The sequence below is a fragment of the Orcinus orca genome, chromosome 8 (genome assembly GCF_937001465.1).
Source record: "Orcinus orca chromosome 8, mOrcOrc1.1, whole genome shotgun sequence".
NCBI lineage: Eukaryota > Metazoa > Chordata > Mammalia > Artiodactyla > Delphinidae > Orcinus > Orcinus orca.
In genome coordinates this window covers 53,715,483-53,778,518 of record NC_064566.1, presented here as the reverse complement: position 1 = coordinate 53,778,518, position 63,036 = coordinate 53,715,483, and the positions used below count along the sequence as shown (strand labels likewise).

The window sequence follows — 63,036 nt, the reverse complement described above, 5'->3', positions numbered from 1 at the left end:
CCAACCCAAGTCTATGTGATGGCAGAGCAGTCAGTGCTTTCCTCTGCACCATGACGGCAAGTGTCAACAACCACCACGTTATCTATGGGGCATCCCTTTTTACATGGCCCTGGCATCTTTCTTCAGTCTTGGGGTAACAGGGCCAAGACTGTGTGGACACCAGAGATTGGCAGTAAGTAGCAAAATGGAAAAAGCTGTATGATGACATATTCTTATTGCTTACAAAGCTGAGCAATAAGAATATGTAATTGTATCAGTGATCAAAGCTGCCCCCCAAAATTGTGCTCACAGTCAACAGCAGGAAGGGGCAAAAAGAAATGGAAACAGATAATGTGTGAATGGGTTATCTCTTTCTCCTATTTTTGAGGTTTCTGTTCTTATCACTGTATTATGTGCACAATAAAAAAACAATTTACGGGGCTTCCCTGGTGGCGCAGTGGTTAGGAGTTTGACTGCTAATGCGGGAGACGCGGGTTCGAGCCCTGGTCCGGGAGGGTCCCACATGCTGCGGAGCAGCTGGGCCCATGCACCACGGCTACTGAGCCTGTGCTCTAGAGCCTGAGAGCCACAACTGCTGAAGCCCACATGCCTAGAGCCCATGCTCCACAAGAAGAGAAGCCACCGCAATGAGAAGCCCGTGCACTGCAATGAAGAGTAGCCCCCGCTCACTACAACTAGAGAAAGCCTGTGTGCAGCGACAGGGACCCAATGCAGCCAGAAATAAATAAATAAATAAATATTAAAAAACAAAAAACACCAATTTACAATGAAAAATGGAAACATGGAGAAAATATGAATCCCTGGGGTGGCCCATGGCCATGCCTGGAGCCCAGCTGCAGCTCCTGGCCTTCCAAAACCATTCTGACAGCAACACACATAAAGAAGAAGTTGGCTTCTTCTGAACAAAGGAGGAAAGGAGAGAAATGTAGTGTGTGACCCATGCCAAGAGGCCTCAGGTCCTTGCCATCATGCTTCAGATGTTGGTGTCATGGCTGCATCTATGTGACCTTCTCACCTGGGCCAGGGATGTATGGTTGTGACCAGAGCTTCCCAGTCCAGGCCACTTTGTATCTGATGGTCGTTGCTGTTCCCCATTCATTTTTGTTGTTGGCTCTCCCACCTGGGGCTTGAGTTTGGCCTTGCTGGAGGAAGAGCCAGTATAGGATTCTCTCTGATTGAGGGACAGAGGCCAAGGTAACTTCAGCCAGCAAAGAGAACAGTGAAACAGCAACATCCATGCTTGGGTTTCAGAGCTGGGGCCCAGCAAGTCTTCTTTTGTTCATGCTCACACTCCCTATCTCACTCAGTTTTACTCTGTCCTCTAGATCACCATTCCTATCATGATTCCATGCACTTGCCCACGCTGTTCCTTCAGTCTAGAGCACCCTTTCTGGTGCTTCCTGACAGAGCTAAACCCTGCTTATCCTTTAATACCACATCCTTGATGAAACTTTTCCCGATCTCCTTTTGGGGAATGAATCATTCCCTCCTCTGACTCACACAGAACTTGATTTGTATCTTTCCTATGGCAATTGTATTTTTCTGCAGTATGTTATAGTTATTTGTGTCCATGTCTGTTTCTCCCACTGAATGGCGAGCTTCTCAATGTGGCCAAGGAGCATGTCTTATCCAACTCTGATTCCCCACACAGCGTGGCCAACGCCTGCTATATGGTAGGTGCTCAATCAAAGTGTAGAATGACATTAAATTACAAGGGCTGAGTTCTTTGTCTTCCTGTGTCATGGATTCTCTGGGAAAGCTGTTGAGATTGTGGGCAGATGATCAATTGGTTTTATATCCCTTTCTTTCCTGTGCATTTTGAAAGGGGCTGGAAGAGGAAGAGAGTTAAAGCTATCTGCGGATCCATATTGCAGAGATTTCAGCCAGGGGTCCTTGGAGAGGGTAGTAATATGAATAATAACTAACGTGTGCAGGGACTCTTATACTTTTACACCCATTAACTCTGCTGGGTCTCACAAGGACTGTAGGATGTAGGCTGGGTAGGCAATATTTGGCTTGTCCCAGTGTTATAGCTGAGGAACCCAAGGCTCAGAAAAATGAAGTGATTTGCTCAAGATTACATCAACTCAAAGGAGAGCTGGGACTCAGACCCAGACCTGTTGACTTCAAATCACACGCTCTTGGGATTGCAGAGGCGACAAAAACACAGACTCTCTTCCTCTTGATAAATGTTTGCAGAATGAAGGAAGGAAACCAACAGTTTAACCCTTGAGGAGGTGTACCTGCATCAGACTCCACTTGTTATCCTCACACGTTTGTTTGCTCATCTAGGGGTTTAGCTCCTCAAAGGTAGGATCCATGCCTTCTCCTTTATTTCTCTCCCCACAGCTCAGGCCTTTGGCAGGCGCCTCACTTTTGCTGGCTCTTGGCTTCCATGTCTATAAAATGAGGAGGCTGAGCTAGAAGTTTAAGTCGGGTCACATTCCCACCAGCGCCCAGCACAGAGCCTGGCCCACAGTTTCCATCACCCTCCCCATGGACGACTCTCAGCTCCAACACTAGAGGCCTCCAGGACTCTAGCTGACATGATGGAGTGTGTACCCTGCACGTTGCAGCCTCTTCCCAGGCTGGCTTTGGAAACCGAGCTTCCTCCAGACAGCAGGACTGCTCCGCTCACACAGATCAAGTTGGGAGCCTCATTAGTCATGTCAGATGACACAGTTAACACTTGGGGCTGGCACGACCAGTTCATCAAAAGCTCCTATATGCCTGGCTCCATCGCTGCAGCTGAGGAACTACTGTATGTGGAGCAGGCAGCACGTCAGAGGAGCAGTGCCAGAGAGCTTCCAAATTGGTTTTGATTAATTGCATGGACATGTCTTTAATTGGTGCCAGGCTAGCGGCCAGAGAACTTATGGGAAAGCAGGATGTTATGCTTTCATTCCCTGAAGTCCCATAAAGCAATGAAAGATGAGGAACAGAATCACTGCTCGTTGAAAATTTATTGACCGTGCAGACCCAGAAAACAAAAATTAACTATCTGAATCGAAACCTAACCTCATTTTCCCAACTCATTGGAAGCCATGCATGTTCCCCTTTGTGCCCCTGGCTTCCTGCTGAGATGTACAACTGAGTGAAAGGTGTGATTTCTAAGGAATGAGTGCTGTAGCATGGAGATGGTACCCTCAGCTTTCCCAGATGGGCGCAGAGGTATCTGGGAAGGTCCCTCCCCTCAGAAACATCTCTTCCTCCAGCGCATCACCGTCCTATGAACTGATATCAGTCGTTGATCCGCTTTGGGTGAAGTATTCATTTACACATTCATTCTTTCTTTTCCATCCTTAGAGATTTGTGTTGAGTGTGTCCTAAATACATAGCACTGTTCTGGTGTCATGGAGAATACAGAATGGAATGGTGTCAAGTACAGATCCTTCCCTAAGGGAAAAGGTTGTCTAGGAGAAAGGAGAGGATGGGTACACAAATGAACTGATGCATGATGGGTGCACCACAGAAAATGAAGCATTGAGATTTGCCATCAGGAGGACTTGGGTTCAAATCTCAGCCCTGATTCTTATTTCTGAGTCACCATGGAAGTCACTCTGATCCTCTGAGTTTTAACTACAGGATAGGATAATAACACTGCACCTGGCTGCCATGAGGCTTATAAGAGGTAGCAGAGTTGAAAGAACACAGTGCAGGACCTGGCACCGACCAGTAAACGGTTGCTAATTCTGAATAAGCGGTACCAGGGAGGTTCTGAGAAAGTGCTATATGACAGTTCATGTATTCAAGGAACAAATGTTTACCAATTACAGACTCTGTGCCAGGCTCTGTGATGGGCATTAGGGATTTAGACAGGAAGTTCTGCCATTGACAAGACTGAGATCCACTAGGGAGTAGCAATGCTATAGTATGGTAAGAATGGCAAGTCATTACATGTGTGCTGACAGAAGTCTGCTCTGAGCCAGTGGGGAGGAAAGGAGACAGTGGTCACTTTTACTCAGGGAAAATAAATAGGATAGATTTGCCTGAAGAGGCGATGCTTGAGCTAAGTCCTAAAAAATGAGAAGATTTTTGTTTGTAGATAAAGCACAAAAGGGTATTCCATGCGCAATACCACAGTGTTCTTTTTGTTTCTAGAACAAGCAGTGGTTATCCCCTGAGATTTTGGAGTTAGCTGCTTTCTTTGTATGGAAAGTTCTTCCCCTAAATTTCCCCAAAGGGGACTTCTTGACATTTATAACCTGGTATTTTCTTTTTTTTTTTTTTTTTTTGCGGTACGCGGGCCTCTCACTGTTGTGGCCTCTCCCGTTGCAGCGCACAGGCTCCGGACGTGCAGGCTCAGCGGCCATGGCTTCACGGGCCTAGCTGCTCCGCGGCATGTGGGATCTTCCTGGACTGGGGCACGAACCCGTGTCCCCTGCATCGGCAGGCGGACTCTCAACCACAGCGCCACTAGGGAAGCCCAACCTGGTATTTTCTTACTCATTCCTTTGTTTATTTTATGTCTCCCTGACTAGAATGACAGGTCCAAGAGAACACAAGATCTTGGCTGTCTTTCTCTCCACTCTATCACAATGTCTAGAACACTGCCTAGCATAGTGTAGGTGTTCAATACATGTTTGTTGCCTGAATAAATAAATAAACAACAGGAGGCACAGGAGGGCCTACTGCAATCAAAGAACCATAAGCACACAGCCTGGTGCACAGCGGGCATTGAATTTTTTTCTCATAAAATTGAACAACAAGGAATACCTAAGGCATAGGCTGGAGGAATTGAGGTGGGAGATAACAGAAGAGGTGGCCTCTGAGCTGCTCCCTGAAGGCCAAGAAGGATGACAATGTGATGGGGATGTTGGGAGGGGATCAGGAGGACTAAGTAAGATAACTTTTCAATCTCTTCTAACCCTGAGCTTCTAAGACTTTCTCCCAAACAAATCAGCTCTTACCAACCTTCCGGGTCTCCTCACTCACACTCCTCCTTTCTACTCCACTCTGTCTGGAGACTGTAAGGACATCTGACACACCATTTCCTGCCAGTGTAAATCACGGACTGATATGTGATGCTTGTTCTCAGTTTTTACCATCCCCCAGGTGGAGATGGCCCTATAACTCAGGGTGGAGGCCCCAAGCAAAGGCAGCCTTTCCACAGGATGGCAAATAAGGGGGAACTTGTTTACCCACCAGCACCTTCCTGGCCCTGCTCCCAGGTAATTTTATGTCCTCTGGTCCTGGATCTGCTCCTTAGTTGGATGCACCTCAGTTCACTTGCTGGAGCACTGATGTGTGACTGTTTAACTGCCGCTGCTTCCTGTCCCAGGGATCCTGGGCCTCAGGGAGCATGAGAAAGAGACAAGAAAGAGAGCTTTATATGAGGTAAGCTTTGACAGTCATAATAAAGGCCAAAAACTAACTTACACTTATATAGTGCTTAACAATTTACAAAGCCCTAGAGAACTCCTGTTCATCCTTCAAGACCCTGCACAAATGTTACCTCTTTTCACCCAACTTCAACTCCAGGTAGAGTTAATCCTTCCCTCCATTATAGCCCTTATTACCTTGTAATGAATTTATTTGCGTATGTGTCTCATTTCCTTCATCAAACCATCAGCACCTTGGGGACAGATCTCTTCTCTCTAGTAAAACACATTTCTTTTTTTCTTAAAAAGTAATTTTCATCATACATATTTTTCTAATTATGAAAGTAATATTTATAGATATAATGATAAAAAATTGTATATATAAAAGTATAATGAAGAAAATTTTAAATCACTTATCAATTTCATCACCCCGATAAAACCACTGGCACCATTTTGAGTATATCTTGAGTCTTTTTTTAGCATACAGAAAGTAAAAATGGACTATGTAATGCATCTGTTTTATAGTCTGGCTTTAGCATCTATTCCATTGTGAACATAAACACGTCATTGACAGTTCTTCAAAAACATCATTTTAAATGGCTGCATTATTTTCATTTAATGAGTATACCACAGTTTACCTGACAATTTCCTCATTGTGGGACATTTGGACCAGTTACTTCTTTTTACTGTCTTACAAATAAAATAAATAACTGTATACATAAATCTTTGTCTGCATCTTTGACTATTTCCCTAAGAAAGATTCCTAGAAATGGAATGTCTAAGTCAGCAAAATGCCAGGGGTGAATTATCCATAAAGGCTAATAATGGAGAGAAGCCAGAGGTACCAAGTCAACTTTAAGATGCCTAGATATCTTGCATGGGATTTTGCAAACAGACTGGACACAAAACCCATTTCCCCATTTAAAGTTTTATGGCTTTGGCAATTTGGACAACCATTCTGAGTTTCCATTTTCTTATCTAAAAAATGAAGACAATAAATGTCTTTCTCACAGAATGATTCCTTCTGATCTGGGAACTTCCAGAAACATGATCAACTATCCTAATATAGATGGGTTTCCCATCCCACCCCCTGCTACAGACACGTAGAGATGCTGGATGAACTATAACAGACGTTATATTTTTATTGCCAAATTTGAAAAAAATAAAGAGAAATCCCCAGATATCAAAAATGAAAAAGAAATGAAAAGCTCAAAGCCAGAACAGGTCATAGGTGACGTGCCTTAGCTGCCACAAGGATTTCACACTTAGCTATAGTTCCTGAGATCTGCAGGCCAGGGTTCCACCGAACACTAAGGAGTAGGAGATGGGGCTCCAGTCCTGGGCAGGTGAGAAAGCTGGAACTGAGCCCCTTGCATACAGCTCTGACATTGGAAGCTTTGTCCCCTTCCATGAAAAGGAGACTGGAAAAACTCTACCCCAAGGTTAGAGAAGTTCAAGGAACCTTGATGTCTGAAGAGGCCTTGGGAAGGGAAATGGCACTCAAGAGAAACAGAAATCCCAATCAGTGTCAAATGCGTATGGAGGTTTAAATTTACTCTACCTGTATGTGCAGACAGCTAGTGAGGTAAATTAACAGAAAAATTGGTCCAGACCTTAAAATTCTTAGGTTAGGGCTGAAGTAAGACCTATTAAAATTCTTAGGTTTAGGCTGAAGTGAATTCAAAATAGCTCTGCAGGGATGTTTACCAATCCAGGGCTTGCAGAATCCACTAGAAAAAACGATCCCTGATGAAGCTGCTCCTGAAAAGTATCAAACCACATGAGGAAAGAAATGAGCAAAATGGAGAGTCAACCAACACAACAAACTAGAGAGAAGAAGGGTTAAAACAGAACCATTTAAAAGAGACTGTGGGTGGGAGGGAGTGTCAAGAGGGAGGGGATATGTGGATATATGTATACATATAGCTGATTCACTTTGTTATACAGCAGAAACTAACACAACATCATAAAGCAATTATACTCCAATAAAGATATAAAAAAATTAAATTAAACCTCTTTTCTATTCAACTATAAATAAATAAATAAATAAATAAAGACTGTGGGGACTTCCCTGGTGGTGCAGTGGTTAAGAATCCACCTGCCAATGCAGGGGACACGGGTTCGAGCCCTGGTCCAGGAAGATCCCACATGCCACGGAGCAACTAAGCCCGTGCGCCACAACTACTGAGCCTGTGCTCTGGAGCCCGCGAGCCACAACTACTGTGTGCCACAACTACTGAAGCCCACGTGCCTAGAGGCTGTGCTCCGCAACAAGGGAAGCCACCACAATCACACCGCAACGAAGAGTAGCCCCTGCTCATCGCAATGAGAGAAAGTCCGTGCACAGCAGTGAAGACCCAACTCAGCCAAAACTTGTTTCTTTAATTAATTATTTTTAAAAAAGGAAGAAGAAAATTCAATCTAGAAAAATAAGTTAGATGTAAGGAGGGGGATGCAAGTGAGGTGCTAGAGTCAGCTCTTATCAGCCCAAAGAGCGACTGTTAAATTTTAAGGAATTTTGAGAACTGGTTGTAAAACACAGTCATTGCTAAAAATTAAATTATACAAACTTGCAGTTAAACGAATTACGTTCAAAATAAAGGTAAAAAATCCTCACAGTGCATCACTTCTTAATTATTTTACTACAATTTTTCTATTATCTATGCACTTGAGGTTATTATCTCCCACATCTATATGGTAGAAATACTATAGAATGGTGTGCTGCTGTGCATCTTTTTCCTTCTCTATATTTCAGTGATGTCACATTGGTAACTTGAGTATTTGCACCTCAGAGCTCAACAAATGCTACAAGTCAGGGCTCCCTTACTCCTACTACATGAGAACTGGTTGTTAAACATCTAAACACCACTGAATATAAGAAATAATGGTTTACACTGCTAGGTATATATCCAAGAGAACTGAAAACCTATGTCCACAAAAATACTTGTACACAAATGTACGTAGCAGCCTTACGTATAATACCAAAAAGTGGAGCTAACTCAAAAGTCCACCAACTAATGAATAGATAAATAAAATATGGTTTATCCATAAAAGGGAATATTATTCAGGCATAAGAAGGAATGAAGGACTGATACATGTTCCAACATGGATGAACATTGAAAACATTGTGCTAAGTGAAAGAAGCCAGACACAAAAAGCCATGCATTACATGATTCCATTTATATGAGACACCCAGAATAGATAAATCCATGGAGACAGAAAGTAGATTAATGGCTGCCAGCGGTTAGGGATAGGAGGAATGGGGAGATTTCTTTTGGGGATAATGAAAATGTTCTAAAATTAGAGCGTGGTGATGGTTGCACAATTTTGTGAATATGCTAAAAACTATTGAATTGTATCTTTAAAATGATGAATTTTATTGTACACAAACTATATTTCAATAAAAAGAAAGGACTAAAGAAAGGTAGGCAGAGAAGTTGGTATGCATGTTTGTAAATATAAATAAATTCTGGTTGTTAAAACATCTAATGGAGGGGGGGTGAGTGGTTAAAAGTCAGTTGGAACTAAAATACTAAAAACCAAATTAAGTGGAAGATAGAGGGGGTGGAGAACAGAATTAAAGAACTCTAAAGTTCCTGAAATTTTCACAGTGTGCTAAAGATAGTGATTAACTTAACAATGTTAGGTTGAGTACGCACATTGATAACGTAAGAACACCCACTGAAGGAATATAATTAGAATGTATAACTTCCAAACCACTAGTGAGGCAAAAAAGGGAGCAAAGAAAACAACCAAAGTAAAAGAGGGCAGGGTAAGAGAATAAAGCAAGTAAAACACATGGCAAAGGACAAAACAAAGGGGGAAAATATCCACAATAGGTCATAAGTAGAAGAAATGTAAACACGCTTAAGAAAAGACAAAGATTCTCAGATTGGATTCTTAAAAATCCAGCTGTATGTTGGTTACAAGAATGCATTCGGGCTTCCCTGGTGGTGCAGTGGTTGAGAGTCCGCCTTCCGATGCAGGGGACGCGGGTTCGTGCCCCGGTCTGGGAGGATCCCACATGCCGCGGAGCGGCTGGGCCCGTGAGCCATGGCCGCTGAGCCTGCGCGTCCGGAGCCCGTGCTTCGCAGCGGGAGAGGCCACAGCAGTGAGAGGCCCGCGTACGCAAAAAAAACCCAAAAAAGCAAAAAAAAAACCAGAGTAGCCCCCACTTGTTGCAACTAGAGAAAGCCCGCATGTAGCAACGAAGACCCAAGGCAGTTAAAAATAAATAAATAAATTTATTAGGAAAAAAACAGAAAAACAGGTGTTTAAACAAAAACTTGTACACACATGTTCATAGTAGCACCATTTATAAGAGTCAAAAGGTGGAAACAACCTAAATATCCATCAGACATTTAAACATCAACAGATAAACAAGAAGTGGTATATCAATACAACAGCCTGTTACTCAGCCCTAAAATGTAATGAAGTTCTGATGCATGCTACAACATGGATGAATCTTGAAAACATTGTGCCAAGTGAAAGAAGCCAGCCACAGTGGCCACATATTGCATGACTCCATTTATTTGAAATGTCCAGGACAGGCCAATCCACAGAGACAGGAAGTTGATTAGTGGTTGCCAGGGGCTAGGGGAAAGGGGGTGAATGGGGAGTGACTGTTCAATGGACACAACGTTTCCTTTTGGAGTGTTCTGGAACTAGATAGCGGTGATGATTGCACAACACTGTGAATGTGCTAAATGCCACTGAAATGTACACTTTAAAATGGCTAAAATGGTGAGTTTAATCCGAAATTTAAAGAAGCAATTTCCATAAGTCTATTCTTTCATTCATCTATCAGACATTTATTGAACAGCTCCAGGGAGGCTTTATTCCGGATGCAGGCAATACAGAGAAATCAGATGTGATCTTGGCTTTCAAGTTCATGGGTTGGTAGGGGAGGAAAAACATTCTGCAGACAATTAAGTTCAATTAAGTGTTAGGGTTTCCTTCACTGAAGAATGGGCATTGTACACTGTGGGGACTGCTTTGCCAAGAAGTGAGGGGTAGAGAATAGCAACGGTAAGGCTGAGGCTTGAGTGCTGAGTAGGAGTTTTCTAGGTGGATGGCAGCAAGGATGGATTTGAGACAGCGGGTGTGACCTGAGCAGGCTCAAAACGCTGGCATCAAAAAGCCTCCGGTTTTCAGCAAACTCCAAACTAAATAGCACGTGTGCAGCAGCGCAGAGGATGGACTTCAGGACAGTGACGTGAGAGGTGGGTGACCACCCTGTCTGGTTGCAGTAGGTGACGCTAAGACATGTTAGGGGAATGACCTGGACTTGACTGCATGTGAGAGTCAAAGGAAGTATGATGCCAAGATTGGGCTACTTTGTTGGTAGTGGAAACTGCCAGTCCCTAAAGTGGGTCTGCAGGACATTCTGTTCTCAGGGGACGTGAAACTAGAATTTACACTCCCCCCCATCTTATGTATTCTACTATTTTTTATTGATTTTTTTTCTTTTTGTATTTATATTTGAAACCTACTTCCCTTTTCTTTGGGCTTCCTCTGTTTTCCTGTTTGAAATATATGTTACTCTGGAAATGTCATGGCATAGTATAGTGGCATTTACAAGTGAAATGTAAAGAATTTTCAGAACATCTAGAAACGCAAGTCTAGGGTTTAGGAATATAAGCCCTAACGATGTGATAGCGTTCATGCCTTCAGACACTGTGTCATAAATATAAACACACCCGAAAATTTGAGACAGCATAGAAGAGATAGTTGAGAACTTTATTAGAATTTATGTGCCCAGATTTTTAAAAATGTATATGAGAAATATTAAAAACACAAAACATAACACGCTAGGGAAGAACATCCGGAAAAAATGAATGACAGAATGCCAACATTTACTTGTGAATACACAGTCTGGGAGAAGGACCAGGGGGCCTGGACACCCCAGGAAAACTTGGAAAAACCTTTGCACCACCTTCTCTGTCATAAATATGTTCCCCACAAACTGCATGTAAATCAGTTGTTGGTAAATCATATTTATCAAATGCAAGGGTGACAATTATTTTAAAGTTATCTTAAGAATGTACACTTTAGTAAAGGATATTATTACCAATGGAGTAATGGAAAAAAACCTCACTGGACCAAGAGAAATTCAAGGTCCTTCATTATTATCCTGGCTCTGCCACCAACTAGATGTGTGATTAGAGAAAATTCACTCAATCTCCCTGGGCCAATTTCCTCATCTAATCTGGGTTGTACCTCTGAATTTTCACTTATTAGATTCTTAAAGCAAGATACAGGGGTACTGGCTCACAGCCTAATGTCTAGTTTCTTCTGAAAGGTGATACTGCAGGACAGAACTGAGGGCCCTTTTACATAAGAGGAGCCGGGGATGGCAAGGCCAGCAGGCCAGTTACCAATGCTTTACCAATGCTTTGTGTGTTTTGCCTCTTTATACTCCACTTTCTCATTCCTACAATCACCCTAACTGTGATGATAACAACTTTTGTTCCAAATTCTTTACAAAAGCTTGTTCCTTAGAGCTGTGCTCTGGGAGAGACTGACAGTCTAAGGTAGGAGCCCATTCCCAGTGGTCTCTCCACCTCTGGCCCTTTCCCTACCCCCACAAGGCCGGTACTGCCTAAGGGCAAGGGCTATACCCTCTATGCCTAGTACAGGCCCAGGCCTAAAGAAGGAATTCAGTAAATGACTATTCACTGGATGTTTTTGAAGGAGCAAGCTGAGGCAGAGAGATGGGTCTGGTGAAATAACTGAATCCTAGGGGTGAACTTTTGGCTACTTCTTTAAACATTTCTGAACTTCCCAAATTTTCTACAATGGGCAAAAATATATAGAAACCACAAGTATTAAACCCTCTTTTTCCAGGCTTTTAGTCAATGCCCTGGTTTCCCATAAATAATGTAAATTTTGTCCGGTTCTCCGATGTTTGGAACAGAACAAAGGTCACACATCTTTTAAGAGAAACAGCTAGTACAGTTTCCTAGTTCATTTTGCTTAAACAGCAAAGAAACAATGCATTTGTCTTTGTGGACAAATGCCGTCTAGCTCCAAGCAAGGACCCCTGCCAACTGGCTTCAGAAAAGGCCATTTATCAACAGTGTTTAGGCACCACCTTGATTAATCTGCCATACAGGAAGTACAAAGCACATCTGTAAGCATTCTTTTGTCTTCTTAAGCAAAATAGGTTTAGGCCGTATTAACTTGAAAGAGGTAGAAGGCAATGGGTCAGGCCTTCCGCTGATTACTACCATGCTGTAGACTAATTCAGGAACTGTTCGGAAGACTGAAGAAGCAAAGGAAATTACTCTCTGTTGAGTACTTACTACATGCCAGATATTGTGCTGGGCACCCCATATACATTATTTTAATGTAAGCCTCACATCTAACAATAACTATCTAACATACTATATTTTCACTCATTTATCTTATTTCTTGTCTGTCTCCCCCACTTAAATGTAAGCTCATAAGAAGAAACATTTTTTTTGTCTTGTTCACTGCTGTATCCTCAGTGTCTACAACAGGGTCAGATACATATAAACAATCAATAAATATTTGTTGAATGAACAAAGTGAACATCTCCATGAGACAGGTTTTATTATTCTCCTTTTATGGATGAGTAACCTGAAGTGCTCCAGTGGTGCAAATGAACTGCCCAAAGTCCCATGGCTTGTTAAGGAGCAGGACAAACCCCAGTCTCACTCCTTTGTTCTTTCTATAGACCAAGAGACTTAGACCTTGAAAAACTTTTCCAGCTTGACAAATCTGTAGCCTAGATGCCTATAAAACATGTATTTACTTTGGGTACTCATTTGAAAATCTGAAATTTCACCGAGGAGATATATTTGGCATTTTAATGGTAAACATTTTGCTAAAATAACAATGAAAGACACATTTTCCCAACAGAACAATTTCATCTATGGATAGACAGGAATTATCTACATCATTTCATACCTGAAAATCCTGTGAATAATTACTCTTCAGATATAAATAAAGGCACAGTAATTCTGGACACCAACAAAAACATTTGCAAACTTTCGAGTTTCCTAAGTTACATCATTAAGATGACTATTGATATTCATGTGGTATTCTCAGTGTGAAATATCAAATACTCCCATGTACATCCGTGTTGAGTGTCCCAGCATGGGAAGAGGTAGACTCGGCACATCAAAAGCCATTCCTATCCTAAAGAAATGATATGGGAAGCTCAAGGATTCTTCAGAGAATCAGTTGTAATAAAATCCATCTCAAGAATATTCATTTTGTATGAGAGAATGGAAGAATGAGGTTAATTTTACCCAGGAGAATACTTCAAATCCTTTCCATTTGTCAGAATATATTTGATCCATATGTGCTCCTTTACCTCCCTAGGACCACATAACAGGAACATGCCGTTTGTGGTGTCTTCTCATATCACTCGGGATTTTTGTAGGGATTCTGGTCCCCTTCTCCTTCGGGGAAGGCCCCTTTCCCTTCTGTCCCACTCCTGCTACCAATACAATAGTATCATACAGTCTCCATGTGGACCCAGCCAGTTAATTGTTCCTGGACCAAACTAATGGTTTGGCCCCATTCTCTCCATTGCCAACTTTTGGTGCTATTGTTTTATTCTGATAATAAAAGTATTAATATTTTAGAAAAATATTTTTGGATTTATGTATATAATTTTGTATGTCACTCTTTTCACTTATAAGTATTTTGCCATGCTGTTTTAACACTTCACAAACATTAATTATAATGACTGCATAATAGTCTACTATATCATCATAGTGTAATTTACTTAACCAATTTTCTACTGTTGGACTTCTGGATTGTTAAAGCATAAACTCTGCCCACATTTCAGACCATTTCTTTTTCTTTTTTTTTTTTTTTTGCGGTACGCGGGCCTCTCACTGTTGTGGCCTCTCCCGTTGCGGAGCACAGGCTCCGGACGCGCAGGCTCAGCGGCCATGGCTCACGGGCCCAGCCGCTCCGCGGCATGTGGGATCTTCCCGGACCGGGGCACAAACCCGTGTCCCCTGCATCGGCAGGCGGACTCTCAACCACTGCGCCACCAGGGAAGCCCCAGACTATTTCTTTAGGACAGATTCCCAGAAGTAAAATTAGAGGATCAGAAGTTATAAACATTTTTAAAGCTCCTGATAGATACTGCCAAATTGCTTTTCAGAAAGCTGTTGCCAATTTACACTTCCAACATTGCCAGCGTGTTTTTCTACCAATACAGATTGGTCTAAAGAATAATAAAATTCAAGTGGAACATATAGTCCTTAAATTATTAATGCAGCTGGAGAGGCATCATGACCACAGCAGAGAGGCCTGTGGCAAACGTCATACCTTTTTCCAGGTATGCAATTAACAATGAGTTAGTGTGAGCACATGGAACAGAAGTTTTGCAAGAGTGAACAGCAATATAATTAGATTTCAGACTCAAATCTAAGGCTTGTGTCTGCTTTGTCTGTTGCTGTACCCTAGCACATAGGACAGTGCCTGGCACATAGAGGCACTCGATAAAAATTTGCTGAATTAACACAGAATCTCCTTTCAGATGCAGTTTTTCAGCAGCTGTAGGATTTAGCCACTCCTGGATTCAAAGGAAACATGACTGGCTGGATTAAACATCCTTGCAAAGGTCTGTTCAATCCTGAGATTCTATTTCAACTTTGGAAAATCAGTTTAAGTGAAGGTGACACAATATGGCACTCTTTAGGAGAAAAACAAGTAAACATATCTAAAAGAACATAGCTTGGTACCAGTTGCCAATATATATATATATAATTTTTTTACAAGCATGCAAAAAAATATAATTCAATGAGTTTTGTCACCTCCATAGTAGTCCCTTTCATAGATGATAACAAACTTATTCAAATGCTGCTCATGGTCAAGGCAATTTTGGAATTACCTTCAGTTCATTCTGTTATCACTGGTTGTAACTTGGCACCATTTTCAGTATTGCCAATTTTTTTTGGAAATATTACAAGGGCAAAATATAGGTAGTAGTTTGTGTACTATAATTTTTAGCCGAGAACAGCACAAAACTTATTTTGTGAATCAGAATATGGTCAAGGTAATACAGTCAATCATTCAGCTCTAGTTCACGCTCCTGGCACCATAAAGACTACCTTCAATATTCCACAATTTCTATAGTAGTAAATTGTCAGACATTGCCAGATCAGTTTGGCATTAACAATGTTACTGATGGATCAATCATCTGTCATTTTTATATACACATTTTATATACATTAGACCAGGGGTCAGCAAACTATGGCCCATGGACCAAATCTGGCCCACCATCTGGTTTTCTATGAACTTACTGCAAGCTAAGAATTTTTTTAATATTCTCAGTGGTTTGAAAAAAATATTTTGTGACATGTGAAAACTATATGAAATTTAAATCCCCGTATCCATAAATGAAGTCTCATTAGGACACAGCCATGCTCATCTGTTTCCATATTAGCTATGTCTGGTTTTGCATTAAAATGTTGAGAAATTACAATAGCCACTGTATGGCCCACACAGCCTAAGACATTTCCTTTACAGAAGAAGTTTGCTGACCTCTTCACTAAATGCAAGTGGGACCTAAGAAGTACTGAAGTTTCCCACTACAGATTTTTTGTTTCTGGATATTAATACTGGGAGAAGGGTGATGCAACTGGGACAGTATTTGCAAGGATCTGATAAGACAGAGACTAGAGAAGATAAATATGAGTGTTGCCTCAAATAGGATGTCAAAGCCTGGCAGAATCTGAGGGGTCTGATCCAACTAAGGAGTTAGAGAACACAGGGTTACATATACAATCCCAGCAGCAAAGAAGACTCTTATTGAGCCACATGGGACCCTGGTGACCAATCCCAAGGAGCCTAGTGAGACTTGCTGGCAATGAGGTCTGTAAACGGCAGGCTGGCTGATCAGCAGATGTGATACAGCGACAGTTCCCAATAGTACCCCACTCCTGTACTAGATATCCTCAAGTCATTTAGCATCCAGATTTATCCGGGCACCTCCAAAGTCTGAACTCTAAGAAGTGGATCTGAAAGGAAGGCTCTGGAAAGCAGGCCCCATGTACACATTCTTCCCAAACAATAACATTTCAGTGAGAACTCAGAGCCAGGGGCAGAATTCAGAAGACTGCAGAACTACCCACATTTTTCGAAATCAAAGATTGGTGAATACTTTATTCTTTCTGTTTTTGATCATTACCAGTGGGACAGGTGGAAGGTGGGATGATGGGTGGAGAACGGACTGGATAAACTCAATGACGAAATGATCTGCCCTGGAAAGTGTTTATTCCTCCCAGACTTCCAGCTGTAGTGTATAACATTCCATGTGGATTTTGAACCAGAATGGGGAAGGGGAAGTTCAGCCTGAAACCCAGAGAGATTCCTTGACTGTGTGTTTAGCTTGAGAATTATGGTCAAGGTTTGCAGATGGCCAGCTCTCTTCCTGACAACCTACAGAGAGCCAGGCTTCATCTCTTATGGTTAGATGGAGCTTCTCCTGCCAGGGAAAATACAGTTGCTGGGAGACTGCGATTTGCATATTATATCTCTGAAAAACTTTCGTAACTCCTGAGTACTAGAGGTAACCAAATTGCCTCAAGAAACTGGTAATACTGGTTGCCTCTGGGGAGTGGAACCCCTCGTGGCTAAGGGTGAGAGGGAGCTTTTTTGTTCCTTCCCAGTGTGCCCCTTATATATGAAGGCAATCTGGGGCCAGGGATGGAGCAATTTCTTTACTCAAGACTATAGGGCTGGGAATTCCCTGGCGGTCCAGTGGTTAGGGCTCTGTGCTCTCACTGCTGAAGGCCTGGGTTCAGTCCCTAGTTGGGGAACTAAGATCCCACAAGCTGCGTGGCACTGCCAAAAAAACCCCCCACAAAACAAACAAAACAAAAGACTATAGGGCTGAAGTGGGGAGCTGGAAGAGGGATCTAAAAATCAGAAGAGAGAAAAGTTGCAGTTGAGTGGAAAACCATGACCAAAAGGGGAATTCAAGGTAAGCATACCAAAGTGGCCAAAAGCAGCTATTGGAGGGTGTGGTCCAGAACCAGAAAACAAAGCCCAGGGAAACAGAAGAGCAAGAGCAAACTGGAGAATAAACTGAGTGATATCTGAGAAAAGTCAAGGACAAGGGCCTAGGGCATGATGGGTGGAACCCTGAGATTATAGGATCAAAAAGCTCAAGAGGCCTAGGCAGCAAGGTGCAGGCCGGGCAAAATTCATGTCAGAAATAAAACAGATTCGGCAGGTGGACAGATAAGGGGTACTGTTACATGAGAACTGTCTGAGGACAGTCTTTTGAGATTATGCTCTAAACTGGTGTGTAGAGATTCTGAGCAGCCATGTGTGAATGGTTTGCTCTGCATGAATATTTTTACTTCCCTCCAAACTCGAGGCTTCCTAGGGTGTATTATCATCTTATTGAATATTTTCTGAGAAGCCTTGCAAACGGGCAATGGGTTCAGGTAGTGCAGTTCAACCTGACTACCGTCCAGGAGATGATCTAAGGTTATAAGGTAAGTCCTTTTCATTACAGCTACTTGTAACAATTTGAATTCACCCTCCTGATTACCTGCTTCTGGTTGCTTTGCGTCCAAACCCTGTCTGGGACAACATGGCTTCCAGTATCCTACTCTCCAACATGGTCGTGGTCCAGCACCTTTGGCAGGGTCACTCCAGCCCTGTTTACAGGACAGGGATAAATCCAGAAATAAGTTCTCTCAGGACCTCTGTGTTATCACAGATTGGAAATAATGCCTGTAGGTACTGTTGTGGGAACCTGGCCTAGGCATAGGGGCATACAATTCTGCAACAATTACCCCCTGGGCTGAGCAAGGATTAATATTGGTTCAGTCACCAAGTGGCCAGCTGTGGCGGCTTTCTTCCAGAAGTGCAGTGTCCCTGTTGCAAAGGCCTTATGGGGAGCCCAGGGCCTTATCCGATGTAGGAAGATGTAATGGTCCTGAGATGGAATGTCTAGAAATTGCTAAGCAGGCAGACGTCTGTGAGCTGTTGCTTGGTTTGAGAGCTTTCCTGAACAATATCTTTTATTTGTGAGATAAGGTCTAAGTTTCAGAGTGCCTCAAAGCTGACAGGTATTAGTGGGAAACTTGTAATTTTTTGAAGGTGATAGTGAAAAGAACTAAAAACAGCTGTGTTGAATAAATGTTGGGCCTCTACTATCAACCAATACTGTTTACTAACTTACCAGTTAAATAATAGGAATGTAAGAATCCTTGGGTTAAAACATAGACATTGGCCAATCCTGTGAAATGCTGTTACTAACCATTCCCCCCACCCAACACACACACACACACACACACACACACACACACACACACACACACACACACTCCTCCACCAGGCATTCTGAGATGTTTCCAGTCTATGTGGTATTACTTGGAACCCAATTGGGAAACGTTCCATTCCATAAATCCTGGCAGAGAGCCAGAAAGAGATAAAGGAGTCTCAACTAGGAAAGACTGCTTTTTTGAAGGTTTGATGAGAAACTTAGATAATCAAATAAGTAGGCTATTATATAAACCTATCCACAGACTCAGGGGAAGCAATTTATAAACTACTAGCATAGAGTTGGGGGCGGAGAGAGGAAGCAAGTCATCCCAAATTATTTATCTTCTGTATAACACCATTATCTTCCTCTTTGGACTTTGCTATTTCAGCCAATAGTGCCCTCATTGTCCTACTGACGGAGGTTCGGAGCCTCATGCTGTTCTACCCGCCTGGGAAGCATGCCCTCATTTCCTAGCCTCCTTGTCCCATCCTTCCTTACGGATCCAGTCCAGGAACTACCTCATCCATGGAGTCCACCCAGCCCTTGGTGACCTTATTTCATAATATCACACTGTCAATGCTCAGCAGTGTTCTAAACACTGAAGGTGCTTAAAAAAAAAAAAAAACCCAACAAGGTTGATATTAGTTACTAGAAACAGGCTGCGGTGTGGGAATCAGCACGTAGGCAGCAGACTCCCTTAATTCAAGGTCTAGAGTGTCACCTTGTCTTCCTCCTCACATATCACAGCCTGGACCTTAGTGCCCTGGTTTCTATTTTCCAGGACCAGATCCTCCTCCTCCATCAGAGGGGATACACCCAAATGAGGGGGGGGCGGGGTTCCAAAGCACAAGACTAGAATGAAACAAACCCAGCACTTCTGTGAGGGGTAGGTCTGTGAGAAGGTCAGGATGGGTGGCCAACCCCTGAGTTCTGAGGGGCTCCCACTGAGTCATTTGGGAGGGATCGGCCCTTAGCATTGCTCACTATGTCAGTATGCCACTGCCTCCTGTACCATACCTCAGGCCCTGACTGTGAAGCAGGCTGGAACTGTAGGCCTTCTTTTGGGGTCCTCCCAGCAGAGTATGCCTCCCTGGGCACAGAGAGAGAGACTCCAAGAGGTCCTGCTCCCACTTTTCATTCGTATGATCCCCTGAGGCAGAATACTGAGAACAAAGGAAGAGGACAGTCACAACAAGCTAACGTCTGGACAGTGAAGAAAAAACTTGGTAAGGAAAAAAAAAAGAAAAGTCAAGCACAAGCAAGTACCAGAAGCCAACAGCCAGAAGTTCTTCAAAGTTGTGGAGAACAGCAAGGAAGATGACCCAAGAGTCCAGCAAAGAGTAAGTTGCAGGGCCATGACATGTAGAGAGGAGTCATAAAGAAGCTGAAAATAGATGAGCGGCAAATGAAGGTGCCTAACCTTGAGGCAGCTTTCTAGTTTGGGTTCAGCTACCCCAGATTCCTTTCACCACGGTGTGAACCAATCCTGAGCCGCCCTGCTGGGAAGGCTTGTTGAAGATGAAGTCTGCAGCAGCTGGCTGGCAGGAGGGATTTTGGGATGGGATACAGGCAGAGGCATTTCCCCACCAGCTTCGCACTGGAGATGACTCCATGGTTCAGAATTTGTTACTTTTTCCCTCACACATGAGCTATTTTTCCTAGTTTCCTTTGAATGATCAGACCGAAAGTCAAGTTTTCGAGGTTTAGGCTCATCCTTCAAAATACCCGATATAACTTTTGCAGATACCTTCCTCATATTCAAGTTTTCTTTCAGAATGAGCCTAACGGTTTCTTTATCTAAATTTAACTCTTCAGCCATCATCCTCACAGTTAACTGCCTATTCGAACAAACCAAGTCCTTGACCTTCTGGATATTTTCATCCGTCCGGTGGGTGACTGGACGACCACTTCGGGCATCATCTCGAATGTCTTCCCGCCCTTCTTTAAACCTTTTATGCCAGTCGAAAACTCTGGCCCTTGACATGACTTCATCCCCATAAGCTTCTTTTAAAAGATGGTGAGTTTCACTTGCAGACTTGTTCAATTTCACGCAGAATTTGATACTAATCCTTTGTTCTAGATATCGGTCACTCATTTTGGCACTCAAATAACACAGGAACGTTAAAATGCCACGAGTGTGAGGGGAAGACAGAGGGACCAATCTCTATAGGGCTGCAGGTGGAATCATGTCGCTATTCTTGCTCCTCTGAAGACTCATCAGGGAAGAGTAATTGCTTTTCTGAGTTTCAGACCCTCGGCTTCCAATCTAGAAGCTAACGGGGCCAAAGAGTAGCTGCAAAGCTGGGGAAAATGAAAGCTCCTAGAACCCACGTCTGCGTCCAACTCCGCGGCACGGAGATCTGCTGGGGGTGTGAAAACCAGTTACTGAGGCCGTCCCGTTCCGCGGCCCTTAAGAGTCTATGGCGATTTCCGCAATAAAAGCCTATGTGGTGTTAATTTAAGCAAGCAAGAAGCGATGCACCGGTGATGTAACGTGCAAGCTCGCCCCAGACCTGCAGAAACCCGCGCACGCGAAACCTACCGGAGCTGCCCCGGGATCCGAGGCTCTAGAGGCCGGGAGACACGCCCGCACGCGCCATTCCCTCCACTCTCGGGGTAGGCCGTGCGCAGGCGCACTGCGGCAAACTGGGCCAGGCCCCGCCTCCGCCTCCGCCTCGCCACGCCCGAGCAGGCGCGCTTCCTTGCGCGTGCCCGCCTACGGAGAAGTCGGCGGAAAGGAGGGGACGGGGAGGAAGGCTGAGGGAAGAGAGGGCACCCACGGGCGCCAGGGTGCATTGTGGGAAGGAGGCGGCAGCGTCCCGGGCGGGCGGGAGGTGCACCAGCGGCGGCGGCGGCGGTAAATCCTCCCGGCCGCTCACAGCACTGTCGAGCCGCATCCCCAGCCCGGCCTCGGACCGCGGCGCCCCTCCTGCCCCTCGCGGCTTCTCTCCCGCCCGCCCCTCCCCCCGGCGCGCCGGCCCTAACGAGCCGGCCGGCCGGCCTGGCTCCCCTCCCCGGCCCCGACGGGCGGGCGGGCTGCCCTGAGGAGGCGGGGAGGGGAGGGCTGGGCCGGCCGGCGGGCAGACAACGATGCCGAACTTCTGCGCGGCCCCCAACTGCACGCGGAAGAGCACGCAGTCGGACCTGGCCTTTTTCAGGTTCCCGCGGGATCCAGCCAGGTGAGCGGTGGGCGCGGAGCTGGCAGCCCGGGCCCTCCTCCGCGATGCGCGCTGCCAACCGCCGACCCCGGGCAGGCTCCGGGGCTAAGAGGGGCTGGGGGGGCACAGTTGTCGACCCCAGTCCGGCTCCGAGGTGGGGAGCGGGCCTCTAGCCGTGGGCGGGGTGGCGCTCTAGGGCCTTGGAGCACGTGCGCCCGCGGGGGCTCGGCGCGTAGGGCTCCACCCGAAATTAGAGGCAACTGGGGCGGCGAGGGCGGGGTAAGGTGGGTTCTCGCCCTGATGAGCTCGTGTGACCTCGGACAAGTCTCTGTCCTCCCTGGGCTTTAGTTTCCCCAGCTGTCAAAAGAGGGACTTGGATTCTATGGTTGTGGTCACCGGGGCCCTTCTACCCCCGGGACAGTGTTTCTTTTTGGAGTCCGGCCACCTTTGATCTCAAGTCAGGTCACAACTACTTCCTCCTTCGGACTTGTTCATGGTTCATATTCTGGCTCTGACCGTTACTCATTATCTCACTTGGTTAATGTGGGGATAACGGGGGGTGGGGCGGGGGCGGGGTACGCAAGAGGGCATGGGAGTTGGTATTGAAACCTCTTCTCTGAGGTAACCCACACGCTCTGACTTGTATTTAGAGAGTGGTAGAGTAGGGACTGTGTTTGAAAGGCTGAGGATTTTTTCCTTGGCATCCCTTGTTGATTCATTCATTTCAGATCAACACCTACTGTGTGCTAGGGCACTAACATTAGAGGTACTGGAAATTCACAGTGAACGAGGTAGCGGTGCTGCCTGCAGAAAGCTTACAGTCCATTAAGGAGGCAGATATGTAAGCAAGCGATTATAATATAGCATGCTGTTTATTAGTTCTACAAATATCTATCGAAGGCCTACTAGGTACTAGGCATTATTCTGAGCACTGGGAGGGTACAGATAAATAAATCGAAGTCCCTGCTGTCATGGAGTTTACGTTCTAGTGGGGTGAAATAAGTAAATATACCTTGTGTCAGACGGTGATAAATACTATGGAGAAAAAGCAAGTGTTTGATGGGAGATAGGGTAGGGGAATAGGAGTAGCAGGGGAGGCACGATTGCTATTTTAAATCGGATTATCAGAGAAGGCTTCACTAAGAGGGTGTATTTGAGCAAAGACCAGAAGTAGGTTAGGGGGTCAGCCATGGAGGTATCTAGGGGAAGAGCATTTCAGTCTCTGGAAACAGTAAATGCATAGGCAGGGCATGCTTGTTAGAGGTCAACCAGAAGTCTGGTTGGACTGCTGAAGCTGGTTTAAGGAAGGAGGGAGAGGAAAAGATGAGACCAGAAAAATGTGTGTGTGTATGTGGTAGGGGCAAATTGTGTAGGCCATTGTAGGCGGTGGAAAGCACTATGGCATTTATACTGAGTGAAATAGGAAGTCGTGGAAGGGTTTAGAGGGGAGAGACGTATACTTTAAACAGGATCACTGGGTACTTGTTAAATACATTGTAGGGAGGCAGAGGTGGGAGCAGAAAGGCCAGTTAAAGGCAATTGCGATAATCCAGGTTAATAGAGGAGGAGGTGGTAAGTAGTTGCATTTGAGATATATTTTGGAAGGTGAAACCAACAGGATTTGTTAATGGTGTAGATGTAGGTTGTAAGAGAAAAACTGAAGTCAAGAATGACTCTAAGATTTTTAATCTGAGCCTTTATTGAGCTATGGAAGACAGGGAGGAGAAGGTTTGGTGGAGGAATATTAAAAGTTTGGTTTAGGACGTGAAGTTTGAGAGGCCTGATAGACATTCAAGAATAGATGTCTTCATACTATATACATCAGTGAACTCAAAATGGTCCATATTTAGATCAATGATCTAAATATTTAAGAGCTAAAACCATAAAAAGATATACAAGTCAGGAATTTAGAGACTTCCAGACTGGAGATTGTAAATATGGGTGTTCTCAATTTATAGAGGGTATTTAAAACCGTGGAACCAGGTAAATAAAGCAGAGTAGGTATGAGGATTGAGCCCTGGGGTGTTCCTAGTGTTTAAAATTCCGGGAGATGAGGAGGAACTAGCTCAAGAGAGTGAGGAAAAGCTGTTGGGTTCTGTGGGAGCAGAGAAGAGGAGCATCTTAATCTGCCTGAGCCTCACTCCATTCAGCATTATCTTCCTTTGAGACAAATTGGGAGTATATTTCACTTGCGTAATGAGGACACCACTAGTCAATTCTGGACCACAGGTTGTTCATGTTCATAGGTAGTGGATACTCTTTTCATTATACTTCTTAGTCAGGGAGTATGTCCTTTAGGGGCTTACAGTCTCAGATTTGGAAGGAGTTTTTAGATCTAGTGCAGTATCCTTTGAAGTGTCAGAATTCCCTCAAGAATAGTGGCTTTTAAACCTTTTTTGGGTCTCTGTCCCCTTTGGGAATCTAATGTAAGGACCGTTGAGAGAAGACATCGACACAATTTCATGTCAAATTTTTTATGGACCCTTTAGGGATCCTGCGCATTTCTGACAGGTGAGCCTTTGCTAAAACACTCCCAGTACCAGTTTCTCTGCTTTGTGAGGGGATACTTGAGGATTCTGGACAGCATTGGCTATTGTTTCTTCCTTTTATTGAGTGGAAATGTGCCTCCCTATAATTTATGTTTGGGAGGTCCTAGTTTTGTTCTTAGGGTGACAATGAACAAAGCCGTTCCCTGTTTTATTTTATTTTTAAATTTTATTATTTTATTTAATTTATTTTTGGCCTTGCCGTGCGGCATGCGGGATCTTAGTTCCCCAACTAGGGATCAAACCCGTGCCCCCTAGAGTGGAAGTGTGGAGTTTTAACCACTGGACCGCCAAGGAGGTCCCTGGTGCCCTTTTTATGTAAGAGCCCCTTGAGTATTTCAAGACCAAATTATGAACTTTTCTTAATTTTTTTAAGAAAACATCTTTATTGGGCTTCCCTGGTGGCACAGTGGTTAAGAATACGCCTGCCAATGCAGGCGACACGGGTTGGAGCCCTGGTCAGGGAAGATCCCACATGCCGCGGAGCAACTAATCCCGTGCGCCACAACTACTGAGCCTGTGCTATAGATCCCGTGAGCCACAACTACTGAAGCCCACGCCTAGAGCCTGTGCTCCGCAACAAGAGAAGCCACCACAATGAGAAGCCCGTGCACCGCAACGAAGAGTAGCCCCCACTCTGCGACTAGAGAAAGCCCGTGCCCAGCAATGAAGACCCAATGCAGCCTAAAATAAATAAATAAAATAAGTAAATTTATTTAAAAAAAATCTTTATTGAGATATTCACATACCGTACAATTCACCCACTTAAAGTGTGCAATTCAGTGGCTTTTGGTATGTTACATTATTAATTTTTAAATTTTTTGATAAAAATATACTGTTGTCCGTTGGTATCTGCAGGGGACTAATTCCAGGACCCCCACCACCACCGCGGATACCAAAATCCATGGATGCTCAAGTCCCTTATATAAAATGGCAGTAGTGGGCTTCCCTGGTGGCGCAGTGGTTGAGAGTCCGACTGCCGATGCAGGGGACACGGGTTCGTGCCCCGGTCCGGGAAGATCCCACGTGCCGCGGAGCGGCTGGGCCCGCGTACCACAAAAAAAAAAAAAAAAAAATGGCAGTAGTATAACATAAAATTTGCCATTTTAACCATTTTTTTAAAACTATTTTTGAGTGTATAATTCAGTGGCATTAGTTACATTCACTGTGTTCTGCAATCATCACCACTTTATTTCCACAGCTTTTTCATTACCCTGAGCAAAAACTCTAACCATTAAGCAATAACTCCTCATATCCCAGTCAACTTTTCAGTCTCCATGAATTTGTCTGTTTTAGGTACTTTCTACTCATACTGTGAGTGGAATCATACAATAATAGTCCTTTTGTGTCTGGCTTATTTTACTTAACAGTGTATTAAAGGTCTTAACTTTTTTCTGAACCAAAGGTCAATACTATAGGATTTCAAATTCTACTGAATTTGACAGTTTTTTCCCACTGTGCCCAGAGTTAATTATAATAAAGGAGTACATAGTTTCCAGAGTTGTTTATTGAATTAATAACAGTATTCTTAGGGTTAGTGATTATAACTAGTTTTTTTTTTCTGTAAATGGGTTGTAGGGAGGATTGATAAAAGGTGATATTGCCACCCTACCTATTATTCAAAAGTTAACTCACATTGTTAACTAACAATAAAGATAAGTATATTTAATGCTATTAAATAGTACATTTCCCATTCATATTTATAAATGCCTTGCACACTTTTAGAAACATCTATTTAGAGGTAACTTAAAATTCAAGAGTGTAGGGCTTCCCTGGTGGCGCAGTGGTTGGGAGTCCGCCTGCCGATGCAGGGGACACGGGTTCGTGCCCCGGTCCGAGAGGATCCCACATGCCGCGGAGCGGCTGGGCCCATGAGCCATGGCCGCCGAGCCTGCGCATCCGGAGCCTGTGCTCCACAACGGGAGAGGTCACAACAGCGAGAGGCCCGCGTACCGCAAAAAAAAAAAAAAAAATTCAAGAGTGTAATCAATAAACGGCACTATGTGGAATTTCATACTCTAATATCTCATTGGTTTAGAAAAAGTGGCATTAATGTACTTTTTAAAAAATATAAAATAATAGAATCAACTCACCTTAGGGCAGTGGCAGGGAGATAGATTACCTAAAGTTAAAGTTTAAAAAGAAAAACGCCTGAATCATGATTGCCCCAGGATGGCTTGACTAATGCCCAAGCTTGGCAGGAACCTGGGGGCAGGTTACAGTGGAACTCATCCCCAGACCAGGTAAAGGTAGAGCTAATGAATTGCTCTTATTATTAGAGAGAGTTGGGCAGTTAAAGGGCTCTCCTTCCTCCTCAGGCAGTTAGTACTGACTCATCCCTGAGCTAGTGAGGTCTTCCAAGTTTCTTTGGTAATTTAATCAAAGTTAATTGAGAGTTGATGTGCTCTAAGATGTAAAATGTAAAACGGTGGTTTCCCAGGCACTTGTGAGGGTCTCCAAGACCCTTTCAAGGAGTCTACAAGGTAAAAACTACTTCATAATAACACTGATATTATTTGCTTTTTTCATGCTCATTCTCTCAGGAGTGCACAGTGGAGTTTTTTAGGGGCTACGTAACATTGTGAAATCACTGCTCAGATAAATTACATTTTGTGTTCTATAAAATTTTCTAACTGTGATTATTCAGATGCAGGTGTTTGGTAGATATTTTCTTGGAAATGAACAAAAATAAGCCTGCCACTTCAAGGAAAGCAACTGACAGCCAAGCATTCAAGGAAAAATTAGAATTTTGGAAAATTTATATTCATCACTTTGAGCTTGACAGCTCTCTAATATTTAGACTTTTCTGATGCGATCAGTGGTGATATTGATAAATGTGACTTTTAATATATTGTATAGTGAAATGTGTTACCATTCCGATGGTCTGCCTAACTCAAACTGATAAATTCATGATTTTACAAAGACATGCATGGATAAAAGTTCTATTCAAAGTGCAAGTTAGACTAATGGATTTTAATGAAACTGTGAAAAGGCTCATTGGTCTGGTTTCAGATTCCACATTGCAGCTAATCTTTAAGAAACCACCACTTGTGGACTTCCAGTGTCCTATCAAAGAACATCCACAACTAAATGGGAAACAGAGGAATATTGTAATAACCTTTGAAACTACATGGCATTGAGGAGTCATTGTCTTTGGTTGAAGTCAACCAGAATAACATTTGGCAGCAGATTAAATACAAAAGCAGATGTGAGAATCTAGGTATCTTCTGTTAAGTTAGACATTAAAGAGATTTGCAAAGATGGTGAACAGTGCCATTCTTTTCACTAAATGTTTTTTGTTTTGGAAAAATAGTTATTTTATTAAAATGTTTTCTATGTTAACATGTAATGGGATTGCTATTTTTAATGAATTAATAAATATTTTTTAAAATTCTAAGTTTTAGTTTCTATAATTATGAACATTGTTAGGTAAAATGCACATAAACAAAAGTTCTTTAGATAGTTAATAATTTAAGAGGTAAAGGGGTCCTGAGATTACGAAGTTTGAGAATCACTTCTGTAAGGTACAGTCTTAAAGTACTTTCATACGCTCTCATTTAATCCTCCAAACAATGCTGTGAGTTGTAATAATAACAATAATACTTAGAGAATACTTTATTCTGTGTGCCAGGTACTATTCTATGTGTTTTATGTACACTATTTCAATTAACCCTTGCAATAAATTTTGAGATAGTTTGAAACAGGAGGGAAGGGGGCAGGGCACAACCTTTAAAAGAATGACATAGCCATAGGACATGACAAAAACTTATTAGAACCAGCTAGCCATAGGACATGACAAAAACTGGTTAGAACCAACTAGATCCAAGATGGCGGAAGATTCAACTTCCAGTAGACCTTGAGCCTCATTATATGCTCATTGTAATATATTAGCTAAATGACACACCCACCAGCGCCATGACAGTTCTGAGGCCAACCATAAAAGGCCCGAAAGTGGGAGGTGGCCTAATTTCTGGAAATTCCCGCCCCCTCCCCGCCCCCCCCAAATAGTTGGAATAATCCTCCCACTTATTAGCCTATGAAATTACCCAGCCCATAAAAACTAACGATGCCATATTTTGAGGTTCTGTTGCCTTCTGAGATGGCCCACACTCTGTCTATGGAGTGTGTTTCCCAAGGCCTCTCGCCTTCTGAGATGGCCCACACTGTAGAGTGTGTTTCTCTCTAAATAAATCCCATTCTTTTTAAAAATTTATTTAGTTATTTATTTTTGGCTGCATTGGGTCTTTTGTTGTTGCACACAGGCTTTTCTCTAGTTGCGGCGAGCAGGGGCTACTCTTTGTTGCAGTGCGTGGGCTTCTCATTGCAGTGGCTTCTCTTGTTGTGGAGCACAGGCTCTAGGCACCCGGGCTTCAGTAGTTGTGGCTTGCAGGGCTGTAAAGCACAGGCTCAGTAGTTGTGTTGCACGGGCTTAGTTGCTCCGCAGCTTGTGGGATCTTCCTGGACCAGGGCTCGAACCCGTGTCCCCTGCATTGGCAGGCGGGTTCTTAACCACTGCACCACCATGGAAGTCCAGTAAATCTACTTCTTACCTATCACATCATCTTCACATTCTTTTGCGAGGAGGCAAGAACCTTAAATTCACTGGGAACACTTTCAGATGAGCAAAGCAGACACAGAGAGGTTAGCTAACTTATTCAAGGTCCTACAGGAATATCTAAAACCCAAATGTAGGATAAAGTATGTAGTATTATCCAAACTTACTTGACCGTGAAACCTTCTTTTTTTTTTTTTTATTGGAACAGTTCTTTGACTAGTGTTCCTTGGAATATGGTTTGGAAATTCTGCATAAGTTGAAGACAATTGAAGGAAAATATTACAAACAAAACTTAAAAAGGAGTGGTCAATGATGGTTGAATAGTACTGAAAGAGTGAAAGTGAGGATAGAAAGTGACCATTGGATTTGGCAGGATGAAATTCATAACTTTTAGCTGTCCTGGGTAGCCATGATGAAATCTTGCACCGTCCCACTCTGTCCTGCCCAGAATGTGAATCATCCCTTCGTCCAGCACATCCACACTGTATACACTACCCACCCGTTAGTATTGGAAAAACATAGTATATATAGGGTTTGGTACTATACGTGGTTTCAGGCGTCCCCTGAGGGTCTTGGAATATATCCCCACGGATAAGGGGGAGACTACTGTACAGAGAGGTAGAGGAGTTTTACCTATCTGGGTGTGTGTGGGGGGGTACATACTCTTCAAATCTGAAAAGTTTTCCTCAATAAGTGACGTTTGAGCTAAGATCTGACGGCTGATGTTTGCAAAGGCTTTGGAAAGGAAGTGAAAAGCAATGAAGAGGATTCTAGGTTGAATAAACAGCATGGGGAACAGCTCTAGGATAAAAGGGATCACAGTGCATTCATGAAACTGAAGTAAGGCATGTGAGGGGGCAGAGTGCAAGGGTGGGTGGCGATATGAAGAGGGAAAGGTCGACAAGATCTAGATTGTACAGAATCTTACGAGACGTGAGGTTCTTTATCCTAAGGGTAACGGGAAGTCACTAAAGGATCTTAAGCAGGGAAAGATATTCTCAAATTGGCTTTTTAAAAGCATTTTACACTTGGAGAAGGGGTGAGAGAAAGGGAAGACTAGTTTGGAAGTAGATGGATTTGGGGAGTCATTACACTCTGCCAAGGGAAAAAAAAAAGTCTACAGAATCTGGAGTACAGGGCACAGAACAGCGACAAGGAGAGCTAGGACAGGGAAGACATTGGTTAAAAAAAATAATTGAGAGATAACTGTAAGTGTGTGTATACATCTTAACACATACACAAATACATGTATGAAAAAAACCCCCAAGATCTAGCCACAAGTCTCATAACTACTACTAAAACAAAACAAAACAAAACAAATACATGTATGCATGTAAAAAAGGCTTGTGGTTATATGTAATTTTTATAACTTATTGATGTAAAACATATATATACAGAAGATCACAAATCATAAGTGTATGGCTTGTTAGATTTTCAGAGTAACATGTCCATGAAACTTTTACCCAGATTTAAAAAAAATGGAATGTTACTAACATCCCAAACTTCCTCTCCCCTGTGGCCCTACTCTCCCCCATAGTAGATGCTGTTTGACTTCACACACATTAGATTAGTTGGTTATTGAGGAGAAGGGGAAGAGTGATGGGGAGCTGTTTTATTGGTGTATGACATACATAGGAAAAAGTGCAAAAATGGTAGTCTAGAACTTGATGAATTTTTACAAAATGAATATACCCAGGTTACATTCGAGATATAGAACATTACGAGCACCTCAGAAGCCTCCTTTGTGCCCACTCCTAGTCATTACCTCTCCCCAAATGTATCCACTGTTCTCACTATCATTACCGTTTTGGGGGTCTCCAAGCCACCCCCATATCCAGAGATTTACCAGGACTCATGGAACTCAGTGTTTAATTGTACTCACAGCTAAGATTTATTACAGCAATGTAATAAGAACACACATCTGGATCATGAGCGGAAAAAGACACAGGTAGAGTATGGAAGGATCCATGTGTAGGCTTCCTTATGCTCTCTCCCTCCCTTGAGGGGCCACTCAGATCCCACTTGCCCCACCAATGAAATGCAACATGTGTGCCATGTTTCTGCCCAGAGAAGCCCGTTAGAGACCCAGTGCCCAAAGTTTTTATTGAGGTCTGGTCATTTAGACACACTCTGCTTAGCATATGCTAAAATTCCAGACTCCCAGAAGGAAGGCAGGTGCTCATTAAAGGTCATACTGTTTGCACAGTCTAGGCGCCATAAGTCACCTTATCAGTTAGAAGAAGTTTTATGTCAGTGTAGGAAACTGTTTACCAGCCAAGTTCCCAGACATCAGCCAAAAGACCAGCCTTAAAAACAAGCCTTTCTGAGGATAGCAGTCTCAGGCCTGCTGTGTTAACTCTTTTTCTGCACAATCACCATAGATGAGTTTTGCCTACTCTTGAACTTAATATGAAAGGAATCACATAGTATGTACTCCTGGCTTATTGTGCTCAACATTATGTTTGTGAGATCTAGCTAGTTCATTCATTCCCATTGCCATAGTAGTCTATATATAATAGTATACCACAGTTTATCCTTTCCACCCTTGATGGGCCAAGTTGTTTCACCTTCTCATCAACATTTGGTATTATTTCTTTTATATCATAGTCATTCATATGAGTATGTAGTAATATTTACAGTTTTAATTAGTATTTTCCTCATGACTAATGAGATTGAGCTTTTGAAAAAATTGTTTATTATTTTTTTTAAATTTATTTATTTATATCTTATTTTTGGCTGTGTTGGGTCTTCATTGCTGCATGAGGACTTTCTTTAGTTGCGGTGAGCAGGGGCTTCTCATTGTGGTGGCTTCTCTTGTTGCGGAGCATGGGCTCTAGGCACACGGGCTTCAGTAGTTGTGGCACGTGGGTTCAGTAGTTGTGGCTCGCACGCTCTAGAGCGCAGACTCAGTAGTTGTGGCGCATGGGCTTAGTTGCTTCGCAGCATGTGGGATCTTCCCTGACCAGGGCTTGAATCCGTGTCTCCTGCATTGGCAGGTGGATTCTTAACCACCGCTCCACCAGGGAAGTCCTATTATTATTTTTTTTTACTGAGCATTTTTTTCATGTGTATTGGCCAGCTCTTTATTGTTAATTGCCTGTTCAAGTCTCTTGCCCATTTTTATATTGGGTTGTCTGATTTATTTGTAGGAGTTCTTCATATATATTTTGGATATGAATTCGTTGTTGGATTTGTGTATTGCAGATACCTTCTTCCATTTTGTGGGTTGCCGTTTCACTCTTAAGTGACTTCTTTTAATGAAGAAAAGTTATTAACTCTAAAGTAGCCTGATGTATTCATCTTTTCCTCTAGAGTTTATGTTTTCTGTTGCCTTTTTAAGAGATCTTTGTGCCAAGGTGATGAAGATGGTCTACTGTGTTATCTTTTAGGAACTTTGTTTTACCTTTTATATTTAGATCTACAATTCACTTGGAATTTATTTTTTTGTATATGGTGTAACAATACAGGTCAAGATTCATTGTTTTTCATATGGATATCCCATTCAGCACTATTGAAAAAATTTGACTTCACTGCTGTGCAGTGTTACCTTTGTCTTAAGCATCCACAGCTCTTGATTTTGTTCCATTGTTTTATCCTTGTGCCAATACCAACCACACTGTCTTAATAACCTTTATAATAAGTCTTACTGTCTGGTAGTATAAGTCTTTCAACTTTTTTTCCCCAAGATTGTCTTGACTATGCTTGGTCCTTTGAATTTCTGTGTAAAGTTTTAGAATGATCTTTGTCATTTCTCTCTGTATCTCTCTCTGTCTCTCTCTCTCTGACTCTCACACACACGCACACACACACACACACACACACACACACACACACACACACAGAGACATGCCCAAAAGAACTTGTTGTGATTGTATTAAATCAGTAAATCATTTGGAGGAGAATTGATATCTTTTTTTTTTTTTCTTGCTGCTTTGGGTCTTCATTGCTGCACACGGGCTTTCTGTAGTTGCGTCAAGTGGGGGCTACTCTTCGTTGTGGTGCGCGGGCTTCTCATTGGGTGGCTTCTCTTGTGAAGCATGGGCTCTAGGCCTGCGGGCTTCAGTAGTTGCAGCACGAGGGCTCAGTAGTTGCGGCACATGGGCTCTAGAGCGCAGGCTCAGTAGTTGTGGTGCACGGGCTTAGTTGCTCCACAGCATGTGGGATCTTCCTGGACCAGGGATCGAACCCATGTCCCCTGCAGTGGCAGGTGGATTCTTAACCACTGCGCCACGAGGGAAGTCCAGTATCTTTAGGATTCAGTGTACCAATCCATGAACTTGTATATCCCTCCATTTATTTAAGCTATTTAAAAAATTTTTTTCTGTTAGAGGTCTTACACATCTTTCACTAGGTTTATTTCTAGGTATTTGATATGGAACATGTAGGTGTAGTTAATTGGCCTCTCTGCTCAACCTTTCTCTTTTTTTAAAATATCTTTATTGGAGTATAATTGCTTTACAATGGTGTGTTAGTTTCTGCTTTATAACAAAGTGATGCTCAACCTTTCTTGATTGAATCTGAGTGTTCTTTTTACCAGAAAGCTACTTCAACTTAGTTCAGAAATAATACAGACAGTAGTGTTCTGTGTAGAAGGTCTTCAGAGATTTAAGTATTAAAAAACAAACTTAACTCTAGCAATATGGCAAATTATTTTATGGTAAGAGTTTTTATACCAAATAATTTAGATGTTGAAACATGAAATATTTATAATCATATTGTACAGCTGTGTAAAACTATGATTAAAATATGGACATCTTAGTCATCATTACTGTGTATAGTATTACTTCTTGGTCAAATGAGATGCTGAACAATTTAGGTGTGGTTTTATTTTAGGTTAGGTAATCGACATTTCACCATGGTTTTACATATTGAGAGTGGAGCAAATTAAGTGTCAGAGTGTTGTGTGTGTTTAGGGGTAAATTTGTAATGTTAAGACATAAGAAAATATACTATGATGTAATTATAAAATAAATATGTTTTCAAGTTTGTGACACTATATATTCATGGTGGACTTTTATTCTTAGAAGCTTGAAGAATGAAGGAAAGATCTAGTTGTAACCTTTAACAAATTACTTAACATTTCTGTGCCTTCGTTTCTTCATCTGCACAAGGGGGATAATAATAATAGTACTCCCTTTGTTTTTGTTTCTTTTTTTTTAATCAACTTATATTCAATTTTGTTTTCCTGAAATTTCTACCAGTAGAGCCTATTTTTGCCTTTTTAGGTACATAGAACATTTCTATCCCCTTTGGAAATAATTTAGAATAGTGTCTGGCTCTTAATAAGTGCTTAATAAGCATTGTGATGATGATGATGATGATGAAGAAAAAGAAGAAGAAGCATGATGATGAAGAAAAAGAAGAAGAAGCATGATGATGAAAAAGAAGAAGAAGCATGATGATGAAGAAGAAGATGATGATGATGTTTTTTTGCAGATATTTAAGCACCAAGAGGACGTGGACTTTGTCTCATTCACTATCTTTAACATTGTCTGTGTACTAGATTGTGTAGACACAATCCATGCATTCATGGAGCTTGCAATCTAGTTTGTACATCATTGTAGATAATCATGTTTATAATAAAGCAGATGAATACAGCCATCATGCTTCCATAATCAACTAGTTATTTATAGAACATCTACTTACTAATTTTCTACAATGACCGTGTCTTTTCATATGCTTGTTTAAGTTGAAATCCTGAGGGGAATGTTAAGCCATTGGCCTCATGGTTGCGCAGTTTTTTGCTTGTATTGCTGATGATTGAGTCCTCTCTGATGCTAGGATGTCCTGGGAGTTGAAAGATTCAGGTTTAGGTTCTAGTTTTGCTGCTGATTTTGTACATGACTCTGAGTGAGTTACTTCTTAACCTTGTCTTTAATTGAACGTACTAAATGATTTCTGAGGTTTCTTCCAGCTCTCGTTTTGTTATTAATCAGCTTCTCCAAATTATGTTATGTTCTTTGGTTATAGGGGAGCAGGAATCCATTGTCCATAATAGATATTTACCTTAAAATTGAATGCTGAAATTTAAGTGTTGAGCTCATATTCCATTATTGTATTTTGGTTTTACTTTTATAGATGCCAGAAGTGGGTGGAGAACTGTAGGAGAGCAGACTTAGAAGATAAAACACCTGATCAACTAAATAAACATTATCGATTGTGTGCCAAACACTTTGAGACTTCTATGATCTGTAGAACTGTAAGTAACCAGAGGGCTTGTTTTTTTTGTTTCGTATCCTCTCACTTACTATTTGGTTGGAATGTAAAGCTTTATATATTAATGTTGGAGAGTATCCTTACAGCCTGCCACTTTTTTTTTTTAAGATGAAGACAAATTTGGAGCTTAATAGTATCTATTTTGTTCTTAAAAACCTGTTTTTATTTTCTAAACCCTTCTGTTTCTGATGCCCCATTCCTACTCACCAGAGGTAGCCACTTTTAAACTTTTGTAGCCTTCAGAAAATTTTAGATGAGTATAAATGTGTATATTTAAAGTAAAGTTGGCATTTTTATTTGGATCAGCTTCTCTAGAGCTTTTTTATGAGTGAAATCTTCATCAAGGAATAGAGCTCTTTGTTTTCAAAGTTTTGTATGTACTGTTAGAACCAACCCTTAATTTTTATTTGCTGGACACAACAGGAAGCAAATCATGCAATTAATGTGAAAAAACGTTTCCATCAGTAATTTGCAATTTCATATCAAAACCTGACTCTCTCAGCCTTGCTACTGTTAACTGTGATTTTTGGCCAAGTCACTTCCCCTCTCTGAGCCCCAATTTCTAATGAAGAAATTAGATCAGATAATTCTTGAGGTCTAAGACTTTTAACCCTCTGTGATTCTGTTATTGCTACGATTCATAAAAGGCACAAATAGGACAGATTTGATTGAAATGAAGCAGACTTGAAACACTTAACTAGTTAGGAAGACAGTTTTGTTAAACAAATAATATATTCTTGTTTAGGTATTAAAACATGTATCATCTCAGTTATTGGGATAGACATAAACTTGATTTGAAGGTACACTATATATTGTTATGCAGCAATTTATTTTGATATTTTTTTCAGATACATTTTGCAGAGGCATCAGAAAACTAAAGAATGATTGGGTTATTTTATTTCTCAAAATTAATTGAAGCAGATACTTGTGAAGTCATTGGGAGGTGAGCCAATTCCGGTTCAACAGTTTAATCACAAATATTTGAGGGATATTTTTGCCTTGCTTTGTTAAGAGGGTAATAATGATCAAAATAAGAGATTTCATATGTTTAAAAGGCAAACTTTATGTTCTTGACATTAAGTAAAAATATCCCAAATTATTTTAAATACACAAGCCGTATGCATTTTTACATTTTTATTTTATTAATAAATATGGTCTCTTAATTAGTTAATTCCAATAAGACTAATGTGAGAAATATAAAATATAGTTCACTCATATTCTTGCTTATAGTTAGAGGATAGAACAGAACTATTTTCACTTTTTAAATTTCCACATAATTCTTTAATCTTGGATCAATTAATGCAAATGTGAGATATTTTCTTTCTACACATGTAGAAGATATTGCTGTTAAATCTGGATTATCTAATACTTATACCCAGATGTTTTAAGAGTTTTGACTTCATTAGTTTGGCATTTAAGATCTCCTCAGTAAACATTTGTGGCTAGTTCAACGAGAGCCAGATATTATCTTTGTTGCTAGAGTAAGATCATTACTTTATGCTCAAACCTTAAATCAGCTTAATAAAGATTAAATCTTGATACTGAATAAAAATTATCATGCACACGAATTGAATATAACCCTTATTGGCATGTGTACTTATAAATAGATGTAAAAAATTGCATGTTTTTTATTCATATATTGTTTTCTGGTCTATAATATCTTTCCTTGTAGCAAATTAATTTTATTTGAATTTTTAAAGTCTTTACAATGTTTTATCCCTCCTCTATTTAATTGGTAAAATATCAAGAATTTACTGTGTATGTGGATATCTTTGCTTTTTGAGATGTTTGCTAAGTAGGAAAGATGAGACACTTGGGGTATAGTATAGTTTTTGTTCCCTTCACTGATTGTGTCCAAAATCAATCCCTGATTCAAACTCCGTAGTAGACTCAGGATATTGGCCCAACACTAGAAGCTGAACATCCTTAAGAAATAGATTTTCTTCTTTGTGTTTTCTATGAGGCTTGGGATTGAACTAGAAAACATTGACTGTAAATAGAAATTCTTCCCAAATGTGTTTAACAACTCTTCAGATGAAACCTAAGATAGTGTGTTCCCTTTAATTATATATTTTTCCATCATATTTTCCTAACCTTTCCTTGGGTGCAAAAACATAGGAATTGTTATTTTTGTTTGGCATATACTTTGAATACGCTTTATTAGTCATCTTTTTTTTTTTTTTTGTATTTTTTTTTTGCTGTACACGGGCCTCTCACTGTTGTGGCCTCTCCCGTTGTGGAGCACAGGCTCCGGACGCACAGGCTCATCGGCCGTGGCTCACGAGCCCAGCCGCTCCGCGGCACGTGGGATCCTCCCGGACCGGGGCACGAACCCGTGTCCCCTGCATCGGCAGGCGGACTCTCAACCACTGCGCCACCAGGGAAGCCCTATTAGTCATCTTTGAGACAATCACTGCTCCTACAAAAGCTTTTTAAACTGAAGTGTATTTTGTTTTTATCAGTGCAAATTTGGGAATAAATTTCAGTGCAAATTTGGGAAGAAATTAAAGGCACTGTTTCTTTGGACTAGCTAGGGAAATGTAGTAGCAGTTATTCATCTGTTACTCTACCTCTTAATAAACTTCTTGTCCCTACCTGACCTCCTCTGGTCTGGCTGTGGAAGACTGTCACCATCTAAGTATGCATCTAACTTCTAGCCAGGTTGGATTAGGTTAAGAGGAATTAAGATAGAGAATGGTCATCCTTCAATGATAAGAACATTAGAATTAGAAGGGAATTTAGAAGTACCTAGTTCAGTGTTTGCAGAAGTGTGATTATGTATATCACTTGTGGTATATGAGTGATTTCAGGTGGCACATGAACCAATTTTTATTTTAGAAGTTTTGTAATATGTGTTAAAAGTATAACTAGCTCATCAAATCATTATTGTATAGTTTTTATTGCTTAAGATAATGTTAACTAAAAAAGTGAGTGGATTATGAAAAAGTATAGATGGTTGTGTAACTGAAATGGCAAACATTATGATCATTAGTATGTGAATAACTTCATTTTGGGAAATACTGATCTAATTCAGTACCTGAGTTTTATTAAGAAGAGGAAACTGAGTCTAGAAAGGGAAAGAATTTAGTCAGGGTCTGAGAGTGAGTCACTGGTAGGATTTGGACTAGCCCCTAAGTCTCCTGTGTCCTAGTCCAATATTATTTCATGGTGCCTTGATGCTTCTCAGTAATAGTAGCAAAGGTGGAGTGAACAGCAGGTAAAGGAGGGAAGAATTATTATAAAACATACAGGCGGATAGATTATTTGAGAAACTTTTGTGCCTGCTGTGTTTTGTGGGCTCATAGAAGAACAGAAAAGTAGCTGGGAGATTGAATCAGAAAAATATATGTAAAGTGCAAATACATTTTATTTTTTATGCCTACCATCAATTCAGTTCCTTCATTTATAGTAGAAAGATTGCCAGAAGGGCAAATGCAAAAAGAGTTAGAAATAATGAGTGGATCTGGACTGACATCATCCATTCTACAAGTCTCTACACTTTAGAATTAGAGTTGAAGGAGTACTGGGGAAATCATTAACACTAGAATTTTATTTATGTGTGATACATTCTTAAGGACAGTCTCTGAATTAACACATTTTTCTTTTTCAGAGCCCTTATAGGACAGTTCTTCGAGATAATGCAATACCAACAATATTTGATCTTACCAGCCATTTGAATAATCCACACAGTAGACACAGAAAACGAATAAAAGAATTGGTATGTCAGTGTGCTTCCAGATTTCCTATCCTCTATAATATTATGAAATCAAATATAGATGCATTCATGTAAAAATGGGACCAAGTTACTATCTACTCCAGAGGTAGCATTATGGGAAATTAATGCTATGGTTATTGTTGAAGTAGTGTGGACATAAGATGATTAGTTTGTTTTAGTATTTACGTTGGAAAATCTTCTTCAAATTTAGCCAATTGATACTCGTTGACTTGAGCCAAAGTATGCTGTTAATTACAGGCTCCTAACTCATTCTCTTCCAGGGAAGAAGAAAAAAAAAAAACCCACCTTTTCTTTTGTAGTAAAGAAAATGGGGCTGAGGTATATATCCAGAATTAAGCACAAAGGGATAAGTGAAAGTTAAGACATGGGTAGTTTTACTAGAAATAAGGGTTCTATCACTATTAAGTACTGACAGGGTTTACAAAAAGCTTTTAAATATCTGTATGTGGCATCTTTTTGCATGTTTTTACAAACCTTTGATAACCTTGAAACCTGTCTGTTTTTTGTTGACCTCAAATGAACAGAATTAAATTACTCAGACTCCTCAGACCATTGCTTTCTGTCATCATTGCCACCAGGAAGTCCCTTGTTTGTTTATTTTCTTTCCTTCTTCCATTATTACCATTTCCTTTCCTCCCCTCCCTTTTGTATCCATGCTAGTGCACTTAATATGTCATTTCAGTCCACCGACTATGCGCTTTTTTAATATAACTGTCCAATTTTCCTCATTTTCTTCTCTGTTTACCTTTCATATTTAGATCTGTGATCCATTTAAATTTGTATGTGTGGTGTCCAGTAGAGACCTAATTTTATTTTTCTCTTAATAGAGATCAAGTTTTCCCAACATGGTCTGTTAATCCGTCTGGTGTAAGGTGCCACCTCTGTCGTATACCAAGTTTACATATATGCAAGGCTGTTTCTGGGAACTCTGTTATGTTCCACTGGAAGATTTGTTTGTTTACAGCTATACCACACTTTTTAAAATTACCATCGCTTTATATTATATCTTATTTTCAAAAAGGATGATTTCTTAATTCTTCTTTTTCAAAATTGTCTTAGCTATTTGTAGACCTTTATTTGTCCATGTGAATTTGAGAATCCTTTTGTCATGTTCTAGAAATTCTGTTGAGATTTTCATTATAAGTACTTTGAATTAATATTTTTACAATGTTAATTAGTCTTATCCATAAACTGAAAAAAAAAAACCCAATAGAATAGCTATCAAGTAGTAGCAATCATTGACAAAACTACTGGTTCTTTGAAAAGACTATTAAAACACTTTCAGGAGTGCAAAAAGTAAAAAATTTGAAAAAAATTCAGGGTTTTTGTTGCAGTTCTTTTTTTTTTTTTTGCGGTACTTGGGCCTCTCACTGTTGTGGCCTCTCCCGTTGCGGAGCACAGGCTCTAGATGCGCAGGCTCAGCAGCCATGGCTCATGGGGCCCAGCCGCTCCGCGGCATGTGGGATCCTCCTGGACCGGGGCATGAACCCATGTCCCCTGCATCGGCAGGTGGACCCTCAACCACTGTGCCACCAGGGAAGCCCTGTTGCAGTTCTTTAGAAGAGAACGTGTACATCCTTCCTTAGATTAATTTTTTTTAATTTAATTTAATTTTTATACAGCAGGTTCTTATTAGTTATCTGTTTTATACATAGTAGTGTATATATGTCAATCCCAATCTCCCAATTACCTTAGATTAATTACTTCCTAAATACCTTATGGTTTTTGTTGATATAGATAATGTATTTCTGGTTGAGAGATTGTTTCCACCAATTTTGAAGATCCCTTTTTATTAATTCTAATAGTCTACTGAGTTTTCTATGTAGTTGATTGTATCATCTACAAATAAGGACAAATTTGCCTCTTCTTTCAGTTCTTCCAATTTTAATTTTTTCTGTAGCCTGTCTTATTGTTTAGTCAAGATCACCTCTAGTACTGTATTGAGTAGTCCCAGTAATGTCACTGCTGGTACACTTGCCTTATTCCATTAAGTATGATAGTTTTGTTGGTATTGTTAGATAATTTTTATCAAGTTAAAGAAATTCCCTTCATTTCCTTCTAGTCCTCACATTCACAGCTTTTATCATAACTTGTTGAACTTATCAATACTTTCATTGCATCTGTTGAGTTCTCATTTTTTTTGTTCTTTAATGCTGTGAATAACATTGATGGATTTTCTGTTGTTGAACCATCTTTGCATTCCTATGATGAACCCTAATTGATTGCAGTATATCTCCCTTCATTTTCATACACTGTTTGATTCAGTTGGTCAGTATTTTATCTACGGTTTTGCATTTATAAGTGTTGGCCTATAATTTCTTTTCATGTATTCCTTTTATCCAGTTATGATATCAAGGTTCTGTTAGCCTCATAAAATAATTTAGATAGCTTTTCTTTTTTCCCTCTCCTAATTTTTCCAGAAAAACTTGTATAAGGTAGCTATTGTCTGCTCTTGAAAGTTAGGTTGAACTTTGGTAAAACCATTAGCGCTTTGGGTGGATGAGGGAATATTTTGATTACCATTTCTGTTTGTTTATTAGTAGTTTCTCTTTCTTCTTGTGTTCTATATGTTTCCAAAAGTTTATGAACTTCATCTAGGATTTTAGGACGCTTGCCTTTCTCTGCTCCTAAAATTACTTTAGTAGTCTTTTCGAAGAAACGGTAGTGAGTTTTATCACTGATTGCCTTACTTATGAGCTGTTTTATTGGTTTCTTCTTGATTTGAAGGATTTGCTTTTTGGCTCTTTTTTAGCTTCTTGAATGTTTAACTCATTTATGTATATTCAAAGCTATAAATGTCTAAATATATTTTAGCTATATCCTACAATTTTAGACATGTAGTGCTTTTATTGTTCATCTGTGAGTATTTTGTAATTTCCCCTATTTCTTTAGTATAAGATTATTTTTGTTCTTAGTTTCTAGACATGGGTTTATTTTTTAAAACTTTTTTCCCCCAAATGTTGTTAACTGATGCATAGAGGGTATGTATAGTCTATGTGATATTCTTTCTAGTTTTTTTGCATCCATCATTGGTATTGAAGTCTGATGCCAGCCTGATTCTTGTTCCTTTTTAGGTGATTGCGTTTTTCTCCTTCACAGCCTTCAGCATTTTTCTTTATATTTGATATTTCAAATTTCACTAAACTGTATCTAGATGGGAGGTTTTTTTCTTATCCAGATGTACATCTTAAAGTTCTGAGAAATCTTCAGTTTTTATTTCTTCATGCATTTCTTCTCCTCTATTTATTTGTTTTTTTCTGGGATTTCTTATAGTTGAATGCTGACACTACACAACAGTCTTCCACCTCAGCTTTTTTCTTAGTCATATGAACCAGGGGTGAAGAGCTCAACGACTTCCCATCCTGTAGCTACCATTTCCCTGCTCTGCCCCTCAAGGAACCTCAGATATCTTACAGCAGGCACACTCTTCCAGATATGCCATCCTTGTGACTCCACAGCCCATAGGATAAGGAGGGAATGTTCCAGATTGGCTAACCTGCTGACATTCTTGTTATCAATATCATGTCCCGTGCTACCCAGCAGGCACCTTGACGTCTCCAGCTGTCACTGGTACTGCTGCTTTCATGCCCCACAATAGTAATGGAATGGGTTATGATCTAAGAATTCTAGTGGGTTAGAGGGAGAGAAAAGGACATAATTGAAAAGTTCTTCCTCAGTCTAACCCTGTATATGTCACTTGGCTCTCTATGCTATATGTATCCATTTCTCTTCCATATTGACACTGTCACTTTCTGCTTCCTAGAGGTTTCTCATAGCTTTTGTATTAGGTTCTGGGATCCAGCAACTCCCTTTTACATGGCAATCCCAGGGGTTAGATTGGGCGGGGGGCATGGTTTATGGCCCCTTGGATTTGACCTCAAATGCCATCATATACTTTCATGCCTTTTATTAATATTAGCCAATACACACTTGTAACCCCCAATTATGATGATATAGGTATAAAAGTAAGTTAAATGATGTATTCTTTACCCTCTAGTATTTTATTATAAACTTGGAGTCATTAACAAATTATTGTTCCAGTTTTCCTGTCATCTGTCTGTTTGAAGAATGTATTCTTTATGAAGAATTCATGCTCTTAAAAGAGCTAAATTTGGGACTTCCCTGTTGGTCCAGTGGTTAAGACCCCGCGCTTCCACTGCAGGGGGCACGGGTTTGATCCCTGGTTAGGGAACTAAGATCCCGCATGCCAAAAAAAAAAAAAAAGAATTAAATTTGACTCATAATATACTTTTTACTTGTGAGTCTGTGATGATAATACTAGAGTTCAGTTTTCTCAAAGATATTTTTTTCTTGTCATTTAGAGTGAAGATGAAATCAGGACACTGAAACAGAAAAAAAGTAAGTGATAGTGTTAATGACTCAACTTCTGAATGCCTTTTTAAAAGGCCTTGACCTGGTAAGGACAAATAAATATGTTTTATGTCCAAAAACCTGCTGTGAGAATGATGTAAGAGTGTGATAGGCATTGTCCTGTGGTCTGAATTGTCTGTGAGATAAAGTCTTAGTTTGTCTTTATTGAGTGCCACTATGGCATGCACTTGGCCTTCTCTCTCTCCACTAGGTGCTCCCAGTGTGGTAAGGATGGCAGGCACACAGGCAGAGTGTCCTAGTGTAGGGAAAGAAAGGAGCAGAATCTCTGTCCACCCAATGTGTAGTGCATACTAAGTTCTTGGTAAATATTTAAGGAATAAATGCTGTTGAGACACTTGGGCTTACAGAGAGTAGGAGTCACAATAGCTGTTCTCCAGGTACTGATGCCTGAGCTGTGTCACTAAAGAATGAGGACTGGAAGGTTTTTCTGTTCTTGTCAGTTATTACTATTACTCTTCCTTTCCTATCTCCTCCTCCTACTACTATTATTATTAACATAACTTTTTTTATTGAGTGCTTACTGTGTGCCAAGTCATTATTATAAGTGCTTTACTTATATTAATTCATGTAATTCTCATAGTAGCCCTGAGGAAAGTACTATTATTTTCCCCCTTTATAGATGATGAGACATGGACTCAGGCAAAGAAAGGAGGGAAAGATAGTCTGTGCAGTGCCTTGAAACAGGATGCCAGATTTGGGAAACTACACACATTTTGTTGTTGGAGTGTCTAATAAGCCGTGATGGTTAAAAAATAAACCTAAAGGGACCACAGGGGTCAGGACTTTCAGGGTTGTGTGTATGACTATGGTCAGGAGCCTTATTAACCTCAGGGCCGCAGTTTTCCCATCCAAATATGAAGAGATTAGGCTAAGATTTCTAATATTCTAATATAGCCCTAAAAATTGCATGAATATGCTTTATATTGTATTGTCTCATCTCCCATATAAAAGCGTAGATTAATGGTTTGATAGAAACAATGTCAGCAGGTACCTTGGAGCTAGAGAAGCTTGGATTTGAATTTCACCTCCATCTGTGACCTTGGACAATTATTTATTGTCCTCATTTGTCAAATGGGGTTGATACCACGTGCCTGTACAGGGAGCAGTGTGCTACGTATAAAATGCCAACGCAGTGCCTCAGTACATATTAGTTCTCTTCCCCTTCCTTTTTGTGAGGACGTGGACTATCTTTTATTACTCTGTATATATGATGTGCCTTATTAAGTTTATAAGAAATTGTTCCTCTCATGATAGCATTGACATACAGGATTAAAATATATCCATTCACGGTGTTTGTCTCCTCCACTAGAGTGTATCTTAACCTGTGTATCCTAGTCTGTGGTCCAGTAGGTACCCAATGAGTGTTGAATGAATGAATTTGTGGGTTTTAAATATTTAACCAATCAAAAATGTAATTTTTTTTGTTTGTATGATTCCTTATGAGCCTGTTTATAAAATTAATTCTTTGTTTTCCAGTTGATGAAACTTCTGAACAGGAACCAAAACATAAGGAAATAAACAACAGCAATGCTCAGAACCCCAGTGCAGAAGAAGGGGGTGAAGAGCAGGATGAAGACATTTTACCTTTAACCCTTGAAGAGAAGGAAAACAAAGAATACTTAAAATCTTTATTTGAAATTTTGATTCTTATGGGAAAACAGAACATACCTCTGGATGGACATGAAGCTGATGAAATCCCAGAAGGTCTCTTTACTCCTGATAACTTTCAAGCACTGCTGGAGTGCCGGATCAATTCTGGTGAAGAGGTTCTGAGAAAGCGCTTTGAGACAACAGCAGTTAACACATTGTTCTGTTCAAAAACACAGCAGAAACAGATGCTAGAGATCTGTGAGAGCTGCATTCGGGAAGAAACCCTCAGGGAAGTGAGAGACTCTCACTTCTTTTCCATCGTCACTGACGACGTGGTGGACATAGCAGGGGAAGAGCACCTGCCTGTGTTGGTGAGGTTTGTTGACGAAGCTCACAACCTGAGAGAGGAATTTGTGGGCTTCCTGCCTTATGAAGCTGATGCAGAAATTTTGGCTGTGAAATTTCACACTACGATAACTGAGAAGTGGGGATTAAACATGGAGTACTGTCGTGGCCAGGCTTACATTGTGTCCAGTGGATTTTCTTCCAAAATGAAAGTTGTTGCTTCTAGACTTTTAGAGAAATATCCCCAAGCTATCTACACACTCTGCTCTTCCTGTGCCTTAAATATGTGGTTGGCAAAATCAGTGCCTGTTATGGGAGTATCTGTCGCGTTAGGAACAATTGAGGAAGTTTGTTCTTTTTTCCATCGATCACCACAACTGCTTTTAGAACTTGACAATGTAATTTCTGTCCTATTTCAGAACAATGAAGAAAGGGGCAAAGAACTGAAGGAAATTTGCCATTCTCAGTGGACAGGCAGGCATGATGCTTTTGAAATCTTAGTGGACCTCCTACAAGCACTTGTTTTATGTTTAGATGGTATAAATAGTGACACAAATGTTAGATGGAATAACTGTATAGCTGGCCGAGCATTTGTACTCTGTAGTGCAGTAACAGATTTTGATTTCATCGTTACCATTGTTGTTCTTAAAAATGTTCTATCTTTTACAAGAGCCTTCGGGAAAAATCTTCAGGGGCAAACTTCTGATGTCTTCTTTGCAGCCAGTAGTTTGACTGCAGTGCTGCATTCACTAAATGAAGTGATGGAAAATATCGAAGTTTATCATGAATTTTGGTTTGAGGAAGCCACAAATTTGGCAGCCAAACTTGATATTCAGATGAAACTCCCAGGGAAATTTCGCAGAGCTCAGCACAGTAACCTGGAATCTCAGCTAACCTCTGAGAGTTACTATAAAGAAACTCTAAGTGTTCCAACAGTGGAACACATTATTCAGGAACTGAAAGATATATTCTCAGAACAACACCTCAAAGCTCTTAAATGCTTATCTCTCGTACCCTCAGTCATGGGACAGCTTAAATTCAATACATCAGAGGAGCATCACGCTGACATGTACAGAAGTGATTTACCTAATCCTGACACACTCTCTGCTGAGCTGCATTGTTGGAGAATCAAGTGGAAACACAGAGGGAAAGATATAGAACTTCCATCCACTATTTATGAAGCCCTTCATCTGCCAGACATCAAGTTTTTTCCTAATGTTTATGCATTGCTGAAGGTCCTGTGTATTCTTCCTGTGATGAAGGTTGAGAATGAACGCTATGAAAATGGACGAAAGCGTCTCAAAGCATACCTGAGGAACACTTTGACAGACCAAAGGTCAAGTAACTTGGCTTTGCTTAACATAAATTTTGATATAAAACACGATTTGGATTTAATGGTGGATACATATATCAAACTCTATACAAGTAAGTCAGAACTTCCTACAGATAATTCAGAAACCATTGAAAATACCTAAGAGACTTTTAACATAGGCTTTCTCTTATATTTGATATTTGAAAAAATCTGTAAGAAATTTGAAAATATCTTACAGAAAAGTTGTAAGGTGTACGTAGGCCACTTAATCACTGAATATCTTGACCTGTAGGCCTCCCTTTGAGTACATTAGTCATTGATAATCTGCCTGTTTAAATGGCCCGTTTGAAGGCCCATGCTTTGGAGACCTAACTGTTCTTCCAGAAGATAGCATTGAAAGTACCATGTTACACTCTGTGTGATCTCTGCTAATGGCACTTTGAAATTGTATTAGTTAAGTCATTTTAGATACAACATTTGTCACTGTGGATCCAGTTGTCAGGTACTTAGGTATCATTTCTTTGAAGAAATAAATTTTGAGGAGGTATGGGAGATAGGAATACATTTTATAAAACATTACAGTGAAGCTCATGACTGACCTTTGAATAGTAGGAGTTTTAAGTATGCTGTTAAAAATCTGTAAGGGACCGTTAAAATGATCAGACTGTAAGAGAAACGTGTGAGCTCACCAAACAGGGATTTCAGTGTAGATTTTGCCTTTATCAAATGAAGTTGAAGGAACAAGTTATAGTTAAAGTTTGAATGGAAGAGCCTGCCATTGTTGTTCCACATCTGATTGTTGCTGTTTACATTCCTTTATTGAGCCTACATCTTCATAAGCTTTTTGACAGGTATATGTTGAACACTTCTGTTTCATGGTCAAGACAGGATCAGAGACCATGGATACTGACAACCGGTTTGTCTGTTTTCTTCTGTCTTTTTCCGTGACTGTATCTACTGCCTCATCTTGATTTACAAGCAAAACCTAGAAAACCTACAAAAATAAGTGTTTTGTGGTTTATCTAGGAATAATATAGAAAATATTGCTGTTATTTTTGGTGAAGAAAATCAATTTTGTATAGTTTATTTCAACCTAAATAAAATGTGAATTTTGTTTAAAGTTCAGGTACATTGTTTTTGATGGGGACAAAACAGATTCTTGTGGTAAATTCTCTTTTCAAAAATATTTCTCACCTTCACAATTGAAGATCAGGTCTTTTTTTTTTTCTTTTGGTGTATGGTTTACTACTTGGGGGAATAAAAAAAAGCCATTTTAATTGTGAAATTATTAAATGTAAGATTTATCTAACGTTTTAAGTATTATATGCTGTATGACCCCTGATATAAATTGTTAGTGTTTGCGTAATTGTTGCTGGCTAAAATGTAAATGAATGAATATTGCAAAGATGTCATTGCATTATTTTATGTTGGGATAAGTTAGTGTTATTTGAGTTTCAGAAAACAGGATGGGGGTATATTTGCGGAGTGCTGGGTCTTACTGATAGCAGTGCCTTTCCCTGTTGTGGACAAACCTGGCAGATGTGTCAAATCAGGACACATTTCCCATGCAGGCTGTAAAAAAGATAACAGAGTTTATCTTATATCCAGAGCTCTAAGAGGTGCCTCTGTCCTTGACAGAAAGAACTGATGGGTTCATGATGGCAGGATGACCGAAAAAGAGACACAGAGCTGGCCTTTTAATCGCTGCATACAGTTCTTAGGACACTTAATAGTGGTGTGACCTTGGCAGATTATATAATCTGGGTATATTTCCTCAACTATAAAACGACACTTAAGCTTGTGCTATGAGGGTTAAGGTAATTTATTATCAATTATCTATTACTACTTAATTGGTGCCTCAAAACCTAGTGGCTTAGAAAAAAAGTTTACAGTTTTGTGGTTTAGTTGAGTGGTTCTTTTGCTGGTCTCATCTGGACCCTGCATTCAGCTGGTAGATTGGCTGGGGGCCTAGATGGGACAGCTGGGCCTGTCATGTGGTCTTTCATCTTGGGCTTATGGCACGGTGGTCTCAGAGTACCAAGAAGGCAAAGGCAATAGCTTCAAAGCCTGGGCTCAAGAACTCACAGAACGTCACTTTCACCACATCTTTTGGTCAAAGCAAGTCATGAGGCTGGCCCAGAAGGGGTAAGGATAATAGACACCTTGTCTTGATGGGCAGAGCTATAAAATAGGGCCCTGTTTTCAGTCAACTATACTAATTTATCCAAAACATTCATGCTGCAAGCATTGGTTAAGCTTTAAAGGTGCCCACCACTTGTTTTTATAATCTCTGTATGTTCTCAAAGTTAATTTGAGAATTTATTGAAAGCTTGAAAACCCTAATTTGTTAAGAAGCATCTTCACAAACTCTGGTCTTTGAAGATAGATTGAGTCAATGGTAGTCTCCCCATAGATGAAACAGAGATTATCGTTTTTGCGAGTTAGATAGTCAGAAAGAGGTTGATGTAGTGACTGTTTATTCCTCAAATATTAGTTGAATGCTTACTGTGTGCCACGCTTCTTCCTGGGTTAAGTGCTGGCAATAACATGCACTTTCTTACAGAGCTTACAGCCTAGGGTTGGCCCATAGGACCACAGTTGTACTTATTTATAACCACACACACACAAACACACATACCTTATAGTTAAGTGGATCAGATTATTGAAATTAAAAGAAAATAACACATTAGGGTATCTATAAAAGCCTTGTGCGATTTAAAAAAAAATTCTGGGGACTTCCCTGGTGGTCCAGTGGTTAAGAGTCTGCGCTCCCAATGCAGGGGGCCCGGGTTTGATCCCTGGTCGGGGAATTAGATTCCACGTGCCGCAACTAAAGATCTCACACATGGCAATGAAGACCCCGCGTGCAGCAACTAAGACCCGGCACAGCCAAATAAATAAATAAATATTAAAAATTTTCTGTATCATATCTAAACAGTTTTCAAAAGATACTAGGAAATACATTCAAGATTTAATATATATAATTGGGGGAATTTTTGCTTTTGACATATCCACTCTCGTTTTGGGGGAAAAAAAGCTGAAGCCTAACATAGAATTTGTTACCTGTAAATTGATGAGAACAAATGCGTTATTAATAATTTTATGTAATTTTTATTTAATTCTTAACAATGGCCCCTTGAAGTAAATAGTAGTTGATTGAGTTGAAAGAGACCCCCCCACTGCCCACTCCTCTTGTGGCCATTTCCTCTGCAGTAACTTCGTTGGATCTGGTTTTTGTTTCATATTAGGGACAGCCACTTTTTAAGTGCTATTTAAAGTGAGTAATTCATAAAACAGGAAAATTGTACTTGCAGTGTTTATTAATATTTATACGATACTCTAGAGCTTACAAAGCACCTTGATTGTATCATTCAAGTTCTAAGAAAAATTCAGGCAAGAATTATCCCCATTTTTCGGTTGAGAAGTTCAAGCTCACAGAGGTAAATGAATTGCCCCGAATTATAGCTATTAAGTGCCAGAGCCAGGTACTTCAATCCAATCCTTCAATCTTAAAACTGATTATGAAAGCCACTTCATTCTTAAGGTTTGTAAGAGAAATATTTGCTTTAGGAATAGGCTTCTTTTATGTTCTTGCTTTATCCATTGCCAACTTTCAGCACAGCATCTCTAAAATGTGCTCATTATAGTCAACGTGGGTTCCTTGCAAAACAAAAAAACAAGTCTGAAACTTCTGAGACTCTGCAAACTAGGTGTAGAAATGCTGCCACCTTTGTTTGGCTGCCAAGACACTACCACAAAGGGCTGTAGATCCAGGTCCATTTACTTCACTAGAGTGGCTGCAGCTGTCTTCTTGCTGTAATCAAATGTTCCTCTGTAGCCAGCTTTTTGTGGCCAGAAAAAGCAAAGTAATTTTTAGTACAGATTAGCATAAAAATCTCTACTAGATCAGTTTCAGGAAACAATTACTAGCTTAGAAACAAGTGTGATCTATAGGTTGGCTAAAATGGCAGTTAATTTCCAGACCTTTTAAAATGCCCCTTATTTCTCACCGTGAATACTATATAAATAGAATACACTACCTGCCACTGTATTTGGTTTCATAAATTATTCGGACAGGGTGAACAACAGACTTCAAAATTAAGTAGAGGTAGTAAATCTGCCCTTTTTAATGAGTTTGAATTTACAGTAGTAGTTTAAACATCTGGAAGTTTAAAGTCTTAATTCATTCCAAATGTTCAAGAAGGATATACTGCAAAGAGGATATTGTAATTGAGGGATAAAGAAAACTACTGTTGACTCAATCTGAAGCCTTTTCTAATTTTCTCTATATACATTAATCACATAAAACTTGAGAGGCTGACAGTTCAAAAAGAGAAGAGATGGACCAAAATATCCAAGTTGGCATGCTTGTAGAAAAATAACTTTTAAAAGAGGTCATAGTTATAGCAAGGATGAAGTTTAAATGCTGTTAATTAACATGTCTAGGATATGGCCAGATAGTGCTGCTGTGTTGTATGTTCTGTTCTTGTGGATTTGAGGTGCGGTTTTCTTTTGTTATTATTTAAACTGGACTTCGAAGAGTCAAACCGTTTGACTTATAAATTGTAATTTTTTTCTTTTTCTTTTTGGCCGCAGCATGTGGGATCTTAGTTCCCCTACCAGGGAATAAACCCGTGCCCCCTGCAGTGAAAGCATGGAGTCTTGACCACTGGACCGCCAGGGAAGTCCCACTAAATTATAATTTTGATTAATGCATTTTGTAATCCAAGAATCTGGTCTGCTGCCAGCTTGGTCTAGCATAAGACCAAGTATTCGTTTAGTGCACACTTATTGAGTGCCTACTGGATGCTTGTTAGGTGTTGGTTTACGTTTCTTAGAGCAGAGTTGCGGCAGCAGGAGTGTTCATCATTGTCTGGTAGCAGCTGCTGCTAGGGAAGAGTGCTCGCTGTATTCCAGTGCTGTGCTCAAGCACCTTGCCTGAATTATCTCATTTAAACGTTTTCACCCTATGAAAAAGGTAATATTGTCCGTATTTTTTTCAGGTGAAAACCTAACGATTAGAAGGCCACACAGCTAGTGAAAGGTGGAACCGTGATTCTAACGTGATGTAAAGATTTGCAAATCTAATTCCTTGTCTCATATTTGCTTTTCATTTTATTTCAAATATTGTATTGAATGCCTGTGGTGCTTAATCTAAATTTAGCCTCAGGCATGAGGCTAGGGTCATGGGTACAAAGATGAATGAGATGAATCCCATGCCATGGATGCAAAGGTAAGACTGAGCCCGTACCCTCAGTGAGCTCAGTCACATGGGGGAGCCAGACATGCAAGCCAGGAGCTGCCAGGAGCAGGGCTAAGGGTAGGGTAATCCTATCACTCATCATCCCAACTGGGACACTTTTGATAGTGTAAGGGTACGATTATTAGTTATGCCAGAACAACAGATAAAGCAGGACTGTCTGGAACAAACCAGGACGTATGGTCACCCTAGCTGGCGGAAAACCCACGGTGTGAAGGGAGGGCCCTGAGTGACTAGAGGAGGTGATGCCCTAGCTAGACCTAGAAAAGTGTGAGACATGCTCTTGTCTCCAGTCATCACCTGCTATTTAAGGCTTTCAAGATACCCGATTAAGTTGTGATACTTCTTCCTTAAACCAGTATTATACATATTAAATTAAAATCTGCATGGTAGAGTTTAGAGCAGTAGAGTTACACAGATGACGCTTCATTTTACAGAGGACTAGACAGGACAGCTTGCTCAGGATCACACCACTCGGTGGTGGCAGAGGCCAGGGGAGAACCAAAGTGTCCCAACAGTGCTGTGCTCTGTCCTACCACACAGACGAAACTGAAGATGGAAAGCCTGAAAGAATCATTTCTTGGCAGGTGAGCAGTGTCCACCCTTCAAACTTATTAATGTAAACAGTAATCCCATAAGTATGTCAGCTTTATAGGAGAGAGGTTTATTAAACAGGCCAGGGTCTGGGGTTAGTTCTTGGCACACTGCTGTTTTGCATACCGTAAAATTTTGGTTTCAAAAATATTTGATATTGCTACATCTTATTTGGCAAATTCCTATTCTTGGTATGATTATTTTTCTTTGGAAGGATACATGTGGTTACAGTGTGGGTTTTCAAAGCCTTTTTCCTAAAAAATGAGATGTTGAAAGCTTTCCTTATAATTGTGCCTTGTGGGATTTGGACTTCCTTTTATTAATAGCAGCTACTATGTACTGAGCACTTACTATGCTCCAAGCATCATATTAGGTACTTTGTATGAATCATTTTATTTAGGCTCACAGTAACCTGAGGCGGTAGGTGTTACTGTCCTCATTTTATGGATCTGAAAGTGACTTGTAAAAGGCCATGCAGCTGTGGAGTGGCAGTCAACCCGGCCAGCTATTGCTGGTAGAGCAGGCTGCTCCTCAGAGTGGAAATCCTCACCTTTAAAGAAAAATCTGTGTGAAAAGACTGGGGTGGGAGGAAGTACACCAAAATACTACTGTTCGTCTCTAGGTAGGTGGTGGGAGTATGGGGGATTAAAATTTTTCCTTATTTTCTACAATGTATTTATTTTTCTCATTTTCAGAAGGATTGTATAGCATTCTGAAATGGAAAACTCAAGATTAGTTACATGAAAATATTTTTCTTCCAAAAGATTTGTTGCTACTTTTCCAGTTCCATTTAACACACATCATGCCAAGCGTTATTCCAAGTGTTTGGGCTACAAAGATAAGTCATTGGCCCTGATGGCAAGTTGTTAGGCTGCTGATTCTTCAAGGCCCAGCTCAAGTGTCTGTCGCCAGTGCATCCCCATCACCTGTGCCCAGTTGCTTCTCACCGCCTCTGCTGTTACCACCTCAGTTCAAACCACTATCACCTCTCACTTTGTCTTTTTCTCCAAGTCTGTTTTCCATGTAACAGGCAGAGTTATCATGAACCTCCTTTTCTCAGACCCTTCCAGTGGTCTTAGGCCAGAATCCAAACTCCGACCATGACCTAAGACCCTACGCAATCTAGTCCATGCCTACCCCTGGCCACATCTCCTAGTCTGATTCTTGTTCACTCTGCCCAGCTACTACGGTCTTTTTTGTTTCTCCCACTCACCAGGCACATTCAGAGAAGCTTGTTCACGACCTTTACACTTGCTGTGCCATGACAGCTGTTAGCCCAATTAGTTCCTACCTCATTTTTCACATCATTCAGATCTTTGCTTAAACATTATCTCCAAAGAGCAGCTTTCTCTGATGATGCTTTTGAAACTAGCTTATCTTTTCTAAAAATAAGTTGACTTCCTGCACTAGTATATAAGTTCTACAAGGGCCGGGACCTTGTAATGTTTGCTGTGGTTGTATCCCATTGCCTTTAATAGTGCTGGCAGGTAGCTGGTGCTCCATATTTGTTGAATGAATGGACACATGATGTGTTCCAGGACCAATGGGAAATTCAGAGTGGCTGGAAGATTGAGGGAAGGGGAAAGCAACTGGAGATAAAGATGTAAAGGCAGTTAGGGGCCAATCCATGAAAACCCTTGAAATTCCCACTCAGGAGTTGGCCATCACCCTCTGGTCAGGGGAATCTTCCAAGAAATGCTGAACCTCAACCCCTTGTCTGTGTGAACTGGCCATAGGAATAGAGCCTTTCAAAGGTGAGGTGTGTGGTGAAGTCTGGCCTGCAGCTTCTGGGCATGTTTAGAAAATGAGAGAACATGGTTGAACTAAAAAAGCAAACCCCACATTGGTCACTGTTAATCATAATTAGTAATGTCTGTGATTTGTATGATCTTTCTTCCAAAGTGTTCCAGGTCTTGAGACATGTTCCCTTTGGTCCCCCCAGGCCCTGCCACAATAACAACCTTGGCATGTGACTCACCACCCTCCCCTGCCATATAATACCCTTCTATTTATCACCTGTCTTACCCCTTCCTTTCTATGTCAAGTAATTTCTGCCTTGCTTTTTTCTTCTCTTCCTTCCCTTCTCAAACCACAGCCCATATAATTTTCATTGCCCTCTTTAGAACCTTCTTGTGTCTCAGCTCCAGCCTTTTTATAGGGAAGTGGAGCAGACCTGAAACAGTGTGGAGAGGGAGATGTACATTGTTAATTTACCTCCATTACATAGTGGCGTTTTCCTCTGGACTGCAGTTCCTTTTCCAGCTTTGCAGTCCCCCTGGAAGATAGATGACTAAACACAAAGGTGGTTGCTGGTGCTTTAAAGTCATTGGTAATCTCAGTGCTCATTTGAGGTTAGCGTTGCTACCCATAGCGTGAGATTTGTCAGTGTGCTTAAATAATAGAATAGAAGTATTGATTTCTGCTGTGCTTCATGTAATGCTGCTTATACTTAGGGAGGAATTGAATATTTATTGAGTGCCTCCTGTATGCCAGGCACTGTGTGAGATGCTTTATGCGTATATTCGTATTTAAGACTCATATTTTGATGAGGTTGATATATTATCCCCATGAGAGAACTGAATTTCAAAGAAATTATTTGCCCGCCGTCACACAGTCCACGTCTGTCTAAAGCCAGAGCCTGTGTCCTTGCATACACTGCACAGCCAGCCCCAGCCCTGCCACAGCACTTGACAGTGCATAAAGGGTCTTCACAGGCATCGTCATTTCAGTCTTCATAACAACCTGTAGGGTTGGCAGGGTCGTCCCCAACTGACTTGTGAAAATGCACCATCACGGGGACCTCCTGCAGCCCTGTTGCTCTCTGGTTTGGAGTCTGGGGCTTGGGCAGGGTCCTGTGCTCGTCACTGTGCTGGATGCAGGATTCGAATCCAGCTCTAGAAGAGTTAGATCATTGGTGGGCAATGCTGGAGGGGCCAGACCACAACCCCTGTGACATCATGAGAGCAGGGCTGTGGGTGCTCGTTCTCTGAGGGAGGCCTGGAAGAGCTGCTGTCCTTTTCCTGCTTGTGAGAGTGGATGCAGGCCTGCCCAGGAGCTGGAAGCATCGGAGTGAGAGAAGGTTGGACAAGCCAGCAGTAAGGAACAGGGGAAAGAGCAGAGGTTTGGTGTGAGGAGACCCAGTCTGAAGGCTGCTACTTGGGAGTTGTGGGGCCTTAGGCAAACCACTTCACCACTCTGAGCATAGATACCACGGCGTTTATTGTACAGTCATGGTCAAACCTCACCACAGCATGGAATAATGCTTTCTCCAAGGGAAAGTCTCTGCTAACCTGACTGCTAACCAGCTGGTTATGGTTAACTATCCCAGAGCAAGCTTGAGTACTGATATGAAGGACCTGGAGACTCACTTCTCTTCCCTGCCCTTGAGAGAGAGGCTAGGCAAGTTGCTGCCCCTCTCTGGGCCTCAGTCTTCTCATCTGTAAAGCAAGGATGCTAGTATCACCCATGATTAAGGAGAAAGTGTTTAGTCAGCTATATGTTCTATCATGTCCCTGAAATGCTCTGAAAGAAGAAAAGTCTGTAGATGAAATTAGAAAGGGTGAGCTTCATGCCAAAGGACCTGGAAAGACTTCTCGGAGGAGTGTGGTATGAGCTAGGTTACAAAGGCTGGATAGGGGTCAGCAGGGAAGGAGGCAGGGTTTTGGTGGAACGGCTGGCGTAGAGGACCAGGCAACATCCCAGTACAGGAAGGGCTACTGCTCTGTCTTTCCTTCCCGTCTGACTCCATCAGCATCTCCCACATTCACAGCTCCTGCCCTCAATTCTCAATTCTAAGAGGCTATTAGTTATGAGACGCAATTTTAATTAAATAGCAGCTTTGGGGAGAATAAAAAATTTTCTATGCTATGTAAACAAATATTGGTTTTAGTTGCATCTCAATTTCCAAACTATTAAATTGTGGGGAGAAAATGTATCTTAGAATTGAGAAGATACAGAATATGTCACTTTAGAATGAATACTACCAGAAAAGTTTGTCATGTGGACCTTGAGACTGATGTTCGTGTTCTTGTTCTGCGACATGCCAGCTTTGTTATTCTGGGCAGGTTGCTTGATTTTCCTAAGCATCAATTCATTTTTTAAATGGTCTATAAATTGCCTGGGCATAGGAGGTGAGCAGTTAAGGTTGTTTGAATCTGAATGTTGATTCATTTTGGAAAGAGGTCTACAGAACATATTTTGTCTGAAATCAGAGGTTGCTATATTAAAAAAAAAACTGTACATATTATCATTTTAGAATAGCATAACAGAGCAGTAGTTTTCAACCAGAGGCGATTTTACCTCCCAAGTGACATTTGGCAATGTTTGGAGGCATTTTTGGTTGTCACCACTATGGTGGTAGTGGTGGTGGGGAAGCTACTGGCGTGTAGTGTGTAGAGCCTAGAGATGCTGCTGAACATCCTACATCGCACAGAATAGGCCCCCAGAACAGAGGATTTTCTGGCCCCAAATGTCCGTAGCACAAGGCTGAGAAACCCTGACGTAGAGATTAAGAATGGGGATTATGGAGCCCACCTATCTGGACTTGAACCCTAGCTCTGCCACCTGCTAGAGCTGTGTATCCTTGGGTCAGTTACTTGTCCTCTGTCATCTGGGAAAGAATAGTAAGTTTCTGCCACAGAGGGTGCTTGTGAGGGTTACCGGGACTTAATGTTGGTAGAGCATTTCGAATGGAGACTGGCTTCCATGAGGCACCTAGTGAGTATCCGCTTTTATTTTAAGTCATTGAATAAACGCTAGAGTTTGTGAAAATACCTTGCCTGGTACCAGGACCTCAGGTAAGTTACTTAACTCCTTGTGCCTCAGTTTCTCCATCTGTTAAAAAATGTTGTGGAGGTCAGATGAAATTAAGGATATGACAGCACGATGGAATCTGGAAAATCTTACAAATACACTTGTATCATTATTATTGCCTCAGACTCCAGTAAGAGAATGTTCTGGGGCTGAAGTAATAAACTCTCCTGGGCCAGGCTGTAACTCAGCAGAAGGGGCAGCCAGAGAGAGGAGGTGCTCAGAGCAGAATATCGCAGGCCCAGCAGTGGATTGCATCTTAAGTACATCCTCAGCTGTGAATCCCGGAAGTTGCCTTTATTGCACTGTTATGTGCAGGCTGCGCCCCAGCTTTACATACCACTTTCCCCAGAGGAGTACTTGGCGAATCGGCATGCATGCCTGCTCTGCAGGATCTAAGCTTAGGGGAAACAACAGCTCAGATGGCAAGAGTGCCCTGAAAGCCCCTGGCCGGGGATCTGTTCCTGTTCCTCCTCTGTCTCCTCTGGTCCCAGTTTTTTCAGCTCTCAGATGAAGGAACTGGATTGCTGGCCTGGACTCCAAGGCTTGTTGGGGCCCTGGCTCTACCCACACAGGATTGAGTCAGGATTATTATTATCTTTAACAATTATATCTGTAAACAGTAATCTAGCAGGAACTGTGTCAAGCAATTTACATAAATAAACTGATATAATTCTCACAACAACCTTGTGAAACATTGACCTTACTGCTGATGCTATCACTGAGGCTCAGAGACGTTAAGCAACTTGCCCGAGAATGCATAGAGCCAGATCCACATCACTCTTGACCGATACCCTGCAGTATCACAAGCCAGAACGTGCAGAGAGCCTGGCGAACACTAGGCACTTAATATTTGTTCATTGTGTTGAATGAATGAATGCCCAAGGGCAGATCACAAAGTAGCTTGTCCCTCATCCAGCTCTGTCCATCCCTGCCTCTCACAACCTCATCCCTTCTCCTTGCCTGGGCTACCAGCGCCTGCTCTCTCTTGCCGAGAGCTTGGCACCCTCTCGGCAGCAAGTAAAACTGTTCTTTAAGGGACCTTCAGTGACAACTGAAGAGACTAGCCTTTTCCACTACTCCGTCTGGTGAGCCTGCTCTGTGCCAAGCACTGAGGGGGGCTTGGGGACCTAGAGGTGAGTCATCCCCAGCACCTGATCTGAGGGGAATCTACATCTGCGGAAGGTGGGTGGGGGTGAGAGGGGAGACTGACGAGAAAACCAGCTGGTCACAAGCCGAATGATCAAAGCAGCCCTTGAAGGGAAAGGCTCAGGGAAGCCTTCCCTGGGGCTGAGGCTGCTTTTGAAATTTGCCTACCTGTACTTGGCACAGACTGGGCCACAGCTGCCTTCTCCCATCCGTCCCAATTTATCCTTCTTTCAGTGTCCTGACACCACACAATGGAAAACGAAGAAGCAGTCTCTAGCAGCTCAGAATCCACACTGGGGAAAAAGGGAGAGAGAAACTGCTGCAAAAACCCTACTATGTGCCAGATACTTTCATCTACTTTGTTTAACTTATATTCATAAGTAGTCAATGAGGTAGACATGCCCATTGTGGAGTGAGGGGAAAATAGGGTTCAAAGAGGTTAGGCACTTTGCTGAAGGTTCCAGAGGAAATTGCTTATGAGGAAGCTTGCTTAAAGATAAGCAGGTGAATTGGCCTCTCCATTTTGGATCCCTGTGCCGGTCTACTCTCATAGGGCCCCCTAGAGGCACAGTGTTGGGGTGTCTAGCAGGCTGCAGAGTCGGGTGGGGAGTGAGGAAACCTCAGTTTCTACAGACCCCCACAGGTTCTCTGTTCAAAACAACTCAGGGGATGCCCACTTCCTAGGGAGTGCCCATGCAGACAAGGGCAGGAACACATAATGTGGCAAGACATCCCCAGATCCACATCCAAAGGTGGGCATTTTTCTTGGTGGGGCTTTGGATAGGGATGAGGGCCCAGGGGAGAGGCTTGGGAGAGAGGGACCTCTCCCCTCTTCCTGGGACTGCCCAAGAACTGGCCAACAAGCTGCTTTGGGGCAATCAGTCAGATCTACAGAGCTGAAGTTCTGCCGGCGCCATCCACGATGAACTGATCTGTGGACACAGGTATAACAAGCTACTGCATCCCCACTCATTAACCCAATCACAATCACCCACAGCAGTCTAACCCTCCACCCATCCAGCCCTCTGTCCCTTTCTCCTCCCTCCCTCAGGCATTCCTCTACTGCACTCAGTAATTTCTTTCTTTCTTTCAGCAAGGGTCTGGGACCCTTGTTAGGCATCTCTAGGATTTTGCCAGGATCCAAGAAGTCTTCATCATGGTGCAGAAAGCATGAGACTCAAGCCTGGACAGATAAGCTGGAACTTGGCAGGAAGAAGTGGGTTAAAACAAAGAGCAGTCCAGATGGAAGGGATGGTGTGAGCAAAGGCAGAGAAGCTGTAAAATCTGTGAGAAGTGTAAGCGATAATTTATCATCCGCATTGGCAGAACAGCGTTTCCCAAGAATATGTGACCACAGAGCATCTCATGAGATCAGTCACCTGAGGAATGCCCTTAAGGAAGTTCTTTGGTACCTTATGTGTGTGTGAGTGTGTGTGAGTGTGTGTGTGTGTGTGTGTGTGTGTGTGTGAGAGAGAGAGGGAGAGAGGGAGAGGGGGAGAGGGGGAGAGAGGGGGAGGGAGGAGGGAGGGAGGGAGGGAGAGAGAATATAGTGAGGGTGAAGGCATTTGTGCTTGCTCTTAGAGGTCTAGTCACAGAATAGTAGACCCCAGAGATGCTCTGTGGAAACATGGTACCACAATAATCGTAGGAAGTGCCACATATAGTGTCTTCCTTGGGAGTCACAAGGCACAGCAGCATATTAAAGGCCACACACACCCCCACACCCCTGCCCCAAGTCCTGCGCAAAGACACTTTAACTTTGCTTAACCCTGTATGGACCGAACTTATTTCACCACAGGTCTGTTTATTTCAGGGAACATTTTTGTTTGGGGGACTAGGGGACTAATTCTGTTTTTAAGTTAATGTGTGTTTACAGTATGCATACATTTCAAACTGAGCAATGGGGTATGCTTTGCAAAGCTTTCCTCCCACACTTGCTCCCTTGGACTCCCAGTTTCCTCCTTCCAGAGGAAGTTACTTGTGGCTCTTCTGTATTTTCCTAGGGAGTTCTAGGTTACACAGGATGTGTTCCTTTCACAACGTAGTTGGAGACAACTGATGAGCACATTTCTTCTGCAGGCATGTTCCATCCTAGGGATATGTCATGTGTGTTTAGCCATTCTTCTACTGATGGACATGGAGATCATTTCTAATCTTTTATTAATCTGAACCAGGGGTTGGCAAACTGTGGCCTGCTGACTAAATCTGGCCCACTGCCTGTTCTTGTAGCAATGAGCCCGTATGGTCCTCAAGCCTAAAATGGTTACTATCTGGTCCATTATTGTTCTAAAAAATACTGCAATGAATATCCTTATCCATTATTGCAAACACATGCAAGTAGATCTCATAAATAGCATCCTACTTCATCTAAGCCAGTCTGAGGGCCACAGCTCAAAAAGTACATTTCACTGTTATCTTTAGTTGATTTTTCTTTTGTTTTGAGTGAGGTTAAGCGTCTTTTCACAGGTATAAATGTTTACTTTTCTCTTTTTTGTAGGTTTTACTTCTTTCCAATTGGATAAAAAAATATGAACAAAGGTATTTTTCCTGTCACTTTATAAAATGTTAAGGGAATTAGCATTCTGGCTTGTGTATGTTTTCTCCATTTGTCATTTGTCTGACTTTATGATTTTTTTTCATGTTGAAACGCTTACTTATCAGTGACGTGAAGGTGGGTTTGGATGCTGACAACAAAAGGGGTGGAGATCCTGGGCCAGGCAGGCTGTTCTTGTTTTTGAGCCCCTACCTTCTTCTAGGCCCTGGGAATCCAGTGGTGAAGGAGATGGGCAGAGGCTCTGCCACGGTGGCAGTGATGGGCAGTAGGGCAGTGTTCAGCGAGAATGTCACAGGGGCACCTCCGCAGCTGGACCTGATGAATGAAGAGGGACTACCCAGGGTCCAAGCTGCAGGGGTAGAGTTCTGAGCAGTGACTCATACAAGCCTAAACCTCAGAGAGACGGAGGTTTCAGAGTCAGGTTTCTGGAGCCCAAGCTGTCCTTGGGTGGTGATGAGGCACCTGGCACAGCCATTCCTGGGTTGTGGTGGGGGGGCCAGGATAGAGTCTAAGGGGTCTCCTCGCGTCCCTGAGTGGACAGAAAGCTGCTCCACTAGGCCCTGCTCTAGGCAGGGGTTTCCTCTCTCTGTACAAGGGAAGAAAGAGACTCTCGGGCCTGCAGCCATCCAGCCAGTGGAGACTTAAACTGAGGTCTGAGTGGTTAGGACTGGCCAGGGTGGCGATGAAGTGTGGTGTTCTAAGAGCAGCAGAGGATGGGGACACAATGCTGACCTCTCCTGGAGTGACGGCCTCTTCCTGCCTCTCCACAGCTCTGGCCCTGTGAACACCTCTCCAGAGAATCAAAGACCAGGTGGCAGCCCGGGAGGGGAGGAGGGGCCCTGAAGGGAGATGTGACTGGAGGGCGGGCTGAGGCCAGACCCTCGAGCCTTGAATGCCAGGCTCAGGCAGTTAGCGATTGTTGGAGGTGATGGGGCCCAGGGAGCCTGGGAACTGCTCTGCTCCCCTGCCTGGAGCCCCGCCCCAGGGCTCCTTGCAGGTGATGACAGGATGAGGCGGGGAGCTGTGGGGAGAGCCAAGAGCTCACAAAGGTTCTGCTGTGCTTGGCCAGGGCCTCCACCAGGGCCGGCTTGCTTGCTTGGAGGGAAGGATATGATTTAGAAAGGTGATTGCCGGGGGCTCAGGGCCAGGCCTGCTGGCTGCCAGCCAAGCACAGCACCCTCACTCCAAGCTCCGCATCTTGGGGCCTCCTCATTTCCCTTTATTTTGGTGCTCCTTATTAGACCCAAGTAGGATTCCACAGCCTCGAACTGAGGACTTACTACACACAAGGAGCAAGTGCTTACCTGAGGACCTGGGAGGCGGGAGTGTGCAGGGCGTGGGGGAAGGGTAGGAGTACAGCACTGGCCCAGTGGGCACTTCATGGAGAAAGAAATGCATGAAGGCTGCCCTTCACTGAGCACCATATGCCAAACACTCGGTGTTTATAGTGTTCATGTTTAATCCTCTCAACTACCCAGCAAGGTAGTTATTAATATCTCCATTTTACAGATGAGAAAAGAGAGTCCTAGAAAGGCTACGTGACTTGCCAGGGTCACATAGTGAGTCGGTGGTAGGGCCAGAATTCTAACTCAGGTCGGCCCTGCCTGCCTGTGAATCTAATTTCCGCTTAACCCCTACCCTGCTTTGTGCAAGAAATGATCCTGTGTCTCACATGTGTCTGGCAAAGAGTAAGGGGGGGTGTCCCATAAATGTTGACTTTATCATGCACTCTCTCTGCTAGAGCTTGTGAACCTCACAGCAACCCTTCAGGATCAGTAATGTTTCTCTCAATGATGCAAGCTCAGAGAAGCTGAGCAACTTCCTCAAGGTCACACAGCTTACAGCAGAAGATGGGGAACTTGGGGGAAATTCAAAAGAAGGGGGTGTAGAGTGGAGCAAGCTAGCCCAAGGAATGACAGGGAATTTTCAAGAAGCTCAGGGTGCCCACTGAAGACTGAGAGTGTCCCTGGAAGCTACAGATTTGAGGGTGGAGTAGTGGGGTTGTTCATTCAGGCCTGACCCTCGATGGGCTCTCACCCATCAGAAGAGCAGCACTCAAAGAGCTGGGCTCAGGGCACCTGCCTGGCCCTATGTATTCCCTGTGTGACCTTTAACAAGAAAGGACCTTCATCAGGACTATTTCCTTTTTGTCCGATGAGCACAGCTGGACTAGGTCTTTGATTCTCTCTCTTTTTTTTTTTTTTTTTTTTGCTGTACGCGGGCCTCTCACTG

At 41.8% G+C, this 63,036-nt stretch overlaps 2 protein-coding genes across 3 annotated transcripts; one reads left to right on the top strand and one right to left on the bottom strand.

Annotated features, from left to right (window-relative positions):
* Positions 1-2,712: 2,712 nt before the first annotated feature.
* GVQW3 (GVQW motif containing 3) lies at positions 2,713-21,188 on the bottom strand. Of its 2 annotated transcripts, none has more exons than XM_033405759.2 (2): positions 20,219-21,188; positions 2,713-2,997 (listed from the first exon to the last, which is right to left on the bottom strand). In XM_033405759.2, the coding sequence occupies exons 1-2, from the start codon at positions 20,681-20,683 to the stop codon at positions 2,713-2,715; spliced, it is 750 nt and encodes a 249-aa protein (XP_033261650.1). In that variant the 5' UTR covers positions 20,684-21,188. The 2 variants fall into 2 exon arrangements, with proteins under 2 accessions (XP_033261650.1, XP_033261649.1); XM_033405758.2 differs by lacking the exon at positions 2,713-2,997 and adding an exon at positions 9,546-17,977 and having other exon boundaries at positions 19,606-21,188.
* A 178-nt stretch (positions 21,189-21,366) lies between these two features.
* Positions 21,367-47,845, top strand: THAP12 (THAP domain containing 12). The gene is made up of 5 exons (XM_004279814.3): positions 21,367-21,767; positions 34,926-35,046; positions 38,674-38,781; positions 43,122-43,158; positions 44,668-47,845. The coding sequence occupies exons 1-5, from the start codon at positions 21,679-21,681 to the stop codon at positions 46,599-46,601; spliced, it is 2,289 nt and encodes a 762-aa protein (XP_004279862.1). The 5' UTR covers positions 21,367-21,678; the 3' UTR covers positions 46,602-47,845.
* The last annotated feature ends 15,191 nt before the right edge of the window (positions 47,846-63,036 follow it).

Coding starts and splice junctions, on each gene's coding strand:
- GVQW3 (XM_033405759.2), bottom strand. CDS start 20,683: ATGAGTGACCGATATCTAGAACAAAGGATTAGTATCAAATTCTGCGTG. Junction 2,998..20,218: donor GCTCATGTGTGAGGGAAAAA/GTAACAAATTCT, acceptor CGATTCAGATAG/TTAATTTTTGTTTTCTGGGT.
- THAP12 (XM_004279814.3), top strand. CDS start 21,679: ATGCCGAACTTCTGCGCGGCCCCCAACTGCACGCGGAAGAGCACGCAG. Junction 21,768..34,925: donor TTCCCGCGGGATCCAGCCAG/GTGAGCGGTGGG, acceptor TTACTTTTATAG/ATGCCAGAAGTGGGTGGAGA. Junction 38,782..43,121: donor GAAAACGAATAAAAGAATTG/GTATGTCAGTGT, acceptor CTTGTCATTTAG/AGTGAAGATGAAATCAGGAC.